Source organism: Sorghum bicolor, chromosome 5 (assembly GCF_000003195.3).
Source record: "Sorghum bicolor cultivar BTx623 chromosome 5, Sorghum_bicolor_NCBIv3, whole genome shotgun sequence".
Lineage (NCBI taxonomy): Eukaryota > Viridiplantae > Streptophyta > Magnoliopsida > Poales > Poaceae > Sorghum > Sorghum bicolor.
In genome coordinates, this window is record NC_012874.2 from 69,552,825 (window position 1) to 69,624,481 (window position 71,657).

At 45.4% G+C, this 71,657-nt stretch overlaps 5 protein-coding genes across 8 annotated transcripts; all 5 read left to right on the forward strand.

The window, feature by feature from the left end:
• On the forward strand, window positions 7,276–11,688 carry LOC8070201 (scarecrow-like protein 14). Its single transcript, XM_021462174.1, has 2 exons — window positions 7,276–8,888; window positions 10,166–11,688. Exon 2 carries the CDS (start codon window positions 10,183–10,185, stop codon window positions 11,686–11,688), a length of 1,506 nt encoding a protein of 501 aa, XP_021317849.1. The 5' UTR covers window positions 7,276–8,888; window positions 10,166–10,182.
• Window positions 12,545–39,062, forward strand: LOC8070203 (scarecrow-like protein 9). 4 transcript variants are annotated; one of them, XM_021461974.1, is made up of 3 exons: window positions 12,545–13,055; window positions 13,424–13,716; window positions 13,852–15,648. In XM_021461974.1, exons 1-3 carry the CDS (start codon window positions 13,004–13,006, stop codon window positions 15,406–15,408), a joined length of 1,902 nt encoding a protein of 633 aa, XP_021317649.1. In that variant the 5' UTR covers window positions 12,545–13,003; the 3' UTR covers window positions 15,409–15,648. The 4 variants fall into 4 exon arrangements, with proteins under 4 accessions (XP_021317649.1, XP_021317647.1, XP_021317648.1 ...); XM_021461975.1 differs by lacking the exons at window positions 13,424–13,716; window positions 13,852–15,648 and adding exons at window positions 36,072–36,146; window positions 36,501–39,062 and having other exon boundaries at window positions 12,975–13,055; XM_021461972.1 differs by having other exon boundaries at window positions 13,424–15,648.
• On the forward strand, window positions 42,107–43,972 carry LOC8070204 (scarecrow-like protein 9). The gene has a single exon (XM_021462175.1). It carries the CDS (start codon window positions 42,107–42,109, stop codon window positions 43,970–43,972), a length of 1,866 nt encoding a protein of 621 aa, XP_021317850.1.
• Window positions 57,834–63,630, forward strand: LOC8070206 (putative receptor-like protein kinase At4g00960). Its single transcript, XM_002449917.2, has 8 exons — window positions 57,834–59,374; window positions 60,035–60,084; window positions 60,488–60,573; window positions 61,151–61,305; window positions 61,576–61,786; window positions 61,889–62,120; window positions 62,225–62,381; window positions 62,949–63,630. Exons 1-8 carry the CDS (start codon window positions 58,928–58,930, stop codon window positions 63,150–63,152), a joined length of 1,542 nt encoding a protein of 513 aa, XP_002449962.2. The 5' UTR covers window positions 57,834–58,927; the 3' UTR covers window positions 63,153–63,630.
• Window positions 64,981–67,224, forward strand: LOC8070207 (cell number regulator 13). The gene is made up of 3 exons (XM_002449918.2): window positions 64,981–65,509; window positions 65,980–66,617; window positions 66,723–67,224. Exons 1-2 carry the CDS (start codon window positions 65,054–65,056, stop codon window positions 66,082–66,084), a joined length of 561 nt encoding a protein of 186 aa, XP_002449963.1. The 5' UTR covers window positions 64,981–65,053; the 3' UTR covers window positions 66,085–66,617; window positions 66,723–67,224.

A 71,657-nucleotide genomic window follows, 5' to 3' on the forward strand; every position in this document is an offset into this window, starting at 1 on the left:
GTAGAAAATTATCTAAGCTTTCCAGAAAGTCTAATATCATCTTTATTGGATGTTTGGATCTCTAATTATGGTTGAATGAAGTTGTGTATATGCTGCTGTCCTGGTTATGTGTGCAAATAGAGTTGTTTGTTTTTAGCTAGCCTTTACTTAAATAATGAGTAGCTTAATTTCCAAATTAGAATTTGAGTGCTTTTGGGATTGTGTGATGACCTGAGGTCATTATCTTTAATGACCTTTGGCACTTAATTATTGTTTGATGTTAATACTTAATTACTGCCATTAATATTTAATTAAGAATTGAATAAGATAAATAGAAAACCTAATCATTTTAGGTTTTGATTGATCTTTGGGATTGATTGACAACCAGTGGTTACTTGGCATGATAGGCTCTCTGGTTATGGATTATTTCATTTAAATGATCTTTGTTGCCTGAGATCTATACAACTTTGCTTCATGAAAATGATAAAATTTGTTTAGTAGTAATCTATGTTTTGATAACTAAGTTAGTTTGTTTTTATACCTTGAAGGTAAGTTGTACTCGAGGTAGTTATGTTTGTTGTTATCATCCAAGAACATGTAACCTGTCTTTATCATGTCATGAACATCTCATTGATCATGCATATGCACTTCTACGTGTAGACTACGCTCCGGAGGAATCTGATCCTCAATGGGTTGCTTCCGAGTTTGTGAATCCATCTGGTTTTGCTGAGTTGTCGGACTTTCCTTCCCGCCAAGGCAAGCCCCGGACATTAAACCCTATCCTTGTATTTTCATAAAGTTATTTATATCACTTGAGTTAATATGATGCATTAGGTGAATAGGAGTTGAATGAATCCTATTTGCTGCATTATCTACCTTGATGATTTCAATATTAACCTTGATACTTGCTTTATGAAAATGCTTAGTATGCTTAGCCCTGCTTATTAGATAAGTTTTCAAATGAGAAAGTTTGAAGGGTTGTTGTGAAATACTTTTATGGTTAATCATGTTTAAACTTGAGACCGGTCGGTGGACTTGCTTTAAGAATGGAGTCTTAAAGTAGTGTCTCCAACTGTGTCGATTAAGGACCGTACCGTTGATTGGCCTGTTGTGATTGAGACCTTTGAGTACAGCCCACATGCGCTGGTAAGCCTTACCTATAGCTATTCCGATACTTGAGAACGGCTAACCGCGTACTGGGAGTGGAGAGATGGCGAGAGTAGCGTGTACCCACCTTACGGATCTGAGATGACCGGGAAACATCTAGATTGGCTGTAGGATGGTGGTGTGCTGTACTCTCGGGTGACGCTGGACCCGTTCTTGTATGGGAGGATCTATAGAAAAGGTTGACATATGCAAGATTAAGTTCTACATATGTCGTGTGGTACTGAATCCCCAGCTGGGTTTAATCGATTCGAATCGCCGTGTTTCCTCGGATATGGAGCCTCAATCCTCACCCCATCATCGTAGTAATAAGTGAATCTTTGGTATAAGAAGGACATGGTTTGCTTATGAACGTTTGATAATGATTTGGTTAGTCATAAATAATAACCTTGAGTTAAAACTTGAAAGTAGATTTTACTCTTAGTAAGCTTTTATGCAAAAAGAAATGCTTTGATCTTGCTAAAGCTTTACCTTGAATCCCTATAGCCTGCATACCTGAGTCTTCACCTCTTTTCTAGTCGGTTAAGTCTTGTTGAGTACTTTTGTACTCAGGGTTTTATAACCCCTGTTGCAGGTGCTGACTTAGACTGCTAATGGAGGTCATGTCGGTGGGCGCGACATGATTTATCCACCTCTTCTATCTTAGAAGCTTCACCTAAAATGCTTTCGCTACTCTACACACCTTTTGGAAATTTAGTTAAGTTTGTACTTCATCATATGTTGTAAATTAAGTTATAAATCTTCCGCACTCTGATGTAAGTTATTTTTGTAACAAATGTTGTAATGTTGTGGTAACTCCATGTTGATCCTGTATGAGTTAAAACGTGGATGATTCGGGTTTCCCGAGGACACCCGACAGACTTCTTGAGTCATTTGGAACTCGTGCACGCTGATCAGAAGTCTTTGAGACAATGATGGGTGCATGTGGGCCACTTAATTCAGGAGGTTCTGCCACAATTAGACACTAATTATTAAATAAAATAAAAATGTTACAGTACCTATTAAACTTTAACAACTCCAATCAAACACCCTTTAATCTAATGTTACTTATTTTATATTATAACCGATAGTAGTTTTTTATATAAATTTAGTTAAAGTTCAAACCGTTTGACTCCTCAAAAAATGAGGATTGTATTTTTTTCCTAGATGGAGGGAGTACCTTGACTCTTTTTTTTATTTTATTTTATCTAATAAAATAAAAAATATCATGTCATATTTGATTTAAGTAGTTGACACATACTAGTATTTCACTCAAAATTTTACATCCTATCTCGTTGAATATTTGGACATATACATAAGGTATTAGATATAGACTAAAAAATAATGAATCGTGTTGAATATTTCTCCAATCTCTCAAAAGATATCTGATTGTATAGCTCATCATTGGAGAAGATTTGTTTGGTTTACATACAACGTGTGTTGCGCTCAATTTATAGATGGAAATCTCTTGTTGCTGATGAAAAAGCATGACACATCTTGTATAATAAAAGGAACACTATTGCTGCATTCATCCAAATTGTGTGCTTGAAATAAGATTAATAATAGCCCTAACATGAAAAAAGCATCACGTACTTCTATGTTCATCACAATGGTGCATTCAAAAGATAATCTTTGGTCTGGTACTATTCTCCGTTTTAGTGTGAAATGGGCCACGAGTTTAAATTATGGAATGCTCCATGCATTCTTGTATTGTATCTCGCTCCCTTTTTTCATTTTTAATGTCCTTATAACTCAAATGTATAAGGTGCTTAGTTTGGCAAAAACGAGATGTAATTTTAGCTAAAAAATAATGGTTGTCTACAAGTTAATTTTGACTCTCTCTCCATCTGTACAAAAGTTCATGTTTTTATTGTGAGTGGCATAAGGAGTTTTTAAAGGTTTAAATTATGTTTACTTTTAGTCACAAGGTAGAAAAATAGAAGAATATGAACACTACATCAGCACATTTCACAATCATATACTGTTTTTAACGACGGATTCACATTCATATAGAGATATAGAAAAAAGATATAGCAAAATACGACCATATTGTCTATCCAACACCATATTAGCAATAGGTTAATCAATCTGCCTTCTCTTTGTCACAATTGAAATCCCCAATGAAAAGCTATGCATGCGTGCTGCATGCACATGACTGGGTTGTCCTCTCTCTAGTGAAACCATGAAAAAATAATTTAAGGTAAAGTTTCAATGAACACGTATTGCATTCGTACATACGGAGACATGATATCACAAAGACTTTTTGAATCCATTAACAGGCAGTCCAGTCAAGTATTTTCAAGACAAAAGCATATATGGAGCCTTTGTATATATGGACAAACACAAATCATACAAAGGTAGCTGAATATGATTGCGTTCGTGGGTGCCATGATGCTGATTCTGTGTATCACCTTGTGTGACTTTTATGGTGAATACGAGCTAAACACACAGACCAGGATGGAAGCAATTGCCACAGTTCGTGCAACTAGATCGGGGTGTCGCGACCAGGCACAACCTCAGACATGTCACTAATTACTATGCCCATGACAACATATTCTAATGATGTAAACACTAGTACAGAAAAGCTCTATGCTGCTGGTGGAGATTTTTTACAGACAGATTCAATTAAAAATGTCTATGAAAAGAAATCGGCAACCTAACTCAAGAACCGCTAGTGTAAACATATTTTCACTAGCGGTTCTCTTAAGAAAACTGCCAGTAAAAATAGATTTCACAGGCAATTTTCCTACCAAAACCTCCACTAGAAATCATATATTTCTACATGCGGTTTTCTTAAGAAATCGCCACTAAAAATTTTTTAGTGGTGGGTTCTTAAGAAAACCGCCTCTAGAAATAATTTGATATTGATTTTTTTAATTTTTTCAAATAACCTTGTATGAAACAACCACCAAAATGAAAGTTGTAGATCCCGAAGAGTTATGAAAATTTATAGTTGATAACTTTTTCATTTGAAATCATCTTGTCATCGAAAACTACGTTTGAATTTGTCCACTTTGAAATTTAAATTTTGTAAACGAACTTGGATGAAGAAACTACCAATATAAAAGTTGTAGATCTTGAAAAGTTATGAAACTTTGTAGCTGACAACTTTTTTATTTGAATCCATTTAGGACCTCAAACATTCAATGTATGCTCAGTTTAGGATAATATGTGGGGAAACAACCTCTAATATAGACACAATTGAGTGATGGGTGGAGTGGTAGAGAAGCTATGTGCAAGGGCGAGGTCTCGAGTTTGAATCCTATCGGCCATGAAGCACGTGATTTTACGCGAAAAAATACGCGACTTGAATAACCACCAACTAGTACAAAGTACATAATTATAACTAATGTATAATTGCATATTAGAATGATGAAGGGAACTCAAATACATAATGTATAACTACATCTTAGAATGATGAAGGGAACTCAAACTATGATGGAGTGACTAGAATGATGAAGGGAATTCAAACTATGATGGAGCGACGAAAATTGTATGTCGTCTAGCGACTAGAATGATGAAGGGAATTCAAACTATGATGGAGCGACGGAAATTGTATGTCGTCTAGAATTTTCAAGATACATTGCTTTTAATTTTGGAATGAAGGGAACTCAACCTATGATGGACATCTTAGAATGATGAAGGGAACTCAAACTATGATGGAGCGACGGAAATTGTATGTCGTCTACTTTTTAAGATACATCGCTTTTAATTTTGGAATGAAGGAAACTCTACATATGATGGAGCGATGGGAGGTACATCTTGGAGTGAAGGAAGCTCTACCTATGATGAGCGATGAGAGGTACATCTTGGAGTGAAGGAAGCTCTACCTATGATGGAGTGATGAGAGGTACATCTTGGAGTGAAGGAAGCTCTACCTATGATGGAGCGATGGGAAGTACATCTTGAAATGAGGAGAACTCGACCTATGATGGAGCGATGGGACGTACATCTTGGAATGAAGAGAGCTCAAACTATGATGATGCGATGGGAGTGTGAGTCGTCTCCACCTATACATTTAACTCCCGACCTAGAACACAAGCTAGATCTCTTGCACCCAATGCCAGACAATCAGAACCATTATGCACCAATGAAGAGTGAGCTCTTCCATGACTTTACTCCTACTTCGAGTTGCACTCCCATGTTTATTTACCACAACTCCCTCCTCTTCTCGCCCATCATCTTACTAATTTTCGTCGCCCTCTCTTCTCCCACATCTAGTTGCACCACCCTAATAACTAGTCTGACTCGCCAAGTACCTCGAGCAAATTGCAAAGTCTGCCATTGACACTATTGGCTTCAAATTCTTATATTTGTGTGGATCTCAAACCCTCAAAATATGTCTAGGCTTTGTTCTTCTCCAATATCTCAAAAGATATCTGATTGTATAGCTCATCATTGGAGAAGATTTGTTTGGTTTACATACAGCATGTGTTCCGCTCAATTTATAGATGGAAATCTCTTGTTGCTGATCAAAAAGCATGACCCATCTTTTACAATAAAAGGAACACTATTTCTGCATTCATCCAAATTGTGTGCTTGAAATAAGATTGTTTGTAATAATAGTCCTAACATGAAAAAACATCACATACTTCTACGCTCATTACAATGGTGCATTTAAAAGATAAGATTTGGTCTGGTGGTGGGTACTATTCTCCGTTTTAGTGTGAAATAGGCCACGAGTTTAAATCATGGAATGCTCCATGCATTCTTGTATTGTATCTCGTTCTCTCCATTTTAGGGGTACTAACCTAGCTTAGTTGAGTGCACAGTTTAGCTCTATGCATAAGTATCTAACCATTGACAAAATTGGTGTAATGTTAGATTCATCCATAAAACACATTTACCATTATAATTTTGTATCATATAATTGAAATGCTATAGAGTAATTGTGAATCAAAACCTTGACTCTATGATCGATGAACAAAAAGGGGACATGTCTATGTACCAAAATAGAGGAAGTAGTGCTTGTCATTGGTAGTCAACCAAACCAGCAGCCACGTCACTGATGGCGCTATTCGACAAAAAAAAACGTTCTAAATTTAATAGGCTTTCATATGTTTGACATTTTGGGTCATGTTACTACCATTCCCTTTAATGTGAATTTGTAAGCTGAAATTTGTACTAATAAAAGCCTGCGCATTGTACGTTGAGGTGGTTTTGGTTTATATACTGCTAGTATTTGTACCGACAATGAAAGTGTACATGTCTAGCGTCTATTAGCCTAAAGTCACTAAGTCACCTTTTTTTTCTTTTGCATCCAAACAAGCTCTCATGGTGTATAAATTAATTGAGACGCCAGCGCCCTCATCAAGTATACTTCATTTCTATCTTCTCGTTTAACAGGTCCGGCCAGGAAATTCTCTCTTCGTGAATAAGGAAGCTCACTGTCGACGTACACATTTGAGTTGAATCTACCAGCTATTTAACACTACTTATAACAAATCAACGAACATATCTTTTTAGCCATAGCTTTTCAGCCAAGCGAACACAGCCCCAGCAGTACGTGATCCCTTTACCTTAGCACTACACTACTTCAACATTACTTTTCAGCGAGCGAACAGTGTTTACCTCTCACAACATTCACAACAAGAATTTTCTACTCCATAGTGAGGTGATCTCCTAGTAATTTAATATTTAAAATTTAGTATAAACTTTTCCTACCAAATGTCTCCTAGTGAGAATGTCTATGTGTTATGACTAGTGGTAGTATTTTACTACTACTTAGAAACACGAGGAGAATTTCACCATTTTTAGTAGTTTCAGCATAAGCATCAGCATAAGCTAGCCAAATTTCAGTGGTTTATTCCTATATATATACTAGGAGAAAACCCCGCGTATTGCTATACAGGAATGCAGTGGATTACGTGGTATGATAACGTGGACAAATAAAATGCTTATGTGTCTTGCTGACGTGGACATTACAATTGTATGACTAGTGGATTTTAGTTGTGAGTGATAGTGTATTGCTTAGTTAGACATTTTACATGTTGAGAGAAATATAGACGTGGAAACATATATATTTGGGTTAAGTTTCATCATCATCATCATCAGCCGCTGTGCTACTTTCTCGTCACTCAGCATCATAAGTTATGATTATGAACCCATATATATGTTAGTTCCTAAAACCTGTATCTTGCAGAGAGTGGAAGATCTTGCAGAACAAGAGAAGAAGAAGAAGGTGGATTTGGCTGCCAACGCGCTGACGCTCATCGAAAGGATCTTGCAGAGAGTGGAGACAACACGTACATGCATGAGAACAAGGAGCAGTGGCAGGAGCTCGGGCAATACTTGACGGTGCTCGCCGGCGCGTTGAACCAGCTGCCACGATCGGAGATGATGATGCGACGATGACCAGGGATAAGGGAGGCCCCTGGACGCCATGGAAGGCACGTTCCGGCAGGCGTACGAGCTCGTCCGATCCAGCGAGAAGCGGAGCGGCTTCTCTCGGTTCTTGACGGCTCGGAGAGAGGCACCAATAATCCTACCTCTCGCTGTTCCCTGTGATCAGCCACGCCCGACGAAGTGAGCTAGTTGGTTTCAGTTTTCGGTATTGAAGCTGTTTGTTGCTTGCGTCGTCCAAACTCAGCTGTTTTCCTGATCACTGTTACTTTATGTTACCCTGTAAAGCTCATTTGAATATGCTTCGAGGTTGCACAACAGCATCTTCTTGCTTTGTTATTTTCAATAGGGAAAACAAATGGGGATTGATTCGATGGTCTTGCCAAAGTAATAGCTAGCTTTTGTTTTTTTTTTTAAAAAAAATATAAGAAATAGCTAGCTTTCCGAACCATTAGCCAAGCAACATTGGAAAAATTGCTAGCCATCATCTCCACACTATCACCCTGCTCTACTCCAGGTGCAGCAGCCCTTTGCTGATTTGCTCAGATAATGTCTTCCCCTTCCTCTGGCACTAACACTGGCAGCAGGGAGCGAGTTCTTGCGTGAAGGCAATGTTGATGAAAGTGAGCTCAATTCGGCTTTATCCAAGGGCACCGATGCTGTGGGGGCTTTTGCAAGGATGGAGGGGGCGTGGTGTCCACTTTGCCCACTCGACATGGGTTGCAGCAGATGCTTCTTCTAGTGTTTAGGTTCTTCCAATGCTGAATGGTACAGCATGGTCTTCGGAAACTTCCTGTGAATGGAGAATTTGCTCACTCAGGGTACGACTGCTGGCATTTATGGTTTAATGTTTTTGAATTCTTGTATTTTTTTTTGAACGACAAGCAGGAGTTCTGTCTGGCATATCAAGCAATTCTTATATTTTTGCATTTTGGAAAGTAGACATCTTCACACCTACAATGCTTGAGGGCAAGTTCCCAAATTGACGGAAATCAGTCTGTGTGTAGGTTCTAAAACAGATGGTACAACACCATTTGTAAAACTGCTTGTCAGAGGTCCCTTTCATGCTCTGTTTCGAGCAGACCTCATTATAGGCACTGATTTTGGGCTCCTCATATTGTTGACAATATGGAAATGTTCTGCAGTGCAGTTGTTTGAGACAGTGCCAGGAAAATATAGTGAGCTCGAAGTGTTTGGGAAATACCACAGCTTGCTAGAGCACGGACATGAAATGCCTGGCAGTTTTTGCTTTCCTCTGGTTCAGACTCTGCTATCAACAGAGTTTATACTTCATGTTAGTGTGATGAACTGATGATTCTGTCTTTATCTTCTAGAGTAGCCATGCAAGGCTTTGCTGGGAGTGCTTCTTCAAAGGTGATAGACTGATGGCTCGCGAGGAACAACAGATTGGTTTCCTTGTTCAGGTAACACCATTCTTCCATGTGGGTCATTCTGGGTGTGTCACCAGCTTCTCTAGCGCCTCCAGAATACTACGGTATTCCAACTTCCAACAGACACTTCACTGGACACAGAACTCCCCAGCTTTGGAACATCGCACTGAACAGCGAGCACTCTGAAAACAAATACCATTTCTTAGTTTTCCAATCCCCAAGTGCTACTAAGACTTCAACATGCTAATTGATGCACAATTAAATTTTACAAAGTATGTCCAAGCTCAGATCATAGAATTTGTCAAGTTGGCTCCGTCGTGCGCTAGTAATTCTGCCAAATATGGGCCTACCATGGTGGAAGTTGTTAGCATGCTTCGTGACATCAAGGACATGCGGCAGTAGAGAAGCAACAGTGGAGTCTCATCCTCGGATATAGTTTTGGTGGAACATATATATAAATGACTTATAAACTGTGAACTATAGAACAAGACTATAAGAGCCCATAGAAAGACACACGAAAACAGAAAAGTCGCGTCTTTTGTCATACAAAATAAACAATCCCTACTAGAAATAAGTCCACATTCAGAACGAATGTTTTTCTGTACATGCAGTTAATGTTTCTACCAGAGTCTTGTATGGAGATAATGATAATAAATGTGATAATAGTATTGTAAACACCACAGACAGATCGTTGCAACAAATAAAATGTCTTTTGCATCAGTGCATGGAAGTGGGAAACCGGTTCCTTTCATGGCATCTGTTTCCAGCAGAGCTCATTATCATAGCTGATCTGCGCTTACTCATTTTCTATACTAGCTAATTTTGCATAGCTCAATAGTCACTTCTTGTATACTGGCATTTCATGTCCGTGCTTCATTTTATTTCACATTTGTAAACAATTATATAAACACCTAACAAAGCTGTTTACTGCTGGCATTCAAACTCTGCTCCTCTATTTCTCTGTTTTCCTGTTCACTATTTATGTTGGCCTGTGAAGGCTTATTTAAATATGTTTCGCATCACACAGCTGTAGGGTTCTTGCTTTGTCATTTTCACTAGGTAAAAGAAATGGGGCTTGTTGCGATGATCTTTCCAAAACATTATTTCAATGTGCCCAGTGTATAGCTAGCTTTTGCAATCATTATCTAAGCAGCATTGGAAATATCGTGAGCCATGGTGTCCCCATCCAAGCAACATTGGGGTTACAGCCAGCCATCGTCTTTGGCTCTCCTGATTGTAGGGATAATAACTCAAGTTATGTTTCCTTCTCATTATGACATATATATTAACCAAAACCTATTTTGCCGCAGCACTACCATTCATCACCATGGGCACCACACCAGAGGAATTCTTCATCAAGGATCTTATGGAGCAGCCACCATCATCCCCACCTGTCTTCCTTGACCTTTCCCAGAAGCCCAATGTCAGCAGTGAGGTCCGACATCATGTCCCTAACAATGACATGATGCTCCCTTACATCTCACGCATGCTCATGGAGGACAACATTGACGATGAGCTCACCGATCACCCTGCGCTACTCCAGGTGCAGCAGCCCTTTGCTCAGATCCTCTCCTCCCCTTCCTTTGGCACTAACACCAACAACAGTGAGGGGCCAAATGATTTCTTGTGTGGAGGCCATGGTGATAAAAGCGCGCCCAATTCGCCCGTATCCAAGGGTACATATATTGTTGGGGAATCCTTGAAGGACTTGGAAGAAGCGAACACACTCTTGCCCAAAGACAACAATATCAGAAGAAATGAGCTGGTAAATCAAATCAGGGATAGCAACATTATTGATAGTAGGGTCAAGAAAAGGTACAATAATGATAACCTTCTAGAGGAGGAGGTAAGAACTACCAACAAAGCTGTGATGATGATCAATGATCTAGAGGAGAAAGGTGGCAGCAAGTTTCTTGACAAAATGATGTTGCATGCCTATGAGACATGCATCAAGGGCATGGAGCGTGTCACCATTGACGTGGAGAAGAGAAATAGGAAGAGCAGGAGGATCAAAGTGACAAGGAACAATGGGGTTGACATACGCAGGTTGTTGATCTCTTGTGCGCAGGCTCTTGCAGCGGATGATCACATGACAGCGCGTGAGCTACTGAAGCAGATCAAGCAACATGCTTCAGCAACAGGGGATGCCACCCAACGGCTAGCTTATTATTTCTCCAAGGGGCTAGAGTCACGGATACTGGGCACAGGGAGCCAGCTTTGGCAGTTGCTTATGTTAGAGTACCCCTCTGTTGTGGAGCTCCTTAAGGCCTACATCCTTTACTCTGAAGCTTGCTGCTTCGTCAATGTGACGTTCATTTTTTCAGCAATGACCATCTTGCAGGCCATGGCAGGTAAGAGCAGGTTGCATATCGTGGATTACGGTACACGTTTCGGGTTTCATTGGGCAGGCTTGCTCCGATTTATAGAAAAGGTATTACTAGAGGTGAGTAGCAGGAAGGGAACTGTGATTTATAGAAAAGGTATTATTATAGCAAGGCGGCCTCCTCCATCCGCGCAGGCCACCTCGCGCCTTAGCGTCCGTCGTGGCGCCGCCGTCCCGTCCCTGGTGGCGGACCTGATCCAGCAGGCGCACCACGTTGCCGCGCCCACCTCCACCACCATGCATGGCCGCCTGCCGGACTCCTCCTCAACTTGCTCGGCCCGCGGGCCTCCGCACGCGGCGTCGAGGAGCTTCGAGAGCCAGCCAGCGGCGCAGCCACCATACCAGTTGTCCGTCGCGCTGCGGACCATGGTCACCAGCGTGTCCAGCCGCTCCACCTCGCCGTCGTCCGCGCCTCTGCTCGGCGGCCGTCCAGCTTGTCGACCACCGTAGCGATGGCGATGGCCATGGCGATGGCGCGGCTCACCCGGCCATGTCGCCCACCGCCGGCCGCCGACACGATGTGCTCGCCCACCTTCCTCCCACTTACGTTTCAGGGACATCGTCCTTGATAGATCGGTAGATCCTTGTGACGTGCAGCTTTGATTCCACATCGTCCTTGATAGCTAGATCTGTAGACACAAGACTAGCTCCTTCTGGTTCTCAGATAATCAAGAAAAAAAACACCCAAGTACCATCCCCTTTCAAAAAGAACTAATTCTTAATTTTCAAGGAGTTAAACTGTTTAAAGTTTTAGCCTAACTATATAAAAAAATATAAAATGTTTCGTAGCAAACCTAGCTAAAAGTATAAATGTTAATACTATTTAGGAGGTGTTTAGTTTCCCTTTCATCTCAAAAAATTTTAGATTTTGGTCCATCATTTTATATAATAGAACTAAACACCATATAAAAAATTTAGCAAAAAAAATGACTATTCTTTATTTTAGTTTTTAGTCTCAAGTGAGCAACAAAAACCTAAAAGAGCATCAAGAGGCACTAATGAGAATAATAAATTCTAATTTTAGATGAAACTAAATATAACCCTGAAAAATTTTAGCATTTTACATTTTATCATTCCAAAGTAGTTGCATTTTATATTTTGTATTCTATTGAGAACTAAACACACCCTTAATATAAATTTGATCAGACCTAAAATAATATATAAATCTCACAGTTATACACATTGATGCAAGACAGGATTCTGGATTTATTTTGACCGAGAAACGGATTTGGAACGGTTGAGTGTTGTGGAGACGGCTGGACGCACCGTTTCTCTCAAACACCGTTGACCCCACTAGGTTCCAAACCTGCCGTCCGATCAAGCGCATGCGGCCCAGATCGTCGCATCGCAGGAGATAGTTCTCTTCCTCTTCTGGCTTCCGCTCGCGGGAGACGGAGTCCGGGACCTCCTCCGCTCCCGCCTGCCCGTCGGCCTGCTCCTAGGCTCCTCCGTGGCTGCTGCAAGCGCCATGTCTACCGCCGACGTGCTCTACACCTTACTACACTCCCTCGAGAGCCGGAACAGAGCCGACGTGGTGTGCGAGCCGGAAGGGGAGGTAGCACATCGCCGGAAGGGGAGAGCGCCAACAGTAGTCATGGAGCGGACCTTTGCTGGGGGTGCGGACCTGGTGGAAAGCGAGCGCCTGGAGCGGACCTTGCTGGGGGCGCGTTCATCTTGCGCGGGATTGTGTCCAGACCCCAAGAGCAGGTTCTGTCGTACCTTGTACTAGTGCGTACAGGGGAACGGACGTAAGGTGTTCGCGGAAATGCCACTGCCAGCAAGAGTCTTTTCTTGGACGCCTCTCAGCTTGCCATCCCGTACGTACCTTCTCTCACATTTGCAAAAACAGTTATATAAACACCTATCGAAGCTGTTTATTGCTTGCGTGAAAACTCAGTTACTTTATTGTTTTGCTAATCACTGTATTACTTTACGTTAGCCTGTAAAGCTTATTTAAATATGCTTCGCGTTGTTGTGTCCCGACACACATCTTCTTGCTTTGTTATCTTCCATTGGGAAAACAAATGGGGATTGTTTCGATGGTCTCTCCAAAAATAATAGCTAGCTCCTAGCTTTCGGAATCATTACCTAAGCAACATTGGAGTAATCGTTAGCCATCATATCGACACTATCCATGCAACATTGGACTTACAGGTAGGCATCATCTTTTGCATTCGAATTGTAGGAACCATCGACCAAATTAAAAGTCCTCCGTTCATCTTGGCTACTGATCCACTGACTGCACTACCATTGATCACCATGGCCACCACACCAGAGGAATTCTTCTGCAAGGGTCTCATGGAGCAGCCACCACCATCCCCACCTGTCTTCACCGACGACCTTCCCCAGGAGCCCAATGGCAGCAGCGAGGGCCAGCATCATGTCGTCCCTAATGAGATGATGCTTTCTTACGTCTCACACGTGCTCCTGGATGATGATATTGACGAGAAGCTCAATAATCACCCTGCGCTACTCCAGGTGCAGCAGCCCTTTGCTCAGATCCTGTCTTCCCCTTCCTCTGGCACTAACGCTGGCAGCAGGGAGGGGTCCCACAATTTCTTGCATGAAGGTAATAATGTTGATGAAACCGTGCTCAATTTGACTTTATCCAAGGGGACATATGCTGTGGGGGCGTTCTTGAAGGGTATGGAAGAGGCCAACAAGTTCTTGCCCAAAGACAACAACTTTAGAAGGGATGAGCTGTTGAATCACATAGTCAGGGAAAGCAGCAGTCACAGTGGGGTGAAGAAGAGGCATAGTAGGGATAGGGATGATCATCTACAATTGGAGATAACAAGAACAAGCAAAGCTATGACAATGACCAAGGAGCAAGAGGAGAACGACTTGGCCAATGAGATGCTTGATGAAATGATGTTGCATGGATACAAGGCGTGCATTAGGGGCATGGACAAGATGTGTGTCACCATGGACAGTGAAGTGGAAAAGAAAAACATGAATAGTGGTAGTCGCAAGGGGATGAGGGACGGCAATGTGGTCGATATATGCAGGTTGATGATCTCTTGTGCGCAGGAGGTGGCAGTGAACAATCACTCGAGGGCACGAGAGCTGCTGAAGCAGATCATGCAGCACGCATCAGAAACAGGGGATGCCACACAACGGCTGGCTCAATGTTTCAGCAAGGGGCTGGAGGCACGGCTAGTGGGCACGGGGAGTCTGCTTTGGGAGTTGCTAATGGCAGAGCGACCTTCTGTTGTGGAGCTCATCAAGGCCTCCAGCGTTTACTATGAAGCCTGCTGCTTCAACAAGATGGCACTTGTTTTCTCTGAGGTGACCATCATGCAGGCAATGGTGGGTAAGAGCAGGCTACACATCGTTGATTATGGTATGGAGTTTGCATACCAGTGGGCAGGCTTGCTCCGCTCGTTGGCGAGTAGAGAAGGTGCCCTGCCAGAGGTGAAGATCACTGCCATAGGCCTCCCCAAGCCCAAATCCTACCCAACCGAGAAGATCGAGGAAATAGGGTGCCGGCTCGGCAGATTTGCCCATGAGTTTGGTCTGCCTTCGTTCAAGTTCCACACTATCAAGACAAACTGGGAGGACGCTTGCATCGAGGACCTGAAAATAGAGGCTGATGAGGTGCTTGTTGTGAATGACCTCTTCAGTTTCAGCACCTTGACGGATGAGATCATATCCATTGATGGCCTAAGCCCCAGGGATATCGTCCTCAATAACATCAGCAAGATGAGACCACATGTGTTTATCCAGAGCGTCTACAATTGTTCGTATGGCTCGTCCTTCCTGTCACGGTTTCGAGAGATGCTTTTGTATTACACGGCACTATTTGACATATTTGATGCAACCATCCCAAGGGATTGTAAGTCTCGGATGGTGCTAGAGCAGGTTGTGCTTGGACGCTCTGTGCTGAATGCCGTCAGCTGCGAAGGCGCGGACCTGGTGGAACGCCCTGAGAGGTACAGGCAATGGCAGATGAGAAACCAACGGGCTGGCCTGAGGCAGCTGCCACTGAAGACAAGCATTGTAGAGATAGTGAAAGATATGGTCATGAAACACCACCACAAGGACTTCCTGATCTTCCAGGATGGCCAATGGCTTTTGCAAGGATGGAGGGGGCGTGTCCACTTTGCCCACTCAACATGGGTTGCAGCAGATGCCGCTTCTAGAGGTTTAGGTTCTTCCAACGCTGAATGATACAGCATGGTGTTTGGAAACTGCCTGTGATTGTGAATTTGCTCACTCAGGCTACTACTGCTGGCATTTATGGTTGCATGTTGTTGTGGTTCTTTTTTATTTTGTGAAATGAGGGCTGCCCGACATGTATTAATAGAGAAAAAGTAATTCTTGTATTTTTGCATTCTGGACTTGTACACACGATACTATAGAAAGGTCTAGTACCATTGATTCCGAAGGCTTTTTACTGGCCTTTTTTTTTTTGGATCCTACAATACTGGAGTGCAAATAGAAATTGCCTTGAGTTCCCCAACTGACGGAAATCAATCTGTGGTGTCAGTTCTTCTAAAACAGATGGTACAACACCATTTGTATGTTTGGACACCAGAAAATCCGCCTACAGCGGCTTCTCGTGTGGGAAGAGTGCGGGCGTGCCAGTGTACTAAAGTACACAAAATAAAATAATAAAAATAAATATAGGAACATGCACTTTTATTAACCATCAGGTTTAATAAATACAAATTCCTAACGCGCGCTACACAACTTGCTAGCAGCAATCTGACAAAGGCGATGTGGTCTTCATGGTTCCTGAGGCCTCGGAAGGCTCCCAGTTAATTACCCCGGCGAGCTGACTCGCAGAGTACCTCCGATTAAGCTGCTGTGGTCGTCGTCGTCGATCTTCGCTTCACTTCTCCATGCGTGGTGTTGGTGTAGATGTAGGTGGCGTTGGCGTGAGGGCCTCGTCGGTCCATGAGCCGGTACAACATGACTGGAATATCAGCCATGCCCGCCTGCGTCGTTCGCCTTGTCGGTGTCGAACTCTGCGTGGTGTCATCATAATCGCACTTGCATGGTTGGTGTCGCCTGAATCGCCTCGGACTTCCTCGGCAGCGTCGTCGTGGTACGTCATAAGCTTGATCGCGTGGAGTTGTTGAAGTAGTGGATGAATACTTGTACATCGCCTTGCTTGAATCTTCATCGTACGTGGATGCATAGCTTGTATATGTGCGCATGTGCATGTACACAACCACATCACGGCGCCGAGGTCCTGGCAGCCTGTACCTGTTCTTTGCTTGCACGTACATGTGTAGATGCATGCATGGCCAGCATATATATATCCACACATACACCCGCTCGAACGTATTTGCTTCTTGCACTTGCATGTCTTCTGAATCGTTGCACATATACATATGCTAACGGTGCACGTATGGCATGTGCCTCGCCGCCGCCGTCGTAATCGAGCTCATCTTCCAGACTTCAACGTCCACCAGTGTACACTCGGCGGCCGCGTCATCCAGTCGTCGGCCAGCCTTGACGCCGGCCGATGTAGATACTGATATGCAAAAATTGAAAGAAACAATACTAGATTGACTAGATTAATTTCTTACCCATGGATGTCGTGGACGATGACATCTCCTGTTGTTTGCTAGTCCTCTCAGATGGAGATGAAGACGTATGTATACCCTCCTTGCCGACGGCCGAACGCGCAAGCAGTCTGGCAGTCCTTCGTGAACTATGGATGGGGATCGTAATTAGCCCTCACGTGAGGACCTCGAGACTCTTTATATAGGCAAGCAATTAGGGTAGCAGCTAGCCTTCTCGGCCGTACGCGCGCCGCCGGAGTTGGTTAGCATGCACGAGATATCCGGAACTGCCAGCTTCTTCCTTCGTATGCAAGATAAAGCCTGCGATGCTTATCGGCACGTTGCTAACGAACTAGCCAAAAATCTCTCTGGCTGCACGTACCGAGGATGGCTCGTCCAGAACTCAACCTGATTAAACCTGGTCAACTTCTTTTCATAGAGTCCATGACATGTGGGGTTCTGGCAAGATGTAGTTAGCCTACGTACGTATACTTAGCCAACTCAAAGTCCCGCGGCTGGTAGACATGCATGTACGTTAGCTGGCGATAAACACACATATCGACCGATCGTACATATCGCGAGTATCCCAGAATACCCCATACTATATCCGAACCGAACCATACGGTGTCGACTTGCGCGCAGCCAGTTGGTATACAACTATACGTGGTATACATGTCTAGATCGACCGGCGTACACACACGTGATGAACTCTACAACCAATTCTGGACATATACAGGCGCACGTACACAACTGCGCCTGTTAGTTTTTCACTCGTACACGTTAACTTCTTTTCACCGGCTTGCACGAAGAAATGTGCTAGCTTCTTTGGTTGTACGTCGAGGTGCATACATGCATGCATGGCACTGTAGCGTATTAGCTTCTCTCCTTCTCATAACGTGAAGAAGTCTGCTTGCCACTTTGCCTGTGTATACATGACAAAAGCATATGTATGTCCGTATATATGTTTTATTTTCTTCAGGCACAAAACCATTCTTGACAACACATAAATTTTCACGTATGTGAGAAAGAACAGTTTTGTACAAAATCTTGTCAAACAAATGCCCCCCACCAAGATGAGTTTGGACGGCGCATAGCAAGTACAGACTCGTCTTGGTGAAGAAGCCTATCAAGATATCCGGGCGCAACACGGTTTGCTGCCGTATCCATCATGGACTCCGATATTCCATAGTCCGGATTACAACAGGATAGCCCAAGGGTGGTATATATATCTACGAGACGCCTCACCTTCCATAACTTGCAATTTTGCTGCACGTCGTTCTCCGTCCAAGTCGTGCCCAAGTCAGGTCATCGTCCACGCGACCTTTGGAGCTCAGCCATCGCAACACAGCAAGTATAAACTAGTTGCGTCAATTCGTTTCCTCCTTGCTTTTTCAATTAGCTTCTTTCGTATTTGCACGTCGACAGACATATACACGTGCATGCATGGAACTATTTAACTTCTTCTTTCTTATCTTCAATTGACTGCTTGTTCTTGATGCAGTGGCTCGTGATGGTGATGCACGTGTTGGAGATTGGTCCGGTCGGCAGCGCCGCTCTCAGCGGGCTCGTGGCGAGCGCAATGGAGATTCACCCCGTAAAGATGAACCCAAGGCTCGTGAAGAACGCCCGAATCGGAACGCGTCGCAATCTCGCAACGACCACAACGGCCAGCATGCTCCACGCCAGGATAGCACGAAGACCCGCGGCAACCGGGAAGGCCGAGATCTTCAACGCAGGGAGCATCACAATATAGAAGCTCCACGCCAGAACGACTCTAGGAGCCGAGTCAATCGTAACGGTCGGAACATCTCGCGGAAGAGTGAGCCTAAACCTCACGATACTACGGATCAATACAAGATCGAGCCCCGCGTACCTCGTCGTCGGGTGTTTATGGATGATAGTGACTCCGACTCAGAGCCTCATCCGAAGAGGAAGTTACGCCCAAGTGGGAGTGACTATACGGAGGTAAAAGTAAGTGCACCATCGGATCAGTCTCCTCCCAAGGTAACTCAAGACAAGAGATCGTACTCGGCGGCGGACAGTGGCGGCGCACGTGAGGACATGTCATCCAAGCAAAGGAGTCCAAAGAAAATGCGCCAAGACGACAAGCTCGTGGAGAGCAAGACGTCATCTGACCCATCAAGCCATACTCCAGCAGCAGCTAGTCAAACTCTCCTTGAAGGCACTGAACCCACGCAGCAATACAAGACTACACAGGTGTGCCTATTCTCTGAGCTTGTATATACGTATACTTCTTGTGCATGCGAACATACTGAATGACTTTAATATTTGTAGGGCAAAGCTATATTGCACCCATCGATCAAGTTGGACGAGCAAGAAGGCTTTGATGAAAACATCTCTCTTGCCGACTACGGCAAAGACAACGTAAGCATGCGCATTAACCTTCTATTTTTACTTCCTTTGACACTGTGGTAATTTTCTTCAAATAATTTTGTCAAGTCATTCATGAACGAGGATCTAAATCTCCTTCCATGGGAGGGAGTCTCATTAGAAGAAGTACTTAGCCTTTTCACGGACTGCGTACAGGACTTCCCTCCTGCTGAAATTGCGGATGGCGCGCCCACAGCTACCGAACAACTTCCTCATGCACCAGTTTTTGTGTCGGCGCCAGCTTCAACACTACCTTCAGCTGATCCTAACTCGGAGCTGCCAGTCAATGGTAAAGTGTACGTCATGCCGGGTGATGGATATCAAGCATCGCTTCAGGATGTCATCATGGCCCAGCAAGCAAACAAACCTGCATATCTGGATGACCACGAAGCCCCGGAAGGTAACCTAGCATTTTTTTACACATGCATGCTACAATACATATAAGTGGCGTAGGCTTTGATCTCATTATCACCTCCTTTGGCAGCCAATGATGACACTGAGGACAACACACCCCTCTCTAAGCTGGGCGCCTTAAAGAAGGAAGACAATGCACATCTCCAACTGATGAACCAAGCCAAAGGGTTTGCTGCAAAGCTGGACTCGCTTCGCCTTCCTGACTTTCTGGATGATGACGCCTCCTTCATCCTTGAGCTCCCTGATGATAGACATGGTATACGCGAGGAGTTGGGGGACCTCCGAACCCTGCTGGAGCTCAACCCTTTCGACGAGAGCAAGGCCCTTCGCCGTATTAAATTACTTTTAAATTACTGGGCGGTGATGTACGAAGAGCCACGACCCGCGGCCTTGGCGCAGCTCATGGACCACCTAAAAAGCCTGGAGGAGCATTTGAAGAAGCGTTTGGATGGTGAAACTCCTTCCCCTATCGCGGTTGATTCTGTCATGGGAGAAGGGCATCAACGCCTTCATGAGCTGGATGCTGCCCACTCCAAGACCATGGTCGATCTGAAGCATCACGTCGAAGAGGGTGACGGGGCGCAGGCAGACCACTCATCTCTTAGGATGGAGCAGCAGGGTGCTACCGAAAAGGCTCGCGCTTTGGATGAGAAGGTCCGTGCTCTTAAGGAGAAGACCCGTGCTTTTGAGGAGGAGGCCCGTGCTGCCTGGGCACATCAAAAAGAGCTCCTTATCAAAGAGTCCAAACTCTTGAAGCACATGCAATTTTGTCAGGGACATGCCAAGACACTGGGGGCGAGACTCGAGCAGCTGGAAGAGTGCCGAGAAGACTTGAAAGCTCGGCTAGAGAAAGTCGGACAATTGGAGGACCCTGTGTCCGAAGGCATCAAGCTCATCTTGAAGTATTCCTTCCCTGAGGAAGTCTGAGATCACTCCATAGCTAGGCCACGTTTGTAGTGGCTCTATAGGAGCTTTACTTCATAGTATTAGTCATTCACTTTAGACTCCAATGTTTGGGTCCTTTTTTTTTAGTAGTTTGTTTCCACTGGTTAAACCTTAGTTAAATAAATTGGGCAATGCTTGATGCATGCTCCTATTACAATTAATACAATATTGAGTGAACAGGTTATACCCGTCAAATAAATCAGTACGTGGATGCACGTACATGTTTCTCTTTCCGCTTGATCGATCGGCGTACAAGTTTTTTTATTCCTTGCTTGCATAGGCTCGAACATCTGCTCTCTGTATTTGTACGCAGCACTATAAGTGTCTGATTTAACACCGGCGCCGCTGCTAATCATCGAAACCATCGCTGGTGGCCTTCGTTGTAAGGGTCCCAACTCTGCCGCTGGCGCAACAGCAGGCGTGTCTTGACCACTGACTTACTGTCAAAAAAAAGATGACTGGAAGTTTATGACCACCGTTCACAAAGTTTGGTACATGACATATGCTGCTATCGTTGCGAAGCGCATATAAATACGTGGTTGCCAAGTAGTAACGGCATCATTGACGAGCTGCCGGCCGGACTGAGGGCACGACACTTTATCTCAGCTTGCATGTTTTCATATGAAGACGCTCGATGGTTGGACGTACATGCAAGTATGAGAATACGTCATCTACAGTCACATGTAGGATTTTATAACTAGGATGAACTCAAGCTTTGAACGGTTGCCTGATCGAATGTGTGTAGGTACTAGTTTATTCTTCACTCGCATCTGCATACGTGCACGTACGTCCATCACGCTCGTATATGGAGCATTTAGTCTTCATCGTGAACAGCTACGACTCGGTTACAAACGTCAATGTGCGGGCTTGCCCGTCGAGCCGTACGTTGCTTAGGCCTTTAGGAGCCACTGAGGACGCTGCTCGACAAGCCATGACGTTTTTATCTTTAGCTTGTGAATTAGCACATATGCGTCCTTGCTCGTTGTCCGCAGGGGTGTTAGCCGCCAAGCTTGGGGCGTACCACCTTATCTTGGCTTGCGAGTCGCACAACGCCGGATTACGTATGTGTATACGAATATGAATATTCCTTGAATAATTTTGTTTGTACGCTTTAATCAATCAGCTGACACAGCAATACACAATTCAAGGAGACATTGCTAGCCGCTTATTTATTGCTTTTCAACAATATATATAATACGCATGAGTACACATTGTGAGACTCTTTGAGTAGAGCCTCATGGAACCCAATTTATTACAATTAATTCGTACATATATAAGGGTCAGTACCGACATAGCTTCACCCGTTTGCCTTTAGTTCAAGCGTGGCATTCACCACAGCCCAGCAAACTTTGTTTCATACCGTAGGATCGTTGGTGCCGGCTACGGGCACACGTCTTATGATAATAGCTGAATCTCCCACATGGGGTAACACATGTCTCGGTCGCCTGACATCGCCATCATCTTTGCGGAGCGCCTCGCATCAAGTCGCTAGGTTGTGAGACAACAACTCTCTTAACAAGGAGCACCCCCGCCACAGGTGCCTCCTTAGCATCCGATACAGACGAAGCGAGGAAGGGGAGGCAAAAGGAGAAAGAAAGAGAAAAAAAAAATGGAAAGGAGAAAGAAAGAAAAAGAAGAAGAAGAAGAAGGAAAGAGGAAAAAAAAAACAGAATGAAAAAGAAAACAAAAGCAAAAAGAGAGAGAAAAAAAAAAAAAAAAAAAGCCGAACCTTGGGGACGTTGCGCCGACTCCAAGAGATGGCATGGAGACTTCCGTTGGAGCCGTGTCGCAGCGTTGGCCATAACGGAAGAAGTGGAGCTCTGCCGGGGCCGTGTTGTAGCATTGGCCAGCAGGAAGGATTCTGTCGGGGCTGTGTCATGGTGTTGACCAGCGGGAAGGATGGTCTATGTCGGGGCCGTGTTACGGCATTGGCCAACGAGTAGACGTTGAACTTCATTGGGGCCGTGTTGCGGCATTGGCCAACAAGTAGACTGGGGCTTCATTGGGGCCGTATTGCGGCATCAGCCAATGATGTGTCCATCAGGTCCATATGGCAGTACTAGCCAATCGGACGCCCTCACATCATCTTCGTCTTGCGGTGTAAAGTCCGTGTAACTTGACGAAGAAGTTTTATCAATTCCGGCGACCACTGTGTTGTAGTGTGTCGTGGTGCAAGCCAGCCGGATTGAAGGGTTTCACAACATTGGCGCTATCCGCACTGGCGCACCAACACTGCTCCCGAAGGTGTGGTTTATCAACCTAACGACCACTGTATTGTATGTATCGTGGTGCGAGCCAGTCAGGCTGAAGGGTTTCACAACATTGGCACTATCCGCACTGGCGCACCAACACTGCTCCCGAAATAGCGAAGCGATGGACCTGCAACACTACTTAAAAAAAAAAAAAGGGCTAGCTTGTCTGTAGATGATCATCATAGCTAGGGTAATGTGATGATAAAGTAAAATCGTTGAAATAAGGGAATGGTGTTTATTTTTTTTTATTTTTTTAAAAAAATGTTGGCTCTCCCTTTAGCATTAGCTATATAAGCAGCTCGAAATAGGACAGCCAGGGGACATTACCATTAGGCGCCGTTGCGTGACCATGGCAACATGGCTCCCATGATTTCGCCCCATTGTGTGCTTGAATGTGTGGACTTCTGCTTTGATGTTTCCACTGAGGTGAAAGGAATTCTTGCTCGAGACTCCCTTGCGTTGAGTTGTACCACGGTCCACTCGCGCTCTCTAACATTGAGCGTCGGGATGGCTGAATTGGTGTTGTGTTGTGGGTAATGGCTAATGAGCTCGCCATTGCTTTTGCCGAGGATGGTGAACGACTACCTCCGCCTCCCACTGGATGTTGAGCTTGGTGTGAGATTGATTGGGCTCATTTGGCAGGTACTCGGTCACTTCTTTGGAGACCCTTTTTCTTTCCTGCTTTTTTTTTTGTTTTTTTTTTCTCTTTTTTTTCCTTTTTTTTTTTGCTTGGAGCTTGCTTCAGCATCCGAGGAACCTGGAGGGTAGCCATTCACCTTTGTGTCGCTAGATGAATCCTCGCTGGCGTTGTGTTTTTTTTTTCCCTTGTTATCACCTTCCAGGGTGGCAAGTGGCTGCACACTCAATGCAACTTGTGTTGCACCAGGTAGCCCTTTTCTTGCTCTTCTCCTATAGTCTTCCCCGGAGTGTGTGTCACCTCATGTTGGGACGCGCAAGCAGCATGGTCGCCTCGCTGCTTAGGAGTGACCCAAGTCATCTTCCCACTGCCCCCAGTGGAAACACGTTCGGCGTCTGTCGTGCGTCCCGTGAAATGGTGGCTTGTCATGGGGTCCATGCACTAGGCTGTTGCCCCAGGCCTTTTGGAAAAGCTCAAAGCTGTCGAATCCTCCACTGCAGCTGCAGCTTGATAGGGAGAGCCTTTGTGTTTTTTGTTTCTTCTCCATAGAGAGACAACCAAGTAGTGCAATGGAATATGCATACTGATCATCTCACAGAGAGGTAGAAAGAAAGAAAGAAAAAGAGAGAAAAAAAATATTTTTTATGCAAAATATTTTTTTAAGAACCTTCCATTGATGGGCGGCATTGGTCGGACTCCTTGTTGATCGACCAGCTGGTAGGCGCCTCCATTGTAGACTTGTTCGATGGCGTATGGTCCTTCCCACTTGGGCTCGAATTTTCCTTTCGTCTTGTGTGTGACAACGATAGGACGCCGAAGCACGAGCACCAGTTCACCTTTCCTGAAGACGCGCCGCTTGACGAGCTTGTTGTAGGCCCTCGCCATGTTGTGGCGATATAGCTCCAGTTCTTGTACAGCCTTGAGGCGACCCTCCTCTAGGGCATCAAGTTCCTGGAACCGGAGTCGGACCTGTTCATCCTGAGTTAGCCCATCATGAATAGCCACCCGTAATGATGGTAGCTGAATCTCTAGAGGCAAGACTGCCTCACACCCATACACAAGAGAATATGGGGTGGCTTGAGTTGGGGTACGGACCGTGACGCGGTACGCCCATAGTGCTTCGAAGAGACGATCATGCCAATCTCTCCTATGCTTGTGCACTGTTTTCTTAAGTATCTTGCCGAGGGTCTTGTTGAACGCTTCTATCATCCCGTTTGCCTGGGGATAATAGCCAGTGGAGTAGTTCCACTTGATTTTATACTTCTCCATAAACCTATGCATCTTGTCTGATCTGAAAGCTTTAGCATTGTCAGATGTGATGCGACGTGGAATTCCGAAGCGGTATATGATGTGTCGCTCCAGAAAATTGATGGCGTTAGCGCTCTTCACCTCGCGCAATGGCACTGCCTCCGCCCATTTGGAGAAGTAGTCCGTTGCAGCAAGGATAAAGCGATGACCTCCAGAAGAAGGAGGGTCAATGGGGCCAATGACGTCCATGCCCCAAGCGTCGAACGGCCATGAAGGGACCGTCGGGTGAAGTGGTACTGGTGGTAGATGCTTGAAATTGCCGTGGATTTGGCAACCATGGCACGTCTTCGCCACTTCTAGGCAATCTGCCATGATGCCCGGCCAATAGTACCCAGCCAAGCGAACACTATGATACATTTTTGGGCCACTCTGATGCCCACCGCAGACTCCATGATGAACCTCCTTCAACACTTCATCAGCCTCATGACGGTTCACACATCGCAAGAGCATCTCTTGCCCGTAGGCGCGCTTGTAGAGCACACCTCCTTTGTAGACATAGGATGGAAGTCGTCGTTGTAGTTGACGTCTCTTCACTGTATCATCGGGGAGACTGCCATGCTTGAAGTAGTCGAGGAAGGGTTTGCGCCAGTCATCCTCTTTGATGGCCCCCATGGTGACAGTGTCGACTTCCTGTTCCGCCGAGATGAGCTCTAGTACAGCAGGAAGTAGCCACCTCTCCTCGATAGTGACTTGTGCGGGTTTACCTTCGGGAAGGGCAAGCGCCGCTGTGAGCTTTGCCAAAGCATCAGCTGGAGCATTCCTGCTTCGTGGGACATGAAGAATTTCAATATTTTTGAATTTATTCATGAGTTTTTGAGCTGCCTCACAATATGGCATGAGCTCCGGTTTACGGACTTCATAGACCCCATTGATCTGTCGAACAATGAGCTGAGAGTCCCCATGAACTCGTAGGGAACATACCTCCATGGAAAGTGCTAAGAGGAGGCCGAAGATGAGTGCCTCATACTCCGCTTCGTTATTGGAACACTCCTCCTTGAGAAGGGAGTATGAGTGATACATCACTCCTCCCTGTGGGGTCTTGAACACCAGCCCAGCTCCGGCTCTTCGTCTTGAGGTACCGTCGAGGGCAACTTCTGCTCGTGAGGCACCGTCAAAGTAGAGCTCCCATGGAGCCTCGATGTCAGTGGTGAAGACGTCCTCATCAGGTAACTCAGTGATGAGTGGGGAGTCGTCAGGTACAGGATGTGCCGCCAGGAACTCCGCTAGAGCTTGTCCTTTAATAGCTTTTTGCGGCACAAATGTGAGATCAAACTCTGTCATGAGAAGAACCCACTTTGCTAGCCGTCCAGTGAGTGCGGGTTGACTGAGCAGATACTTTATTGGATCTGCCCTTGCCACTAGCTGGATTTCATGTGCCAGCATGTAATGCCTTAACTTCTTCAAAGCAAAGATCAGTGCCAAGCACAACTTCTCGATGGAGGAATAGTTGCGTTCAGCACCCACCATGGTGCGGCTCAAGTAGTAGCACGCCACCTCCTTGCCTTCATCATTATGTTGAGCGAGCAGGGCGCCTAGTGAGGAAGGCTGCGCAGCAATGTAAAGAATGAGAGGGCGTCCTTTTATAGGAGCAGCCAACACTGGAGGATTAAGAAGGTACCTTTTGATGCTATCAAAGCAGTTTTGGCACTCCTCGTCCCATACAAATGGTGCTCCCTTCTTCATTAGCTTAGAGAAGGGTTGTATGCGTCCAGAGAGATTGGAGATGAAGCGCCTAATGTAGGCCAAGTGTCCTTGGAGTGTCCTCAGCTCACTTAGCTTATGGGGTGATGGCATCTCAAGGATGGCCGTGATCTTCTTTGGCTCAATCTCAATGCCGCGATGTCGAACAACAAAGCCGAGGAAGACACCTGACCGGACAGCAAAGGCACACTTGAGAGGGTTCATCTTGAGCTGGTGTCGACGCAACCGCTCAAACACCACCCTCAAGTCGTCTTGATGGTTCTTGCGGTCCTTTGTCTTTACCACCATGTCGTCGACGTAACACTCGACAGAGTGGTGGATTAGGTCACCGAGGATGTATGTCATGGCCCGTTGGTAGGTTGCACCAGCGTTCTTCAACCCAAAAGGCATCACTGTATAATGGAAGTTGCCTCTTGGTGTCCTGAAGGCGGTGTCGAGTGCATCCACAGGGTCCATCTTGATTTGGTTGTAACCGGAGGACCCGTCCATAAAGGACAAGGCATCAAATCCAGTGGTAGCATCGACTACCAACTCTGTGACTGGTAGGGGGAAGTCATCCTTAGGACAAGCTCGGTTCAAGTCGCGAAAGTCAACGCAGACTCGAACTTGCCCGTTCTTCTTCTCCACGGGGACAATAGACGAGAGCCAGCGAGGGTATTGTATCTCTTTGATGAACCCGGCTGTGATCAATTTGTCAACCTCAGCTATGACTTGGTCTTGAAACTCAGGTCGGACACGTCGAGGTGCTTGCTTCACAGGACGACATTGTGGGTCAATCGCCAATTTATGAGTGGCGACACTAGGGTCTAACCCAGGCATCTCTTTGTAGCTCCATGCGAAGCAATCTCTATACTCCATTAGGAAGCTTCGATAATCTTCTCGCTCCTCCTCTGTGAGCGTGGCGCTTACAAAGGTAGGTCGCGGGTCCTCTTCAGTTCCTAGGTTGATTTGCACAAGCTCATCAATGGTAGGTTGCCCACCATCTTCAAGTTGTTGAGGTGCAGGTGTAGCGTCTGGCTCTCCACCTTCAACTGCCTGGTGTCGAGGATGGTATGAGTGGCTAGCTTCATCATTTGTGGTGGTTGATATGGTGAAGCAGTGGACAACATTGGCATTAACTGGATCTCTTCCTTCATCAGAGGTGTCGATGTGTCGGTAGCCAAGTCCAAACTTTGGTTGGACTTTATGTTTCGCCTTGACCAGAGCTTCCGCTTGACTCCACCATTGCTCGCATATAGTTGGTGGTGGTGGCATTCTATTATTCGGGCCGAGAGTAATTCCAGCCTTCTCTAACAAGCGAGCCATCCCAGGCTCGGCCTTCATGGTTGTCAGTGCTTTGTCTGCATCATGATCAGGGTTAGGGAATTCATGCACAAAGTCACAATGTTGTACTTGTGGCACCTTATAGAAGATAGTGCGCGGTGAAGAAGGGGAGTGACCTGGAATTGTCCATACTTCCAACTCAGAGGTTGTCGATATGTACAATGCTGGAGGCTGCATACACTCAGCGCTCGTTGCCACTCCTTCTATTTCAGCGACTCTCTTCTTGACAGCTCCTTCCGGCGCCATTATGGCTTGACTTGTAGACGCCTGAGTTGTAGTGATTGTTGGTGCATTTTTACTCATTACGAGCGGCTTGGCGCCCCCTTGCCCACTTGTGGAACTCCCAATGGTCAATGCACCAGACTTTGGATGCACCTCATCTCGTGGGATCTCCTTGGATGAAGAGGCAAATGTCAATAAAGGCCTTCGTGTGGACCTTAAGGTGACCGGCGTTGATGGAGAGACTCCCACATTTAATGATGAAGGAATGGTTATGGGTGCGGAGGAGATGCCTCCCGCCCCCTGCCTAGTCCTCCTAGATCTTGGGGAGATCCTTTGCTTGGAAGGAGAGCATGGCATGATGAGGGCTTTCACCTCGGGTGTTGTAGTGCCCGGCTTCAACACGATGTCTGCTGCAGGTGCGACACGACCAAGCTGGTGCTTGTACTCCTCGACTGGGAAGTAGTATTTGGCATCTGCATGGTACGCCTCCTGTATGGTATATGGCGACATGTTGCCGATGATACGCTGTTGTGTCTTGCTCCCATCGAGGAACTTCAAGCATTGATGCAGCGTAGACGGCACCACCCGATACTTGTGAATCCACGGCCTCCCTAGAAGCGCGGAGTATGACGTGTTGGCATCAATGACGTAAAATCGTACCTTGAAGCTAAAGGTGGACATCTGGATCTTCACAGTTAGGGCTCCCAAAGTCGTCTTCCCAGAGTTGTCAAAGCCGCAAATGACAACATCTGTAGGCTCCAAGTCATCCACCGTGAAGCCAGCCCGCGTTAGACTCCGCAGGGGCAAAATGTTCACAGCAGACCCAGGGTCAATCAGGATTCGGCGAAGGTGCGCGACTCCTATGTTCCCCTCAACATAGAGTGGACGGTTGTGGTCACCATCTTCTATCACCTCATCTTCCTCGTCAAAAGTGATCTCATTCACAAACAACGGGTTGTTGACGAGGCGGTGCTTGGCCATAACCACTTCATAGAGCTCAGGTTCGAGCAGCGCCTTCACGAGGGCTTCTCGAAGATCAGGCACTAGCATGAGGGCATCATAGACACTTAGCAGCGCCGGGATCCGCTTTAGGTGGGAAACGACATTGTAGTCGATATCCTCAATCCGGTTCTTCTTCTTCTTTGATGGTTCGAGCGCTCCTGATGGTGGGGCACCTTCATTTGCAGCCTTGTCTGCCTTCGGTTGCTTGGCTTGGGGTAGTTCTTGTAGAGCTCTCCCACTTCGTAGGTTCATGTTGACTTCGGCTGGGGCATCTCTTTTCTCGTCACCACCATGGAGCATTTCTTGCTCCCTAGCTGTAAGCACTTCCTCGGAACCTGAGTTCTCATCATTGCTTCTAGTGGAAGTTGCATTGCATGTTGCCACGTTCGAGGTCGAGTAAGAGCTCGACTCTACTTGTGCTTCCTTATTTGGTACTTGCCCCCGGCGCTTAGGCCAGAATTCCGCCAAGGTAGGTAGCACACGGCCTGCACGAGGGAATGGTGCATCTCCCTCCGTCTTGGGAACGAAACGGGGTTGTGGGCGCCGCCGACTTGGGTCTAGCTGCCCTTGTGTATGTGGGGATACAATGGTGCGAGGATGTTGAGGGGGGCGACCATTTAATCGTCGTCGATGTTGTACCTCTGTCCATGTCTCTTCCCGAGCGATCCTAAGTGTCTCTCCTGATGTGGTTCGGGGCTCTTCGATCATCATGCGGGCGAGTTGCTCCTCAGCCTGCATCACGGGCACCCATGATCCTCCATCTTCTCCTCCTTGCCTTGGTGGAGAGTGTGTATCCAAAGTCACCACGTTAACAGTGTGGTAGTCGGGGTTGACAGCTTCAGGATCTAGGTTGATCCTCCTCTCGGTGATGGCTCTTTGTAGCCACTCCTTAAAGGCGATGCAGTCCTCAATCGAGTGACCGATGTACCTGTGGTATGGACAGTATAAAGCATTATTAGACATGTTTACCTGGTCTGGCCGGCGTGGCTCCGGAAGGTTGAGCGCTTTATGCTCCATTAGCTGCTCGAACATGTCCTTCACTAGCTCCCGTTTGAAGATGTATTGCTTCTTGAGAAGGTCTTGGAGACGCATCCTCCCTCCTCCTTGTTCATTCCTGGCACCTACGAAAGGCACTTGACCTTGAGGAGCGTTGGAGAAGACCCTTGCAGTGTTTGCCTCCGCTTGAGCCTTCATTTTGCCCCCAGCGTTGTTGAACTTCGCTGTCGAGCTGAAGCGCTTGGCAGGTTCAAAGACGCTAGCATTCTTGTAGAGCTCCATGATTTGAGGCGATTTCTCAAATTCAATCTTGGTGGCAGCCACTGCGGAGCTCAGCTCACTGAACGTCCTAGGCTCTCGTCGTGAAACTTCTAGCGACCAATGTTGTAGCATTCCATGAATGCACATCCCGATCGCATCTTCAAGGTGCATGTCTCTCGCTAGACGCACGAAGCTATCTCGAAATCGAATGAGGAAATCGTCGATAGGTTCATCACGTCGTTGCTTGACTTGTGACAGCTCAACGACAGAGATGTCCCTCTTCATGGCGACGAAGTGCTTCTTGAAGGCCTTCTTCATGTCAGTCCAGTTGCTAATTTTTCCTATCGGCAGCCGGCTGTACCAATGGAACGCCGCACCGGTCAGAGATCCTGAGAATTGGCGGAGTAGTAGCGACGAGTTGTTAGCTGTGTCGCCACATGCCGCTTCGAAGTAGGCCAGGTGCTCTCTCGCGTCTCCAGTGCCATCAAACTGACGGAACTTTGGTGGGCGCCATCCAGCTGGGAAGGCCACAAGATCATGCCATGCTTCGTATGGCTTCTCCAAATCACCCTCGAGCGAGTGTGGTGCGTGTTCATTGGTGATCTGCCTCATCTTCTTGGTCACCAAGTCTTCGACTAGGTCATGATAGTCTTTTAACGTCGATGGTTGTGGTCCTGCACTTGCTGAAGCAGAGACATTTTGTAATGGGGGAGGGCGAGCACTTGCTATGCCCTCCACCTCGTGAACTTGCGGATCTTCAGGAGCTTGATGTGCATCATCAGGAGACCTATTCCGTGTCAAGGTTGTTATTAGCTCGACGAGGTTGTCAAACTTTGTTGATAACACCCTGATCACCTCGCCTTGTGCTTGTACTTGTTCTTCCAAGCTTCCTCTTTGGTTACTATTTTCCCCTGCCATGTGGGCCGGCGCAGTGTTGAGGTCACCAATGTAATCCTCTCCGTCTGAAGGGATGGAACGAGCGAGGTTGTCAAAGAGTGGCACAGTGGAGTGCACCTCTAAGGACGCAGAAGATTCAGAATCGGAGACATCGGTGTAGGGGCCCGAAAACTCCTCCTCATCATTCTTTCCTTCTTTGACCTTCTGTTCCGCGATTGACTTGAGCCGAGTACTAGCTCCGGTTCGACCAGCGATCTGTTGTACCTCATCAAGGTTGTGTGGAAGTCGAGACGCGATGTCAGCATAGCGTCTTGGAGATATGTCTGACGCCATTGCGTCATCCCCTTCGGATAGTGCGTTCCTACCTTCAGTGACAGGTAGGCAGGGAGCTGAGGTAAAGCTCGCCCTGGGATTGACTTGGATTTCCTCATCAGAAGGGTAGGTGAAGTCATGGGTCACTGGAGGTGGGACCCATGTCTCTTTGGATTTAAGCCTCGAGTGTGCTGTTAATGCAACACACATAGCTACATCCTTCTTGGGTACTTTAGCTGTTTCATCTATCATGTCTGTGTCGTCAGCTTGTGCTTGGGGAAAGGCTTCACCATCTTGTGTAGAGGGCACCTTCTCAACCCCCTCCATTGGTGTAGCTGATGTTGAGGATGACTCGCTTAGGCTTTCCGAAGAAGCCATGCTTGGAGCAGCCTCACGTGGTCCTTCTCTCTTCAAGATGGTTAGGGGACGCTCTCGAGGAGACGCGGTCTCCTTCCCTGTTGCCTCGCTACGTCGAATCTTGCGGGGCTTTGGGGTCAATCGCTTGAGAAGGTATTGGTACCTCTCATCGTCTTCCAAAGCGGGGGAGGTACGGAACATGATCCTCCCATTTTCCTGATTGACCTCTCCATCAGCACGGATGCGAACTTGAGTGTGCTTAAGCACTAGCTCTTCAAGCTCACGGTACAGTGCATGGCGATTCCTTCGACGCCTTTCACGCTTGCGTTGATTCTCCGTAGGCATGTGTCGAACCTGTGGTGCCATTTGTAATGATGGGGGAACCACTGGCCCAGCAGGTCGAGGAGCCATGATTGGCATGTTCTCCTCGCGTCGTCTTAACGTTGGGGCTTCACGTCTTGGGGAAGTCGGGACTAGAGGAAGCCTTCCAACTTGTGGAGTGTCGTTGGTGTGTCGTTGTTGAGTTTCTCGAGGGGGTGCAGCGTAGTCATGACGCCTTGCCCACATGTTCCGTCGTGGAGGCGGCGCCATGTATCCTCGATGCATGGGTGGTGGAGTCCTTCGACGTGGCGCTAAGGTCAGGCGCTCATGTTGGGGACGATAGGTTGGCGCGCGTCTATCTACCCCGCTCCTAAATCGAGCTGAGGAAGACTCTGGCGCACCATGTAGCCTTCTACCTAATTGGGCCACCTGGTCTTGCAGCCGACGGAGCTCCTCTTGCACATCTTCATTACGAGGCGTGGTTTCTTGAGCTTGCAGGGGTGCAAACCTATTGCCGTTGGAAGATGGCGCGTCACTAGTCGTCGTTGTATGAAGGCACGTCACCCACCCAGTCGGTTGGATAGGGATGGTATTGTCGATGACGGTGGTTGGCCCGGTTACGTAGGGCTGCTTGTTTGAGCGGCGCCTTTTCCAATACTCCCGCATGATTGTGCGCCTCACGAGCTCCTTAACTTTGGTCGGTTCATACGCCCAATCGTCGGGGAACAAGTTATATGGAGGCTCCACCGTGCTGGGGTATACGAACACCTTGTGACTAAGGTCTCTCACGTCTAGAGACCAGTCCTCCTCTGGAACAGTGCTTCGTGCAATACGAGCACTGACTTGTTGATGAAGCTGTTGTACCTTGCGGTACTTCCGTCTGAGGTTGCGTAGTGGATGTGGGCTCGATGCATGTCGAGCATGTGTCATTTGTCGGCGCAGGTTGCCAGAGACAGCCTCCAAAGCTTCTAGCAACTCTACCTCCGTGTGTTCCACAATGGGAACGGGCAGGCGTTGATTGGGAGTTGGTGTAGGGAACCGTAGACCTGCACAGCTTGCGCGTCTATTGTTCGCCTTGGTGCGCAAGTGTTGCGCAGTGTGGACGTCTCCCTTGATCTCCGCGACGGCAGACTTCTTCAAGAGGGCACGTGCTTCCAGGATGAGGTTGCGACGCTCCTTCCTGGCCTTGGCAAAGGCCAACTTCTGCGCCTTCTTGGACTCAGTCTTTTGGAACCGTGCGGGATCTTGCGTTTGGTGGATGTAGGTCTTATTGCGATGCTCGAAGATCGCCACCGGAGAGTGCGTGCCGAAGGAGATCAAGAACGGGACCTCGACGTTAGCGGCACCGTGTACTGTTCCAGCTCTCTCGTGGATTGCCATGGGGCGAGTGCTCTCGAACTTGATGGGGAACGCCAGCTTGGTGTCGGCAGCTTCAAGTCGTGGTCCCGCTTGTCGAGAGATCGGCACCATGAATTGCCCAATCTGAATCAGGCCTGGCTCCTGGGTGGTTGCAGCGTTAGTTGGTCCTCCTGCAAGAAGGGGACCATTCATTAGGACAGCTCCACCTCAAGGACCATCATGTCGCATGCTGTGTTTGTTGGAGAAGAGGCGAAGACGAATCCGACGACCACATAGCAGCAGAGATGGGAGGAGAACCATGTCCCACCGGGCGTGCCAATTTGTTTGGACACCAGAAAATCCGCCTACAGCGGCTTCTCGTGTGGGAAGAGTGCGGGCGTGCCAGTGTACTAAAGTACACAAAATAAAATAATAAAAATAAATATAGGAACATGCACTTTTATTAACCATCAGGTTTAATAAATACAAATTCCTAACGCGCGCTACACAACTTGCTAGCAGCAATCTGACAAAGGCGATGTGGTCTTCATGGTTCCTGAGGCCTCGGAAGGCTCCCAGTTAATTACCCCGGCGAGCTGACTCGCAGAGTACCTCCGATTAAGCTGCTGTGGTCGTCGTCGTCGATCTTCGCTTCACTTCTCCATGCGTGGTGTTGGTGTAGATGTAGGTGGCGTTGGCGTGAGGGCCTCGTCGGTCCATGAGCCGGTACAACATGACTGGAATATCAGCCATGCCCGCCTGCGTCGTTCGCCTTGTCGGTGTCGAACTCTGCGTGGTGTCATCATAATCGCACTTGCATGGTTGGTGTCGCCTGAATCGCCTCGGACTTCCTCGGCAGCGTCGTCGTGGTACGTCATAAGCTTGATCGCGTGGAGTTGTTGAAGTAGTGGATGAATACTTGTACATCGCCTTGCTTGAATCTTCATCGTACGTGGATGCATAGCTTGTATATGTGCGCATGTGCATGTACACAACCACATCACGGCGCCGAGGTCCTGGCAGCCTGTACCTGTTCTTTGCTTGCACGTACATGTGTAGATGCATGCATGGCCAGCATATATATATCCACACATACACCCGCTCGAACGTATTTGCTTCTTGCACTTGCATGTCTTCTGAATCGTTGCACATATACATATGCTAACGGTGCACGTATGGCATGTGCCTCGCCGCCGCCGTCGTAATCGAGCTCATCTTCCAGACTTCAACGTCCACCAGTGTACACTCGGCGGCCGCGTCATCCAGTCGTCGGCCAGCCTTGACGCCGGCCGATGTAGATACTGATATGCAAAAATTGAAAGAAACAATACTAGATTGACTAGATTAATTTCTTACCCATGGATGTCGTGGACGATGACATCTCCTGTTGTTTGCTAGTCCTCTCAGATGGAGATGAAGACGTATGTATACCCTCCTTGCCGACGGCCGAACGCGCAAGCAGTCTGGCAGTCCTTCGTGAACTATGGATGGGGATCGTAATTAGCCCTCACGTGAGGACCTCGAGACTCTTTATATAGGCAAGCAATTAGGGTAGCAGCTAGCCTTCTCGGCCGTACGCGCGCCGCCGGAGTTGGTTAGCATGCACGAGATATCCGGAACTGCCAGCTTCTTCCTTCGTATGCAAGATAAAGCCTGCGATGCTTATCGGCACGTTGCTAACGAACTAGCCAAAAATCTCTCTGGCTGCACGTACCGAGGATGGCTCGTCCAGAACTCAACCTGATTAAACCTGGTCAACTTCTTTTCATAGAGTCCATGACATGTGGGGTTCTGGCAAGATGTAGTTAGCCTACGTACGTATACTTAGCCAACTCAAAGTCCCGCGGCTGGTAGACATGCATGTACGTTAGCTGGCGATAAACACACATATCGACCGATCGTACATATCGCGAGTATCCCAGAATACCCCATACTATATCCGAACCGAACCATACGGTGTCGACTTGCGCGCAGCCAGTTGGTATACAACTATACGTGGTATACATGTCTAGATCGACCGGCGTACACACACGTGATGAACTCTACAACCAATTCTGGACATATACAGGCGCACGTACACAACTGCGCCTGTTAGTTTTTCACTCGTACACGTTAACTTCTTTTCACCGGCTTGCACGAAGAAATGTGCTAGCTTCTTTGGTTGTACGTCGAGGTGCATACATGCATGCATGGCACTGTAGCGTATTAGCTTCTCTCCTTCTCATAACGTGAAGAAGTCTGCTTGCCACTTTGCCTGTGTATACATGACAAAAGCATATGTATGTCCGTATATATGTTTTATTTTCTTCAGGCACAAAACCATTCTTGACAACACATAAATTTTCACGTATGTGAGAAAGAACAGTTTTGTACAAAATCTTGTCAAACATTGTAAAACATGCTGGTCAGAGGTCCCTTTCATGCTGTCTGTTTCGAGCAGACCTCAATATAGGCACATTGCTGATCAGACAATATGGAAATGCTCTGCAGTGCAGTTGTTTGTGTATATACCGCAGACAGATATTGCGTGAAGAGAAAAGATGCCTGGCAGTTTTTGCTTTCCTCTGGTTCAATCTCTGCTGTGAACAGAATTTATACTCCATGTTGGTGTGATGCACTGATGATTCTGTCTTCATCTTCTAGAGTAGCCACGCGAGGCTTTGCTGGGAGTGCTTCATCAAAGGTGACAGACTAACAGCACTGGGTTTCCTTGTTCAGGTAACACCATTCTTCCCCTCTTTGCTTCTGGATGGATCGCCATAGCTGTTACTGCAAGACAAACCAGCGAGCACTCTGAAAATGAAAACCGTTTCTTAGTTTTCCAAACCCCCAAGTGCTACTAAGAATTTAACATGCTAATTGATACACATGACTAAGTTTCATATCCGTGCTTCATTTCTTTCACATTTGCCATATAAACACCTAACTAAGCTGTTTATTGCTGGCGTTCAGACTCTGCTCCTCTATTTCTCTGTTTTCCTGTTCACTATTACTTTACGTTAGCTGTGAAGGCTTATTTAAATATATTTTGCATCACACGACTGTATCTTCTTGCTTTGTTGTTTTCACTAGGTAAAAGAAATGGGGTTTGTTACAATGATCTTTCCAAAATATTATTTTGATGCGCCCTGTGTATAGCTAGCTTTTGCAACCATTATTCAAGCAGCTTTGGAAATATCGTGAGCCATAGTCTCCATCAAGCAGCATTGGGGTTACAGTCAGCCACCGTCTTATGTTGTTCTCATAATTATATATATTAACCAAAAGGGCTACTGCAATACCACTGATCACCATGGCCACCACACCGGAGGAATTTTTCATCAAGGATGTTATGGAGCAGCCACCAGCATCCCCACCAGTCTTCCCCAACCTTCCCCAGAGCCCCAATGTCAGCAATGAGGCCTGCCATCATATTCCTAATAATGACATGATGCTCCCTTACATCTCACACATGCTCATGGAGGATGACATTGACAATGAGCTCAGTGATCACTCTGCGTTACTCCAGGTGCAGCAGCCCTTTGCTCAGATCCTCTCCTCCCATTCCCTTGGCACTAACACCGATCACTGTGAGGGGCCCAATGAATTCTTGCATGAAGGTCGTGGTGATGGAAGCCCCCACTATTCGCCGTTATCCAAGGGAAGCTGTGTGGTGGGGGCATACTTGAAGGGCATGGAAGAAGCCAACATGCTCCTGCCCAAAGGCAGCATCTTTAGAAGGGATGAGCTGGTGAATCAAATCAGGGAAAGCAACATTATTGATAGTAGAGTCAGGAAAAGTTACAATAAGGAACACCTTCTAGAGGAGGAGGTAAGAACTACCAACAAAGCTGTTATGATGAATAATGAGCTAGAGGAGAAATGTGGCATGATTGACAAAATGATGTTGCATGTTTATGAGACATGCATCAAGGGAATGGAGAGTGTCAACATTGACAATACTGACGTCGAGAAGAGAAACAAGAATAGCGGGAGGATCAAAGCGGTGAGGGACAATGTGGTCGACATACGCAGGTTGTTAATCTCTTGTGCGCAGGCTCTGGCAGCGGACAATCACATGACAGCGCGTGAGCTACTGAAGAAGATCAAGCAACATGCATCAGCAACAGGGGACACCACCCAACGGCTAGCTCATTGTTTTGCCAAGGGATTAGAGGCACGGATACTAGGCACAGGGAGCCAGCTTTGGCAGTTGCTCATGTTAGAGTACCCATCAGCTGTAGAGTTCCTTAAGGCCTATAGCCTTTACTCTGAAGCTTGCTGTTTTGTTAATGTGACATTCATTTTTTCAGCAATGACCATCATGCAGCTCATGGTTGGTAAGAATAGGTTGCATATCGTGGATTATGGTACACGTTTCGGGTTTCAATGGACAGGCTTGCTCCGCTTGCTGGCAAGTAAAGAAGGACGCCTACCAGAGGTGAAGATCACCATCATAGCCCGCCCAAAGCCTATTTGCTTCCGAGGTGAGCAGATTGAGAAAATAGGCTGTCGGCTCATGAAATGTGCCGATGAGCTTGGCTTGCCTTCATTCAAGTTCCACTCAATCGTGAAAAACTGGGAGGATACTTCTATCATGGACTTGCAGACAGACACTGATGAGGTGCTCGTTGTGACTGACCTATTTAGTTTCAGCATCTTGATGGAAGAGAGCATATTCTTTGATGCTCCAAGCCCTAGGGATACTGTCCTCAATAACATCAAGAAGATGAGACCAGATGTATTCATCCAGAACGTTATGAACTGTTCATATGGCTCTTGCTTCTTGTCACGGTTTCGAGAGACACTATTCTATTACATGGCATTGTTTGACATGTTGGACACAACCATGCCAAGGGAGAGTGAATCTCGATTGGTGCTAGAGAAAGTTCTTCTTGGATGTTATGTGTTTAATGGCATTTCTTGTGAAGGCACAGACCTACTAGAACGTCCTGAGAAATATAATCAATGGCAGACAAGAAACCAACGAGCAGGCCTAAGGCAGCTGCAACTGAAATCAAGCATTGTGAAGGTAGTGAAAAACGAGGTCATTAAGCATTACCACAAAGACTTTATGATTTGCCAGGATGGCCAATGGCTTCTGCAAGGATGGATGGGGCGTGTCCTCTCTGCCCACACGACATGGGTAGCAGACGAAGACGCCTCTTGTGGATGAAGTTGAATGGTATAACGTGATGTTCAGTTGTTCCCTATTTAGACAAGACCTCTTGGCCCGGTTATAAGATATGTTTGCTCTCAACAAAATCAGTCTCAAATATGTTTGCTGGGATGCCAGCTTACAAGATCAGCCCCAAAAGTTGAACACTATTAAGCAGAGAAACACTCCCTCTAACCTCCTTCTAAGCGTTCTAGGCAAAGATAAAGCAGAAGAAAATCATGGGCGTAGCCACAAAAGTTGGAACCGTCCAGCATCCGCTTGATCTACATTCCACAACTGCTGTATCACCTTCATCGTCTAGTTTTGTCCCTAGTCTTGAGAAGCCGAGGTGGTTCTGTTTCTTGTAGGATTTGAACTCAAGACCTTGACGTTCAAGTTCTCTCAAGTGTTCATACCTGTTGAGTTATGTAAGAATTGTGATTATACATACTATAAACAATCTCAAATGAAAAAGTCATTAACTACAATATTGTATCATTGAGTACTACAACTTTGGTGTTGACTTCGTTTTCATTCAACATGGATAACCATCTCTCAAATCTGATCCGAGAACTTATATTTATAATTTGGACATGTAAACCATCTCAAATTTAAAAATTGTTAACTACAAAGTTTTGGATCTCTAGAAGAGCTTCTAAACTGAGCATATATTGATTGTTTTTTGAAATATTTATGCTATTTTTTGAAAATCAAAATTCAAATAGATAAAATACGGTCACATGAAAAGATGGATAAAATAATAGATGCAAGAACAAAATAATTTGATAGAGCATCATTTTAGAATTTTTTTAGAAACAATATCATTCTCTTGAGCCAAAAACTCCAAGCAGTGCACCATTTAGCGGCTCCTTATGACGTACAGGTAAGTGTGAAGTGGAACTGTGGATATAGGTGATTGGGCATTTTGCTCACTCAGAGCATATCATAATTTTATCTTGATATATATATATATATATATATATATATATATATATATATATATATATATATATATATATATATATATATATATATATATATATATATATATATATATATAAGTGAACTTAAAAACTCTAAACTAATGTTTTTTTTTCTTAAGCACGAAGGAGCTACATATCATTATATTAAGAAAAAATAGGATAATAAGAGCCCATACTAAAACCACACCAATACACACTAGGATCCAATGTTTTCCTGTACATGCAGTTTATATTTTTCCCAGTCTTATTTTCCTCTGGGCCTGTTTGGTACAACATATGTTATATATAGCCAAAATAAATTGAGACCAAAAGCCAAACGGTATGTTTCTTTACAGCTTTTTCTGGCCATTTCCCCCCCCCCCCCCTGGCACCTATTTCTCTACAACTAAAAATTATGAAAAGGACCTATCTACCACACCTATGGTGAAGCCACAACTCCCATTCCTTTTAGCCATGATAGGTTATCCCATCAACCTAGGCCCCACTCACCCATGCATACAAAATTGTTTTGGCGAATTTAAAAAAGTCATAACTTTTAAACTGAAGATATAAATTAAATTCCGATTGCACCATTAAATTTTTCATAACAAATTCTTCAAAACAAGATCACACATGGATATATTTAGATAAAAACTTATTAATTAATATTTATCTCTACAACTAAAAATTATAGACAGGACCCATCCACAACTTTCATCCCATTGGTGGTCTTTTTTACTGCGCGATGACACGCTATCCCATCAACCTAGGCCCCACTCACCTATTTCTGCAAAATTGTTTTAGCGAATTAAAAAAAGTCATAACTCCTAAACTGGAGATATAAATTAAATTTTGATTGCACCATTAAATTTCTTATAACAAATCCTTCAAAACAAGATCACACATGGATAAATTTAGATAAAATTTTATTAATGAATATTTATCTTATAAAGATAAAATATTATATTTTATTAAGTAGAAACAATTTTCTAGGTTCAACAGACATAGTTTTGTCTTGGTAAAAAATGTTATCGATTTAGAAGAATAGTATTTTGGTTTTAGGTTTGATATTACAATATACATAAAAATACATAAATAGATGACATAGATAAAAATAATAAAAAAATCTAGAGTAAAAAGCATAAGAAAAAAATAAAAACACAAAATGGAGAAAAATTTCAAATAATGTCAAAGGGTTACTTTTTAAATATCGTAAATATATTTATAGAACATTAACATCAATAAATCTCTACAACTCAAAATTATGAAAAGTACCCATCTACCACATCCATGGTGAAGCCACAACTCCCGTAAGAAACATCATAGAACATCACATATATATCACGTAAACATGACATAACACAATATAGAACACTAAATATATACTACATAAATATCACATATACATAGAAAATAAAAATAAAAAATAAAATTACTAAGAAAAAATATAAAAAACATAATTAACAAATGATAAAAAGTGCATAGAGCAAATAAAATTAATGAATAATTTAAATAAAGATAAAAATAATATTAAAAGGAAATAAAATATAAAATAAGAATGAAGAAACATAGGAAATCTGAAAAGAAAAAAGAAAAACAAATAGAAGCAAGGAAGAACAATAAAAATAAAACCAAAACAAAAAGAAAATAAAAGGTAAAATTAAAACAAGAAAAGAATAAGGAAAGGACAGAAAATAAAATAAAATCGAAAAACAAAAACTAAAAAAATGAAAAAAAGAAGAATATAGACAGAAAAAATAAAATAACAATGAAGAAACATAAAGTATGTGGATTTTAAAACCCGTAACAACGTACGGGCATTAACCTAGTGTACTACAAAAGCCGAAACTGGGTTTAACCGCTACTTTTTTAAAAAAATAAATTTAAAAAGCACTTTTGACTTTTCCACAAAACAGGGCTAAAGGCATTGTAAAGAACGCAGAGGGATCGTTGCAACAAATAAATATCTTTTGCATCGGTGCATGGAAGCGGGAAAGCGGTTCTATTCATGGCGTCTGTGTCCAGCAGAGCTCAATAGTCTCATAGCTGATCTGCGCTTACTCATTTTGAATACTAACTGACGTTGCATAGCTCAATTTCTTGAATATTGGCATTTCATGTACATGCTTCATTTCCTTCACATTTGCCAACAATTATATAAACACCTAACTAAGCTATTTATTGCTGGCGTTCAAACTCTGCTCCTCTGTTTCTCTGTTTTCAAGTTCACTATTACTTTACGTTAGCTGTGAATGCTTATTTAAATATGTTTTGCATCACACGACTGTTTCTTCTTGCTTTGTCATTTTCACTAGGTAAAAGAAATGGGGGCTTGTTACGATGATATTTCCAAAATATTATTTGTTATGTGCCCTGTGTATAGCTAGTTTTTGCAACCATATATCCAAGCAGCATTGGAAATCTCGAGCCATGGTGTCCCCATCCAAGCAGCATTGGGTTTACAGCCAGCCATTGTCTTTTGCACTCTGTTTGTAGGGATCATTAGCCAAAAGTCTTATGTTCTTCTCCTTATGATATATATTAACCAAAAGGGCTACCACACTCTACCATTGATCACCATGGCCACCACACCAGAGGAATTCTTCATCATGGATCTTATGGAGCAGCCACCAGCATCCCCACCTGTCTTCATTGACCTTCCCCAGAAGCCCAATGTCAGCAACGAGGTCCGGCATCGTGTCCCTAATGATGACATGATGCTCCCTTACATCTCACACATGCTCATGGAGGACGACATCGACGATGAACTCAACAACCACCCTGCGCTTCTCCAGGTGCAGCAGCCCTTTGCTCAGATCCTCTCCTCCCATTCCCTTGGCACTAACACCAACAACAGCGAGGGGGCCAACGAATTCTTGCATGAAGGTAATGGTGATGAAGGTGCCCTCAATTCACCCTTATCCAAGGGCACATGTGTGTTGGGAGCATACTTGAAGGGCATGGAAGAAGCTAACATGCTTCTGCACAAAGACAACGACATTAGAAGGGATGAGTTGGTGATTAATCAGATCAGGGAAAGCAACATTACTGATAGTTGGGTGAGGAAAAGGTACAATAGGGATCACCTTATAGAGGAGGAGGTAAGAAGTGCCAACAAAGCTGTGACGAGAAGCAAGGGGCCAGAGGAGAAACATAGCAATGAGATGCTTGATGAGATGATGTTGCATTCCTATGAGACATGCATCAAAGGCATGGAGCATGTCACCATGGACAATAGCGAAGTGGAGAAGAGAAACATGAAGAGTGGAAGGATCAAAGTGGCGAGGGTGGTCGACATACGCAGGCTGTTGATATCTTGTGCGCAGGCACTGGCAGCCGACGATGACAAGACAACCCGTGAGTTACTGAAGCAGATCCAGCAACATGCTTCAGCAACAGGGGACGCCACCCAACGGCTAGCTCATTGTTTCGCCATGGGGCTAGAGGCACGGATAGTGGGCTCTGGAAGCCAGCTTTTGCAGCGGCTTATGTTAGAGTACCCCTCAGCCATTGAGTTCCTTAAGGCCTACAAACTTTTCTCTGAAGTTTGCTGCTTCATCAATGTGACGTTCATTTTTTCAGCAATGACCATTATGCAGGCCATGGCAGGTAAGAGCAGGTTGCATATTGTGGATTATGGTACGCGTTTCGGGTTTCAATGGGCAGGATTGCTCCGCTTGCTGGCGAGTAAAAAGGGTGGCCTGCCAGAGGTGAAGATCACCGCCATAGCCCGCCCCAAGCCTATGTGCCACCCAGGTGAGCAGATTGAGAAAATTGGCTGCCGGCTCAGGAAGTGTGCCCATGAGCTTGGCTTGCCTTCATTCAAGTTCCACACAATCATGAAAAACTGGGAGGATACTTTCATCATAGACATGCACACAGATTCTGATGAGGTGCTCGTTGTGAGTGACATGTTTAGTTTCGGCATCTTGATGGAAGAGAGCTTATTCTTTGATGATCCAAGCCCAAGGGATACTGTCCTCCATAACATCAAGAAGATGAGGCCAGATGTATTCATCCAGAACGTTATAAATCGTTCATATGGTGCCTCCTTCTTGTCACGGTTTCGGGATACAGTCTTCTATTACATGGCACTATTTGACATGTTGGACGCAACCATCCCAAGGGACAGTAAATCTCGATTGTTGTTGGAGAAAGTCCTTCTTGGATGTCATGCATTTAACAGCATTTCCTGTGAAGGTATGGACCTAGTGGAAATTCCTGAGAAATATAAACAATGGCAGACAAGAAACCAACGAGCAGGCCTAAGGCAGCTGCCACTGAAATCAAGCATTCTGAATGTAGTGAAAGATGAGGTCATGAAGCATTACCACAAAGACTTTATGATCTCCCAGGATGGCCAATGGCTTTTGCAAGGATGGATGGGGCGTGTCATCTGCGCGCACACGACATGGGTAGCAAATGAAGATACCTCTTCTGAATGAAGCCATTAGCAGAGCAGAAGCTTTTAGGAGTCCGAGCATTTTTTTATTATGCAAGAATATTTAGCTAGAAAATTACAGAGTTTTACTTTAATATAAAGAAAATTTCCTTTTGAATGTCGGCGACGAGCCCGACCAGCCGCCTGGGGTGGGTGGGCGGGGGCTGTGCCAGTGGATGAAGCTGAATGATGTAGCAAGGCGTTCAATGGCTCTCTATTTAGACCAAAGACCTTTTGGCCCCACTTAGAAGATATGTTTGCTGGAAACAAAATTAGTCTTAAATATTCTTGTCAAAAACAAATATGTTTGCTAGGATACAAGCTTACGGGATCAAAGCAGAGAAAACACTCGCTCTAAGCATTCTAAGCAAAGATAAAGTGAAAGAAAAGCATGGACGCAGCTAAGAATGTTTGAAGTATCTAATATGTGCGTCATCTACATTCTGGGCTGACAATCGCTGCATCAATCTCTCCATCACTTTCATCACCTAGTTTCGATCGGAGCTGTGGAGGTTACATTTCTGCAGAGAAATTAATGAACGGTGCACTATGAAATCAGTAGAAGATATTGCTGCTTTTTGAAAACAAAATCATTTCTCGCGAGCTGTAAACACCAAGCAATGTGGAGGTACATACAGGTTATTGGACAGTTTGCACTTAGAGCAATGTCAGGCTCGCATTCATGAATAAATGTCGTTATAACATAATGTATTCAGGTACTCCCTGTGTGGACATCATTATCTCTATTTCTCTCTATCATTATTATTTTCCTAATACATCATTATCTCTATTTCTCTCTATCTTTCTCCTTGTTTTATGTGGACTCACCTTTTTACTATTTCTTAATTTATGTGTCTAAACCTAAAATGTCATATATTTAGGGATGGAGGTAATACTGTACTTGTAAAATAAATGCATCAGTTACCAGGGAAAAAGGATCAGTAGAAAAGAAAAAGTATAGGGTATTAGATGATAAGTTAGTTAGCATAGGGCTAGATAGCCTGCTGCGTCTTCACCCAGGTTGTTGGGGTTTGTTGTGAGTTTGTTGTAACAATCAGATATGTAAATGCCACGCCGTGGGGCTGTTCCCGGTCTATATATATAACATGTAACCGAGACCCTGGAGGGTATCTCGTTCCACCATATTTCACATGGTATCTAGAGCCTAGTCCGCAAGGAGATCGATCCGTGGGTCAATCCTCTTCATCGTCGGCTGCCCCGGCCTCTCTCGCCCTAGGGTTCATCCCGGTGTCAGAGAAACTTGGCCGCGGCAACTATGCGATGTGGCGTGCTCAGGTGGAGTCCGCCATCAGAGGTGCTCAACTAGGGCGCTTCATCAAGGCGACGGCAACTCCGCCGCCGGAATTCCTGGAACCTGACGACAAGAAGAAGGCAGATGGGAAGGCGATTGATCCTATTCCCAACCCGGAATACGACGAATGGGTGGCAAAGGACCAGATGGTCCTGAGCTATCTGTTCGGGTCCATCTCCAAGGAAGTCTTCGCCCAAGTGTCGTCCGCAACGACGGCGGCACAGCTCTGGGCGGCCATCGAAGGAGTGAACGCGTCCCAGTCGCGTGCACGGATGATAAGCACGCGCATGGCCCTTGCGACCGCCTCCAAAGGCTCCTCCAAGATGAAGGGGCTCGCTGAGGAACTAGCGGCGGCTGGCCGCAAACTCGAAGATGAGGAGATGGTGTCCTACATCCTCACCGGGCTCGACCAGGAGTACAACCCCCTGGTGACCGCAGTCACCGCGCGGGTTGAGCCGATCACTCTCGGCGAACTTTACTCGCAGCTTGTCAGCTTCGAGCAGCGTATGGAGCTGCAAAGTGGAGGGCCTAATCCCTCCGCAAATCTGGCTACCAAAGGCGGTCGCGGCGGCGGCAATCAGTCACGTGGGCGTGGCGGTGGCGGCCGCAGTGGCGGCGGAGGCGGTGGCCGTGGTGACCGCGTCGGATCTGGTCGCGGTAACGGTGGGCGCAGCAGCTTTCAACCGGGAGTCATCTGCCAACTCTGCGGCAAAGAGGGACATCCAGTTGTTCGCTGCTTCAAGAGGTTCGATCGGAACTTCACCGGTCCGCCGCAGAAGAGTGCGTCGGCGGCCACCAGCTCATACGGCGTCGACACAAACTGGTACGTCGACTCAGGAGCAACAGATCACATCACTGGAGATCTGGAAAGACTGACCGTGCGTGACAGATATCACGGCGGTGAACAGGTGCATGCAGCGAATGGGACAGGTATGGACATTGTTCATGTTGGTCACAGTATTGTTAGTACCCCAGAAAAATCCTTTCATCTTAACAATGTCCTACACGTTCCCAAGGCTAGCAAAAACCTTTGTTCCGTAAATCGTTTTGTTAAAGATAATGATGTGTTCATTGAATTCCACCCTTGTCATTTTTTGATTAAGGATCAGGTGACGAAGACCATCCTCCACAGCGGCAGATGTGAAGGTGGCCTTTACCCCTTGCGGTCAACCAAAAATAAGCAGGCGTTGGGTGTCATGAAGCCTTCGGCTTCCTTGTGGCATCAACGGCTAGGGCATCCTTCCACTCATGTAGTCCAGGATGTTATTAGTCGCCACAAGCTTCCAGTTTTTCAAGATTCGAATAAAGATAGGGTGTGTGATGCATGTCAGCAAGGCAAGAGCCATCAATTGCCTTACCCTAAGTCTAGCAGTGTGTCATCTGGTCCTCTGGACCTTGTTTTCTCTGATGTATGGGGACCTGCCCCAACTTCTGTTGGCCGCAAAAACTACTATGTTAGCTTCATTGATGATCATTCAAAATTCGTTTGGTTTTATCTCCTGCAGCATAAATCAGAAGTCTTCCAGTGCTTTCGTGATTTCCAAAATTTGGTTGAGCGACAGTTTGGTCGCAAAATTGGTGTTATGCAAACAGACTGGGGGGGAGAATATCAGGCCTTGCATTCCTTCTTCACACGTATTGGGGTAGAACACCATGTGTCATGTCCCCATGCTCACCAACAAAATGGGTCTGCCGAACGCAAGCACCGTCATATAGTCGAGATGGGTCTCACCCTCCTAGCCCATTCATCTATGCCGCTCAAATATTGGGATGAGGCTTTTTCTACTGCCGTGTACCTCATCAATCGATTGCCATCTAAAGTTATCAACAATCAAACACCCTATGAGCGCCTCCTTGCCTCCTTGGTCACTCCCCTGACTATAGTTTTCTGCGAACTTTTGGTTGTGCTGTTTGGCCGAACCTGAGACCCTACAATACCAGGAAACTAGAATTCAGGTCTAAGCAATGTGTATTTTTGGGCTATAGCACACTTCACAAGGGTTTCCGGTGCCTTGCTCCCAAGGAAGGCCGAATCTACATATCCCGTGACGTCGTGTTTGACGAACATGTTTTTCCCTTTGCTAGTCTCCACCCCAATGCTGGTGCACGCCTCCGCACAGAACTTTCCATCCTTCCTGATGCTCTCCTTAATCCGTCTCATACTGGGGGTACAACTTTACCTGACCAACGTGATCATTGTTTAGCTGGTACTCACCCTGCACCAAGCTCTGGCTCTGTTGATGCAGGTGTTGAAAGAAACTCGAGTTCACACCATGAAGAAAGGGGGAGTACAGGGCATCATTTCATGTGCTCCCCACCCAGAGGCAGCACAGCTCCCGAAGGGAATCGCCTGACCGCTGAAACGGTCGCGCCAGGCGGGTTTCCCTCGGTGTCAGGGCAGGCTGGGGGTGTGGAAGCCTCCACCGCACCTATTCTCCAGGAGACGACTCAGGCGGGATCTTCTGCGCCACTACCGTCCACCATGCCGGCCTCAGCAACACCAGTGCAGCCGCAGACGGATCTCAGCGCGGGAGGGAGTCTGCCAGGCACAGATTCTGGTGGGATTCTGCCCTCCGGATCTTCTACGGCTGATGCTGCTGTCCACCGCCCTGTCACGCGACTTCAGCAGGGGATTAGCAAGCCCAAGCAATACACTGATGGCACAGTAAGGTGGTGTATGCAGGTGTCACCTTCATCTGAAGAACCTGGTTCACTGGATGATGCACTAGCTGATCCTAAATGGCAGGAAGCAATGAATAGTGAATATCAAGCTCTTATGAAGAACAAGACCTGGCATCTGGTTCCTCGGCCGAAAGGGAAGAACATAATCGACTGTAAGTGGGTATACAAGGTAAAGAGGAAAGCTGATGGGACAATTGATCATTATAAAGCTCGGCTGGTAGCGAAAGGCTTTAAGCAACGCTACGGTTTCGACTATGAGGACACGTTTAGCCCAGTAGTCAAGGCAACAACTATTCGGTTGATTCTATCTATTGCAGTATCGAAAGGATGGTTCTTGCGTCAACTCGATGTTCAGAATGCCTTCTTGCATGGGATTTTGGAAGAGGAAGTCTATATGAACCAACCTCCGGGGTATGTTGACACATCTCATCCATCCTATGTGTGCAGATTGGACAAAGCTTTGTATGGGCTAAAACAGGCGCCACGAGCATGGTATGCACGCTTGTGTCAAAGGCTGGTGTCCCTGGGCTTTGCACCGTCTAAGGCTGATACATCCCTCTTCTATTACAGTCAAGGTGGACATAGTCTGTTTGTCCTGGTATATGTGGATGACATTATAGTCGCTAGTTCGTCCCAGGAGGCAACAGCAGCATTGCTTCGGGATCTTCAGAAGGATTTTGCACTGAAGGATCTCGGGGAGTTACATTTCTTCTTGGGAATTGAGGTGAAGAAGGCTCCAGATGGGTTAGTCCTCTCTCAAGGGCGATATGTGACAGATGTTCTCAAGCGGTCAGGGATGGACAATGCCAAACCAGTGGACACACCCTTACCGACCTCTGAGAAGCTGAGTCTCACTGCTGGGGACCCCCTCGGACCAGAAGATGCAACTTGTTACAGGAGCTTGGTTGGGGCTTTGCAGTATCTAACCCTCACTAGACCCGATATCTCCTTCTTTGTCAACAGAGTCTGTCAGTTCCTGCACGCTCCAACTACAGTCCACTGGAGTGCGGTGAAGAGGATCTTGCGATATGTGCGTGGAACTATGCATCATGGGCTCAAAATCCGCAAGTGTAACTCCATGTTGATCAGTGCCTTCTCAGATGCTGACTGGGCAGGAGATGTAGATGACCGACGGTCCACCGGAGGGTTCGCAGTGTTCATAGGGAGCAATCTGGTGTCCTGGACAGCAAGGAAGCAAGCTACGGTCTCCAGGTCCAGCACTGAAGCCGAGTACAAAGCCCTTGCTGATGCCACTGCTGAAATGGTCTGGGTCCAAAAGTTGCTCACGGAACTAGGTGTTCCTCACCCTAGGATGGCTCGGCTGTGGTGTGATAATCTAGGGGCCAAATACCTCTCTGCGAATCCTGTGTTTCATGCTAGAACGAAACATATTGAGATTGATTTCCATTTTGTCCGGGAATGAGTAGCTGCAAAGTTGCTTGATATACGGTTCATTAACTCTGCAGATCAGGTGGCAGACAGTTTCACTAAGGCGTTGTCTGCTGCGAAGCTGAAGTTCTTCAAATCCAATCTTAACCTTGTTAGTGGCTAAGATTGAGGGGGAGTATTAGATGATAAGTTAGTTAGCATAGGGCTAGATAGCCTGTTGCGTCTTCACCCAGGTTGTTGGGGTTTGTTGTGAGTTTGTTGTAACAATCAGATATGTAAACGCCACGCCGTGGGGCTGTTCCCGGTCTATATATATAACATGTAACCGAGACCCTGGAGGGTATCTCGTTCCACCATATTTCACATAGGGGACCCATGGGACTGGCGCCTTCTTTAGCTAAAATATCATGTTGAATGTCTCAAAACACGATCACAAAAATCATATATGCAATACACCTAAAGTTAAGTGTAGTAGAACCAATTCAGTTTGAAATTCATCTTTGATGTTGAGATTCAAAAAGCAAAAATGTCACTGCCAGCACATGATGAACAGTGCCAAGCTGACTGCTTGTCTATTTCGTTTCTTACATCTAGGGTGAATTTTAAACTGAATTGTTGCAACTATACATATGTTTACGCGTACTACATACATGATTTTATATGATGATTTTTTGAAGCATTGCGAACGTTCTCCATTGTACACATCGACAATTGAAAATGAATGAATTCAGATATATATTTTGTCCATTTGCCAATGAAAAATTTATCAAATATATATGAAATGGATAATGTGGAACGTGCGCGATCCATATCCACTTTTCCATCCCTTGTTGCATGGGCCACATGGCTAGATATAAGAAGGCTAGGGATATACAGAAGGCCAAGATAGAAAAAGAAAGGGAGCTACCAGATGAAATGTTGTTGAAGATCCAACTTGCAGATGTGTATGATTAAGAATCAACGTGGGGTTTCATAAACTGATAACGGTGACTGTTTAAAGACAGCTTAATCTAAAGCAAACCTAAACCCTAATTTAGATGGCAGCTACTGAATATATAGTTTAACAGGCATGAAAGCACCCTTATTTGTGCCCCCTTATGTACCTTGACAATTCCAAATGCTCACTTGTTTCAACAATTTCTATTGAGTACTATGGAATTTTGATGTCAAACCGATTCTGTCACCTATCTTCTAAAATTATCTTTCTACCCATAGGTGGATCATCGAAAACAAAGTCAGTATGTGTCCTAGATGTCCGTTTTACTATAGGTGGGTCCTGAAGATCGAGGCAGATTCAAACTCTCTTCATCCCCCTTCCTCTCTTCATCTCCCTAGGCGTGGGGTTGGGCGGCGGAGGTAGGTCAGGTCTCCCCGTCTCCCTCCCCCTTCCTCTCTTCATCTCCTTCACTTGTCGCTCTCTCCACTTTGTAGATTTACAGCCAACAGGTCCTTCTCTAGCAAGGGCGGGTCTAGATTTGGCGATGGTGGGGCTAGATTCAGCATGGTGGGGCCAGATCTAGTGACGAAGGTTCCAGATCCGACCACGGCGGGGAGCCTCAAGCTAGATGTAGCAGTGTGGACGCATAACTATTTCGATTGGGCAGCAGACTTGATTGGGCTCTATGGTGGGCTCAATTGGGCTCACTAGTGCTTTTTTCTTAAAAATGATTAATGGAGATGGGCACCCTAATTCACCCACTTCCATTAATGGATTAACTGAGGCTGGCTAGACAATCGCCTTCAGTAAGTCACGATTAACCGTGACCTTTGATTAAAGATGGTTGCAATGCCCACCTTCATTAACCCTTTTTGCCCGGCTCCAATAAAATTTCTGTAGTAGTGACATGGGGGCGTTTCAATTGTCCAAAATCTTTTTCTGCCATCCAATAACTTGCACTATGGAATTTTAAACATAAAAGTTTAATTTTTTTAATTTCAAAGTGCAAAACTATATTCTCTCATGATCAAATGACAAAAGTATCAATTTTTGCCAATTATTGGTGGTACAGAAAGTATGTAATTTTTGTTTATTCTAAAGGAGAAAGTAGTCGATCCACATATCACTCCTATAGAACTGGCTTTCAGCGCCAGCCAACACTGTCGGTTTCTTAAAGACCGGCAGTTATAGTGCCTCCCGATCCATCATTGCTGGTTTTTAGCTAAAACTGATAATAATACCGACATTGATATTTGGTTCATCATTATCAGTTTATATCACTACCAGTTTTATACATGAACCGATAGTGATATTGGGTCATCACAGCCAATTTTTTACTAAAACTGACAGTGATGCTATCACAACCGGTTCTAGCCACAAACAGACACTGATATGCTGCACAAAAAATTCATAACTTTCTCATATACTGTCGGATGAAGTCGATTCGAGATCATTTGGATGACTACATATACACCATAATATTTTATAGAGTTAATACCAAAGGAGTCTCGTGCTCTATAGTCACAAGTGAGCTAGTGTGTAGAGTAGTTGCAGATTTCATATGGAGAAGTGACAAAAACAAAAGTTGTAGATCTTAAAAAGTTATGCAACTTTGTAATTTATAATTTTTTATTTAAAGTCGTTATGATGTCTATAGCAACAAATTAATACCAAAGGAATCCTTATGTTCTATAGCCACAAGTGAGTGTGTAGTGGTAGTTAAAGATCTCGGATAGAGAGGCGACTAAAATAAAAGTTGTAGGTCTTAAAGAGTTATGTGGTTTTATTTGAAATAATCTATATCCAACAAAAATTATGTTTGATTTCTCAAATTTGAAATTTAAAATTTTCAAACGACATCAGATGGAGAAACACCCAAAATAGAAGTTGTAGATCTTAAATTATGCAACTTTGTGGTTGATAACTTTTTCATTTGAAATAATTTATCCAAAAAAAATTATGGTTCAGTTTCCTCACATCTGAAATTTAAATTCTTCAAATAACCTTGGATGAAAAAATGATCAACACCAAAATTATAGATCTCAAAATATTATAAAACTTAGTAGTTGACAACTTTTTATTTGATCATTCTACAAACAGGGCCAACAGTATTGTAAACACTGTAAACGGAACATTGCAACATATAAAATAAGTCTGTTCACTTGAGCTTATCTGCTAAATCTTCAGCAGTGTTTTTCTCTCACAACAAATTAGCGAATAATATTCTTAGCCATGACAAGCGAACAGGCTCTGCATCGGTGCATGCCAGTGGGAAAGCGGTTCCTTTCATGGCGCCTCTTTCCAGCAGAGCGCAGTAGTCTCATGTATAGCTGGTCTGCATACTCATTTTGTACACTACAAATGTGTCATACTACAATATTCTCTTCTTCAATACTGCCATTTGATGTACGTGCTTCATTTTCTTTCACATTTAGCAAAGCGGTTTACTTCTTGCGTTCAAACTCAGCTCCTCTATTTCTCTGTTTCCTATTCACTATTTAGCCTGCCAAAGCTTATTACTTGTTCACACGACTATATATATCTTTTGTTGCTTGGTCAGTTTGACTAGGTAAATGAAAGCCTTGTTGCTACAATGATCTTTCCAAAATATTATTTTTGATGTGTCCTATGTGTACGTATATAGCTATCTGCTTTGGCAACCATTATCCAAGCAGCATTAGAAATATCGCTAGCCATCGTCTCCACCATCCAAGCAGCATCGGGGTTACAGCCAGCCATCGTCTTTTGCACTCCTGATTATAGGGATCATTAACCAAAAGTGTATATATATATATCTCAGTATGATATATGCCAACCAAATGCTATTGTGCCAACTGCCATGCAATCCCCACTACCATTGATCACCATGGCCACCACACCGGAGGAATTCTTCGTCAAGGATCTCATGGAGCAGCCACCTGCATCCCCACCTGTCTTCCCTGACGACCTTCCCCAGAGGCCCAATAATGGTAGCAGAGACGGCCAGCATCATGTCCCTAACATGATGCTCTCTTGCATCTCACGCATGCTTATGGAGGACGACGATGGCGATAATAAGCTCACTGATCACCCTGCGCTACTCCAGGTGCAGCAGCCCTTTTTGCAAATCCTCCGCTCCATTTCCTTCGACGCTAACACCGACAACAGGGAAGGGCCTGATGAAGGTTTTTTGCATGAAGGCCATGGTGGCGAAAGAGGGATTAATTTGCCCATATCCAATGGTACTTATGTGGTGGGGGCATCGTCCTTGGAGTGCATGGAAGAAGCCAATATGTTCTTGCTCAAAGACAACAACTTTTCAAAGGATGAGCAGGTGAATCAAATCAGGGAAAGCAGCGTTATTGGTAGTAGGATCAAGAAAAGGTATAACAGGGATCACCTTCTAGAGGAGGAGGAGGAGGAGGTAAGAAGTACCAGCAAAGCTATGATGATGATCAAGGAGCCAGAGGAGAAATGTGGCAACGAGATGCTTGAGAAAATGATGTTACATGTCTATGACACATGCATCATCAAGGGCATGGAACGTGTCACCATCAACAACAGTGGCGCAGATAAAAGAAACAAGAAGAGTAGGAGGATCAAAACGACGAGGAAAAATATGGTCGACATAGGCACATTGTTGATCTCTTGTGCACAGGCGCTGGCAGTGGACGATCACATGAGAGCGTGTGAGCACCTGATGCAAATCAAGCAACATGCTTCGGCCACAGGCGACGCCACCCAACGCCTAGCTCATTGTTTCACCAAGGGGCTAGAGGCACGCATAGGGGCCAAAGGGAGGCAGATTTGGCAGTTGCTTATGTCAGAGCACCCCTCTCTTGTGGATTTCCTCAAGGCCTATGACCTTTACACTAAAGTTTGTTGCTTTCTCAAAGTGACATTCATTTTTTCAACAATGACCATCATGCAGGCCATGGTGGGTAAGAGCAGGTTGCATATCGTGGATTATGGTATGCGTTATGGGTTCCAATGGGCAGGCTTGCTCCGCTTGCTAGCAAGTAGAGAAGGCGGCCCGCCAGAGGTGAAGTTCACTGCCATAGCACGCCCCAAGTCTGCATACTACCCAAGTGAGCAGATTGAGAAAATAGGGTGTCGGCTCAAGAAATACGCCCATGAGCTTGGCTTCCCTTTGTTCAAGTTCCACGCAATCATGAGAAACTGGGAGGATATTTCCATCATGGACATGCACACAGACGATGATGAGGTGCTTGTCGTGAGTGACATGTTCAGTTTCAGTATCTTGATGGAAGAGAGCATATTCTTCGATTCTCAAAGCCCTAGGGATACTGTCCTCAATAACATCAAGAAGATGAGGCCAGATGTATTCATCCAGAGCGTTTCAAATCGCTCATATGGTTCCTCCTTCTTGTCACGGTTTCGGGAGATGCTCTTCTATTACATGGCATTGTTTGACATGTTGGACGCAACCATCCCAAGGGAGAGTAAATCTCGATCGGTGCTAGAGCAAGTCGTCCTTGGATATTATATTTTTAATGACATTTCATGCGAAGGCATGGACATAGTGGAACGCCCTGAGAAATATAGACAATGGCAGACAAGAAACCAACGGGCAGGCCTAAGGCAGCTGCCACTAGAATCAAGCATTGTAAAGGCAGTGGAAGACGAGGTCAGGAAGCATTACCATAAAGACTTTATGATATGCCAAGATGGACAATGGCTTCTGCAAGGATGGATGGGGCATGTCCTCGCTGCCCACACGACATGGGTAGCAGACGATGCCTCTTCTTGATGGATGAAGTTTTAGCTTTTGTGAGGACGAACGATATAGCATGTGTTCAGTGGCACCCTATTTAGAACATATACCTTTTGGATCCCCGCTTTACTGAAAAAGAAACATGTATGTTTACTATCCTGGGATACCAGCTTAATACAAAATTAGTCTGAGAATTAAGTTTACTGCCATCGAGTGGAGAGAAACATTCTCTCTGACCTCCCTCCAAGCATTGTATGCAAAGATAAAGCAAAATAAAAGCATGGACACATAACCAAAGCAAGTATAAACTATCTAATACCATCCCCATCATCCACAGACAGGGCTGACAACTGCAGCATTGATCTCTCCGTCGCCTTCATAAAAAAAAACTAAGATGATTGGACAGTGTGCATAGTAGCCATCAGATTGGGATTGTGCGGCCCAGGGCTAAGGCCCGTTCACAAGAGAATCGTGGGATATTACGAGCATCTCCAACAGTTTTGCAAATGACTTTCCATTCATAATGTTTTTAGTAAAATAAAGAAAATTATTTTTCAACAGTTTGGTGTTGGAGACTTGGCCACGCCTTCACCCCCAGCTGCGTTAGAAAGAGAGTTTGGCGCCGTCGCGGGAGCCAGAACCTCGGCCCCCGGACCTTCGGACAGGGAGGGACGGAGGTCTCGAGCAGGCTTGACACTAATATAGTTCGTGTAGCGAGTTGTGCATGCGGGGACCGACCCGACGCGGAGGATCGCAAAAGAAGGAGGGCGCATCCTTCGTCCTCTACATGACGAAGGATGTGCCAAGTGCGACCAGGGGCGAGCCGAGGAGCCGACGAGGAACAGACGGAAGACCTTCAGCGCTCGTGTGACGGAGGATCGGCATCCCCTGGCGCAGGTTAGCCGAAGGTTCGGGCCTCGGCAAGGTCAGGGCTCCGACAGGGAGGCGTGTGAAAAGCCCGCGGTTCGAAATTACTCAAGTGGCCCTGCGAACTGTAGACCGTAGTAATAGAATATGTCGAAATATTCTGCCACCGTCACGAGGCATTCTTGTAACGGGCCTAGGTCCGGATTCGCACCCTATATAAATAAAGGAATGTAAATGCTCATACAGTAGTTGGTTGAGATCAATTATTATTATACCACTTGTTCTGGGGCGATGAGCCTGTGAGTCGTCGCTCTCAAGCCGTTCACTGCAACGAGTGACTAGGCTTTCCCTACCGTCCCATCTGAAGGTGCCCCAGCACTTCCAACATTTCGCATCTTAATTCTCTATCTTTACTAACTTGGCATATCTTTCTATCTAGCGCACAAATATGCACACGGATTCCGTGCTTTGCATCGGTCTTTCTGCTCATGCTTAGCGGGGCTCTTTGTTTCGTTAGCGGGTTTTTGATTTTTGGAAACGACCTCCTCATATTATTTTAGGAGTTGACAAACAACAAGATTTGGGAAATGAATTTTGCCAAACGGTTGGAGATGCTCTAGGCCTGTTTGGCACAGAGCTGTTTTGTTTACCAAACAATCTTTTCCAAAACAGCTTCATAGATGAAACTATTTTTTTCTTCTTTCACAAAGACATGAGTTGTGATGAAGCGAAAAAGTAGCTTATCCTAACTCTCTTTCCCATTTCTTTCTTTTATCTGCGCATGAAGTTGTTGATGAAGCTATTTTCCCAAACAACTTTTTCAAAATAGCTCAGATTTACTTAGAAAGTTGCTCATGAAGCTCTTCTCTAAAAAAACAACTTCACTAGTGAAGCTGAGCTGTGCAAAACTGGGCCTAAGACAATAAAAAGCATACATATGGGGCATTTCAATTGACTAAAATAAAAACTTTCCTTCAAAAAACTTGCATTACGTGATTTTAGGAAAAAATGGAAACTAATTTTTTTTCCATTTCAAAGTGCAAAACCATATTCTCATGACCAAATGACAAAAGTATCAATTTTTGTCGAATGGTGGTACGAAAAGCATCTATTTTCGTTTAGTGAAAAAAGAGAATGATGTAGTCCATCCACATATGATTTATCGTCAATATTTTAAATCTCGTGTTTCCAAAGGAAAAAAATTATATTTAGTACAACCATTACGTAAAACTAGTAATGCCTATATAATTTCACGCTTTGAAATGCCAATTAGTTTTTTAAAATTTATTATGTAATGCTACCTTTTGTTTTCTTGAAATAGTGGAAATTAATTTTAATAAACGAGTAAAGTCCACAGGCGCTCGTTAAACTTATTCGGTTGTGTCATCTCAGTCTTTAAACTTGTAAATTGTTCTGTTGTATCATCTAGGTCTCTAAACTTGTAACTCACCCGATCATGTTCTCAAGTTTGTTTAGTTATGTCATCTCGATCCTTAAATACTACAAACTTGTAAATTCAATATATATTTATATAATTATCCAAAAACTGTAACTGTTGGACTCCTGGTAACATATACTTTAAATTAGAATAAAAGAAATTACTATGTACATTCTATTTTTAATTCTATAGTTCAATAACTAATTAGAAACATATATTTTTAGAATTGAAACGTTGGAGACCGAGATGACACAAATGAATAAGTTTGAAGACCTAAATGATCAATTTACGAGTTTACGGACCAGGATTATACAAGCGAATAAGTTCATAGACCGCTAGTGGACTTTACTCTTATAATAAACTAAATTTTGACAAAATTATACTTTCATAATTTTTTAATGTCATTCTCACAATCCTTTTTTATCACTGCATTGAACAATATTAAATAAAAAACCGAAAAAAGGCATGCCGAAGTTTTTTTTTTCTTTTTACAACAATAAAGCATGCGGATTGCGGGGGTCGGCTGTAGTGGGCCCATTCCCGTTAAAATCGGTTGTGGTGGTTGTGCACTGTGGTGGGCCCATTCCAATTTCCAGCCAATCATGCTTGCCGCTCGCTCGCCAGAGCTCCGCCGGCCGCCGGCGCCGCTGATTCGCCGCCTACTTCGCTCCTCTCTCCAGAAATACTGGCGGCGCCACTGCAGCAAGGTCACGGCACACGCGCGGTTATGTCTGCCTAGTTGCCGCCCGGAGACGGGAGTCCGGGACGAGGAGAAAGCGAACAAGGTAGCGCAGCTGCAGCCGGAAATGGCAGAGCACGAGGTATGATCACGGAGACGCCATGAACCCTCAAACCGTGTTGAGAGAGAGAGAGAGGCATGAATGCCCGGACTGGATTTCGGCGGGGCGCGCTCTTACGGTCTGTGGCCTGTGTGCTGTGCCGGCAGAAAGGCAGGTGCGTGAAAGGTGTTCGCGAAAATGTCGCTTCCCACTTCAACCTCCTGGAAGGGCCAGGACGCAGGCGACGCACTCATCTTGCCACCCCATCAGCACGGTGAGCACCTTGTTCGGCTGTTTTAGCATGGTGCGCAGTGTGCTGCAAAACCTGCAAGTGACCCCAAATTGGATTGGTAGTCCGCTGGCGCCACTGTGTCAGTGTCCATGGAATGGCTCTGCAGAGCTGGTGCTATGGTAAATTCCACAAGAAGCAGTCAACTGTCCCCGGAGATGGTGCTGTGATATTGTAGCGAGACCGACGTGTTTGTGGAAATTCGATAACCTGCCAGAGTGCCAGATTTTCCGTGGCGATGAGAGCCCAGCCAGTTTTGCTTTGCTCTGTTTCAGTCTCCGCTTTCAACAGAATTTGGTACCACTCGTGCAAGTCAACAGCTGGGATGTGACATGTGAAACCACATCTGTGGAACTTTCAGTGCCTGACGACTGGGTCGCTGGTGGAAGATCGTTTTTTCTGAACTTGTTGCTTTCTGTTCACAGTCAAAGTCAGTAGCCTAACTTATATCTTTTGAGAAATTTTAGCTTCCAGGTACTTTGGCTTCATTTCAAGCTCGGCCTTCTTCTGGACCTCTAAGGTAAATCTGCGAGGAAACCAATCCCAAAGAGCATGGCACTCTGGAGTGCTGTGGGTCAGGTGGCAAGCATCGCGCAGCTTGCTGGGGTCGATGCCTATGGGCTCATCTCCATGATCGTGGAGGCCGCAAAGATGGTCAAGAGGAACCGGGAGACCTGCCAGCTGCTGGCACGCCGTGCAAGGATGATTGGGGACCTTCTACAGCAGCTCGAAAGGACACAACTGATGCACCACATGGAGACGAGGAACCCAGTGGAGCATCTGGAGGAGACGCTTCGGCATGCGTATGTTCTCATCACATCCTGTCGTGACAGTAGCTACCTACACAACTTCTGTATGGGAGGGAAGCAGGCTGATCAGCTTCGTGAGGTGCAGAATGAGATCACCTTCTACCTCCAACTTTTCCCCCTTGTCAGCTTTGTTGACAACACCCGTACCTGGGAGCGGCTTCTGAGTAGAGCTTGTCCTTTGTGCACAAGGGTATGTATTTCGTCGTGTCAATTTTGTAAGACATTGCTGTGTTTCTGAAAGACTAGTTTTTCCCCTGAAGAAAAAAAGCAGTTTTTTTTATAGCTAATGGCATGTTCAAATCTGTTTTTAAATGCAAACTTCACCTTTCTTGTGTTTTTTTTTGGTTTCTTGCTGATTGTGTTAGTTAGATACTAGCCTCCTGAAAATAGGATCATACACAACCCAAGGCTCAAGATCATGCAACCGTTGGAGCCTTTAGAAGCTGTAAAAAAGCTAACCCAAAGGAACTTATATAATTAAACAGCATTGTACAATAGCTACATATTATGTCAACAGAAACTTGTGCATAAATCCTCATTTCAATTTACCCTGCTGCATATTAAAATTAAGATTCAAAGTGTCGTTGGAAGTTGTTTCTGTAATATTTGCTAATTATTTTTCATAATGTTTTGTAAGATACTCGCTCTATTCCAAATTATAAGACATTTTGGCATTTTGAGATACATTGCTTTTGCTATGCATCTAGATATATCTAAGGGCGGCATAGCAAAAGCTGCGTTTCTATAAAAGCCAAAATGTCTTATAATTTGGAATGGATAGAGTACAACTGTACAAATTATGCACAAAGGGTTCTTATCTGCCATCTTTTCTTTTTACATCATCATCAAGGAAATCACAGATGAGTTACATGCAGCACATCATGTGGAACATGAAGATAGGTATGATATTCTTTTCTCATGTCAAAGTTCTGGACTTCCTTCACTTCTTGTTGCATTCAGATGTTGCAAATGTCTTTGATTTTGCCGGCATATATTTAGAGTGTACACTGAATGATGCACTAAGATTTATTGCTCCAACATTAAATTATAAACCAAGGAAAGGACTTTAGGCCAATGTACAATTCTGGTGCTGATGCTTAGGTTATTCAAATTCTTCTAACAACACAGTCATCATGTGTGATACTAGTTCAGTTATTATGTGCCACTCTGATAAGGAAAATTGTGACCTCATCCATGGTACCCACAAACACAATTGGAAATGGTTTTTCAACAGCCAAAATCTTTAGTTTCCTTTATTCATATTGCCTATTATGTTTAATACATATATGCGGTTCTATATCAGGCTCAGATCAGAGGCCCTCAAGGCAACTAAATTCCAAAATCTAGGAAGTCAAACTCCCCTAAAACCTGACGAAGAGCAAATGGAAGGTATGATATGCACTTGATAGTTATGCAATATTGTCTAGTAGCTGCCAAATTTGCAGTATTATGCTCATTCTGACACCCATTTGGAGTTACTAGGGTAATTTTCCCTACTATGAAGTACATGTACATCTATATAATTTAGGAATACAGCTTGTGTCAATATAATGAAAAATACGCATCACATATTTGTTATACATCGATGCCTTTATTTTAGATAGAAGGGTATGATATATCATAAATTCTAGAGAAAATCATTCTATGTGTTATCCCCAAGGGTATGAAGAAATTACTGACTTTTCCTAATTCTACCCTGTTAAATTTTGTTGAAAATTTTTTGAAGTTAATGGAAGTGCCTTGACATAATGAGTTTTCCGATTGTTCACTATGAATAATCTAGTAAATATGTGCATTTGATTGACATGACAGAGAAGCTTTGTGTTGTTGCTCTGTTCGTTTGTACTGTAGCTGCCATATCCGACTATGTGGATGCTAGCTGTCCCATAGATGCATTGTTTTTTTAAACTTTTTCAGACAAGTATATATTATAATCATTGACAAAGTTGGGTTTCCTTTGAATTAGGCCAAGTCATCAACATGGGAGGATTAGTAAATCTCATTGGTGGTGCAAAAGGAGCAGAGTTATCATGTTTTAGTTTCTCTCAGATTTTGGCTGCTACAGACAACTTTTCAGAGAAAAATTTGCTGGGAAATGGTGGATTTGGTCATGTTTACAGGGTAATTTTTTTTCTCTCAAGACAATCTGTAGTATGATAAAAGTTCTTGAGCTGCTTAAGTATATCACCTTAGATCAAAAGAACATCTCGAAATGCTCTCTTAACTTGGGATGGTCTACACAAGCTAGCACCTTGCTTGGTGTTAAAGGGTTAAACCAAAGATTTGCTCCATTGGGCTGACAGTCACTTTCACTAGCAATTTGAATTATCTAACACCTGGAAATTTCTTTAAGCTCCCTCGCAATTTAACACTGACACTGAATTTTGTTAGGGCAATCTAATTGATGGTCCTAACTTTGCCATCAAAAGACTCGATACATCTTCATTTCAAGGTCCACATGAGTTCAGAACTGAGATTGATGTCATTCCAAATCTTCGACATAAGAACATAATTGATCTACTTGGGTATTGTGTTCAAGGAGAAGAACACATACTTGTCTATGAGTATATGTCAAATAAATGCTTGGCATCTATCATTGCTGGCAAGTTTTTGTAACTCAATGCCTGTTTCATCTTTTCTGTTCATTGTTCAGCAAGTACAACTCAAATATTTCTGCTACAAATGCATTGTTGTTTCTTTGTAGATGAAACAAAAAGGGAGCTGCTAATATGGTCCAAACGTCTTCAAATAATCAAAGCCATAGCAGATGCTCTTGCTTTTCTACATGGGCATTCTCAGATGTGCATTGTCCACAGGGACATAAAAGCAAGCAACATCCTGCTGGACCATGAAATGAATGCTAAGATTACTGATTTTGGTCTGGCATTAATGTTGGCTCCAAATACGACTGCAGAGGTTGCTGTTATGGGCACATAGTAAGAGCTTGTCTGATACAGAAATCAATTTATAAAATCAATTTTATTTTTTGCTTTCAAGTGTTTAGCACATGCATTGGCATGATAATCCTATGCATCATTAGTGGCTATGCAGATCCTGAATATATTGCAACTGGAAACATCTCGGAGAAGGCAGATGTATATGGCTTTGGTATAGTACTTTTTGAGACAATAAGTGGAAGGTTGATCCATTCTTATATGAATACGGAGGGCACTCGAAGGCTACCGCCCCCTTCTTACGTAAGTGTTTGTTTTTTTTATTTAAAATGTCATGTATACAATATTATCTTAATTTGCAGCTCAGTGTTAATGATAAATGGTAATCCTTATGTGGCACTACAACGCTCCAGATTGTACACCAAGCTAGATGGATTTTTGTAGTCCTTTTTTTTCCTGGACTACGAGATTTCTTGTGTATACTTAAAGAATTATGATGAACCATTTTTTTGGAGTATGGAATTGCAGGTGCTACCTTTGCATTAAAGTAGATGTGGAGAAAACAGTACAATTTTGCACTGTTGCTAAGAAATTCAGGATGCTAAAGAGGTTAAGGAAAAAGGGAAAAAACTTTGCAACTGGCCTTGCTGCAGTACATTGCAGCCATGGACTGAGAATTTGTTTGCATGTAGTGTTGTTTCTGTGCTCAGGGCTGTAATAGTTGGTAGTCCCTATCCCTCCCAGCTGCATAACCTCTGTCCATTTCCTTTAAGGATATGTCTCTTTCATTATATGTCATTGAGGAATGGTTTTCTTTTAATCCAAAGCCACTATCGCTGACAATATGGAATTCCACTATGTTTTTGTCAGGCACACAAGTACGACCGAAAGAAACTGCACAAGCTTGTTGATCCATTGATGTGCGTGAACAAGCATGAATGGGATCAGATTGTCGAATGTGTGAGGGTGGCACAGTTATGTGTTCACCATCTTGCCAAGCATCGGCCTACCATGTCAGAAGTTGTCACCATGCTTGGCAGCATCAAGGTGTCACAGAGGGCACATGGTAAATAATAGGGCAGTGTATTAGAAATACTAAATCTGGTTGAAGCTTTGGGGAAGAGCCACAAAGGGATAGTTGTAAATGCTGAAAGTGTCAACTGATGAGCTACTCAACTAAGGCCTTCTTTGGCTGCCCTAGGCTTTGTATGGAGATATAATATGTACGTTATTACTCCCTCCATCACAAATTATAAGTCATTCAAACTTTCTTGGACAGTCAAAGCATCCCAAGTTTGACAAAATTTATATAATAAAACAATAACATTTATGATACCAAATAAGTACCATTAGATTCTTTATTAATATTAAAACCTATTAAGTTAATGTCATAATTTTTTATAATTCTCTATATAATTTGGTCAAATTTGAGATAGTTTGACTCTCGAAGAAAGTTAGAATGACTTATAATTTGGAATGGAGAGGGAGTATGATTTTGTAAACATCACAGAGATTAGTCACAGTAAAATATTTGGCAAGTTAGCCAGAGCAAGCACGGATTGCTCGTGACTGGTGAGAGGTCCCCCATGGCTTCTGTTTGCACCTGGGAAGTTTTTTTTTTTTTTTTTTTTGAGGAAAGCCACCTGGCTCACTTTATTGATCATTAGCAATAGTTACATCGTTCACCAAGGCTGCTAAAATGAAGCTAGGGGGTTCATCGACCCAGTTACAAGATAATTTGCTTTGCATTGCTACTCTAGCTAACTCATGTGCAACACAGTTTGCTTCCCGATTACAATGATCAAGATGTATATCCACGAAATCTTGCCAAAGAAACCCACATTCATCATAGATTGGTGCACTTACTGTTGCTGATACACCTCCTTGCTGCATTGTTTCTACAACCTCCAAAGAATCAGATTGAATCATAATTCGATTGCATCCCATCGCCTGTGCCAACACAAGCCCTTCCTTGAGTGCCATCGCTTCAGCCGTAGCAGCATCAGCCATGTGTTCAAAATAACATACCCTGCACCTGGGAAGTATTAATGCTTAGGTGTTCTGCACCTGGGAAATCTTGTTTAATAATTGATGGGGAGCTTCATAGACGGTATTCATAGAAGGCACCTTACGTCAGCACTGTGGCTAAATTATGCTTGACTGGAATGCTAATTACTCCATGCTATTGTTAACTAGTTCGAGATGAAATGACTGACTCCATGGGCATGTTGAAATTGTCACACAGCGACCAGCCACCCGTCCGGCTGGACAAATCAGGCAGGTTGGCGTTGATGTAGACTGCCGCAAAGACTGATGACTGCATAGGAACCAAACAAATGATGAGTCCAACTTGGAATCTTTCAAAGTTTGACAGCTCTCCATTTTAGCGCCATTTTTTCTCATATCATTGATACTGTGTACAAGCTTGAAGCTTCCTGGAAACCAGCTCTCCACGTTTTGGCGCCATTCTACAGTTTTGTTCAACCATGTCAGCCTCACAGTTATTATTATTTTTTAAAGAATCATTTTTCATGGCTCCCACACCGGTCAGTCTGTTTGACTTCTCTGCCACTCCCAATCCCAAGCCTTGCAACCTTTTTTTATGCTTTCACTCAACACTGGGGATGAAAATGGTAAGGATATTCCTATCGTATTTGAGACCGTATTCGTTTAGAGAAGTTCAGATCTGTTCATATCCGAGTTCGAATATTCAACATCTGATACCGTATCCGTATCCGAAGATTTAAATTGTATATTTATAATGTCGACGTCCAAACATATCTTATCCGTATTCGAATCCGACTAAAAATATGAAAACAAATATGATATTGGTGATATCCGTCTATATCGGATCCGTTTTCATCCGTACTCACCACTCTCCCCCCCCCCCCCCCCACCCCCCCCCCCAATCTTCCTCATTCACTCCTACCACCACCAGAGGTCCAAAAGCAAACCAAGGCCAAGAACGAAGGAAGATGGCTCTGGTCGGGCAGGTGGCGACGGTGGCGCAGCTGGTGGGCGTGGACGCGTTCAGCCTCATCACCATGATCGCAGAGGCAGCACAAACAGTGCGGCGGAACCGCGCCGTCTGCCGGCAGCTGGCCCGCCGCGTCGAGATGATCGGCGGCCTGCTCCGGCGGCTGCAGGACCAGGACACGCAGCTGATGCAGCTTCCGGAGACGAGGACACCCGTGGAGGCGCTGGAGGAGACGCTCCGGCGGGCGTACCTGCTCGTGCGCTCCTGCCAGCGCCGCGGGTACGCGTACCGGTGCTTCATGGGGGCGCGCCACGCCGACGAGCTCCGCGAGGTGCAGGGTGAGATCGGCTTCTACCTCCAGCTCTTCCCGCTTGTCAGCTATGTGGATGCAACGCTCAACTGGGTCAGGCATCTCAACAACAAGCAGGCCTCTCATGACACTTCTTTCCAAGAGGTACAGCCACCTGTTCACAACTGCTAGTTCTCTGTTATGATATTTTTATAGCAGAAACAAGCTCTAGCACCGTTTGGATCATGTCGAAATTTTGCTGATTCTTGAGTGGATTAAACTGTCTCGAACCAAATTCTTGCAAATTTCTCATGGACTTAATTTCCACCTTCCAAATATATAAGTCCTCAACTGAAGTCCTTTTACCATGCTTTTGTACATACATATGGTAGAGACTAGAGACATGGTAATAGCGTAGTACTTCCTAGGATTCAAATCGGGACGTGGATTCTATTTCTGGTACGACAGATCTGTGTACCGCATCTTTGAAATTCCATTGTTACTATCTGACAGTAAGAGATTGAGATCTGAATGTTCCATAGGATTTAATTCTGTATTGTTCAACATGCTCAGTTTTATGAATTTTCCTCTTTGCTGGAGAACTTATGTGTTTGTCATCTGTTATTTGTATACAGGCACCTATGGTAAGACCATGTATTGTGCCGCTCCTGTTTCTCTCGTGCGATGGACGCTGCTTAGCGATTGTTCAGGGAGTATGCATGCCTTGGTATATGGTATAGCGCACACACACGGTTCGAACCTCCTCTGCTAATGTTTCCTGATGTGTGTATCTGTGAAATTTTTCGTGTGTCACTGCAGGGTTCGAAACACATTACTGACTTAACTCTTTCTCATCTTATCTTATTAACACATAACAATGATCTAGCTAGCACCTTTTCATTGGGAACCGCTAGCTAGTATGCAATTGTTCGTCCTCTTTTTCGGATCACTAGCTGTTGAATTCAGGTGAAAATGCATTTGTGTGTGCGAAATAGGTATGTTGAATTTTACTTTCCTCATGGGATCCACACATTCAGAGTTACTACCTGAGACCAACTCTCACTCTCGGGCACTGATTTACTGCTCGAGTCTTCTGATGACCTGTTTGCATACATAGCTTACCTTTTGGTTCATCAGGAGAGCAAAGTTCCAGGGTCGCAGGCGCTGATGTCGGCGCAACAGATCCAATCCTTGAGCCTTCAACAGGTTAGGAAGGACGAGTAGGACCACGTACGTCGTGCCCCCGTGGCACTTACTTCACATTTTATTTCAGGTTACGGATTCAACAAACCCGATGCAGTATGTTGTCAGTCTGCAATAATCTCATCTTCTCATTCAGTGTCTTGCCCTGATGCCCAGTCTCTCTGTGTATCTTCAGATTTTCTGAACCAGAGCAAAACACAAATGTTGTTGCTACTGGAAGCTAGCTATACCAGATGAAGAAATGCGTCATCTGGAAGAGCGATAATAAGGATCATCAGTTGTCATCTAGAAGTGTCAGCTGCTGTCAATACATATCATTCTTTCGTCTTCAGTTCAGTCCACACAGAAGAACTGAACCATGGAACATCCATAACAGAGATAGCAATAGTAATCAAGATGTCAGACATGTCTTGATGTCATTTTTGCATTGTTATTTTGCAATCATTACCCACTGATGTACTACTAGTACGTAGTACCTGAATCTCAAATTCTTCAAACCTGTACAGTTACTCTTTTCATTTCACTCCTCACCGGTGCTGTAGGGTAGACCACAGGCAGAGTCATGCAATTTTCAATCAAGATGCCTGTCATCTGTCAATGAAATCTACACGTCTCTGGCGATGCAACTTGTACACAGCATTTGTTCTTGATAAGATATATATAAAGAAATTCCAGGATTTTTCTTGTTCTTGTTCTTGTCGCTTGGCTCGGTAAGGTTGAGATCGAGATATGGCCTAACCAGCCACACGTATTTGGTTCATTCGAATCGAGACGAATGAAAAATAGTCTTTTTTTTTAACATGGCCGTGTGGGTCCCATTCACATTCAGGATTCACCTCGATTCCTCCTGCCTTCCTCCAGTTAAATTCGAATGATGGAACCCGCGCAAGGAGAGGGCACGGCAGACATGGACGGAGGCGATGAGGGCACGACATACATGGACATCGGCGTCCCCAATGGAGGCGACTGGCGTGCCCGGTTAACTCCGATGACTCGCAAGAGGGTGGTCATTGCGAACAGCATCCAAAAGTAGGTTGTGGTTGTTTTATGATGAGTGATTGTCAATATGATCCACGAATAGTTTGAGTTGGTGACTAACATTACCATGGCGAAAGCTATGCGTGCGACATGTCTCTTGGCTTGTGGTGTGCAGGTGTGAAGCTCGAAGGCGGTGGTCAACGACGAGGAGAAAATCAAGTAGAGACGTGTCGTGCCGATGGACCTAGAACGGTGAAGGACCAGTCGATCGAACAACCGGCTGAGCTCCTAAAGAAGTTGTGCGGTGACTGGGCCACGAACATGGCGCACCCAGTCATCATTTTGGAGGGCCTCCGCCACCCTCGCGTTTCTCTTCCTCAACTTGACGGCATGAAGCACTGACGGCGCAAGGTCCTTGATACACTGGTTGTCTAGCCATCTGTCTTTCCAGAAAAGGGTAGACCTTCCGTTCCCTAGGTTCAGCACAGCAGCCGCACGAAAGAGTGCAAGCGCCGCTGGGTCAGCCTGCGCGGACGCGCAACCTTCCAGGCGCTCCCGCCATAGCCATCTCACCCGCAGCGCGACCCCAGCACGGCGAAGATCAGAGATTCCCAGCCCGCCTAGCTGCTTGGGACGGCTGCAAGTCATCCATGCCACCCTGCATCGGCCAGCATTGACAGACTCAGTGCCCGACCAAAGGAACGCCCGCCGAACCTTGTCAATCGCCTTGACTGCCCAAGGGGACAGGCAAACCGTGATCATCGTGTGCACGGGAACAGCACACAAAGTTGCAGAGATGAGCGCCATTCTCCCCGCCGCGTTGAGCAACTGACCCTTCCATCCTGGAATCCGCGCAGCCACCTTGTCGACGAGCAGCTGCACGTTAGCGCGCTTTAGCCTGTAAACAGATAGTGGGATCCCCAGGTAGCGGCACGGGAACTGCTGGACTCCGCAGGCCAGCATGCTCTGGACTCACACCATGTCCTCAGCGGAGCAGTGCGTCGGCGTAGCAACGCTCTTTTCAAAGTTGGAGAATAGCCTCGAGGCGAGTCTGAAGATGTGTAAAGCCGCCTTGATGACCTCTAGGTCTCACTGCTCTGGTGTCACAAAGAGCACCGGGTCGTCCGCGTACAGACTAAGTCTGAAGGAGCTTAGCCCGGGCATCGGTGAAAGGAAGCCTTGCTCTTCAATCCATTTGAAGAAGTGGTTAAGGAAGTCCATGGCGATGACGAACAACATGGGCGATAGCGGATCGCCCTGCCTCAGCCTACGTGCATGGCACACTCTCGTGCCGGCCCTGCCATTTAACAGGATCCTCGTACTTGCCGTCGACAGAGCCGTTACAACCTAGTTTCTCCATCTGAGCCTGAAACCCATATGCCTAAGGACGTCGAGGAGAAACTCCCATGACACAGTGTCAAATGCTTTCGCTATATCAATCTTTAGCCGGACGCAAGGTGCCCTTCTAGCATGGATGGCCCTGCAAGCCCAGGTGAACTGCCCGGAAGTTATCGTGGATACTTCGGCCCTTAATGAAAGCAGACTGGTTCCGGCGCACCAGGCGATCAAGAACGCCAGCGAGCCGGTTCGCCATGCACTTTGTGACCAGCTTGCCAAAGCTGTGGATAAGGCTTATGGGCCTAAAGTCCCTGATCTCTTTCGGGTTATCTTCCTCAGAAGCACCATATATGCGTCGTTTAGGTGATGCAATCTTCTCGCATCCTAGGCCCAGAATGCATTAACGGTGTTCATCACTTCCACTTTGATGACAGGTCAGGCCTTCTTGTAGAATCTGCCTGTAAATCCATCTGGGCCGAGCGCCTTGTCATTAGGCAACTCCCTAATAACGGCCCATACCTCGTCTTCCGAAAACAGCGTCTCGAGGTGCGAGAGGTCCTCAGTCGGCACGCCCAGCAGCTGTAGATTGAAAGCCCTTGAACGCACGAAATTGGTACCCAGGATCGCATTGTAGTGCTCGTACAGGGCGTCCGCCATGGCCTCATCGGCGATAACCTCAGTTCCCTGCACCTTCAGCGATGAAATTCTGTTAACCCGTCCCCGGTGGCACGCCTACAGGTGAAAAAATCTCGTGTTTGCGTCCCCTTCTTTGAGGTATAGTGCCCTCGATCGCTGCCTGGCGATGGTACGTGCCAGGGAAGCCAAGCCGAGCACCCAAAACTTTAGTTTCCTGCGCAGCTCCAACTCCCACTGTTGTAGTTGCCTGTGCTCCTCCTCCACATCGAACCTGAGGATGACGACCCTTGCAACCGCGAGCTGCAACCGCACTGAACCAATCCTCTCGTTGGACCACTTGGTGAGAGCCTTAGCAGTGTTACGGAGCTTGAAGTCTAGCTGCCTGCAATGATTGGCGTCCACGAGAGAATTCCCCCAAGCCGAGGCTACGACCTCCAGGAACCTTGGCACACTTGCCCAGTACGGTTTGAAACGAAACTGACATTTGGCATTCACACCATCAACCACTTGTAGCAAGATCGGGCAGTGGTCAGAGCAATCCGAGGAGAGAGGGCGAAGGAAATGAGCTGGGAACCTTGTCAGCCACTCTTGAGTCACGAACATTTGATCCAATAGTTCGAGCGTGGGCTGGTCACGCGCGTTCGTCCAAGTAAAGGCCCTGCCTACCAATTGAATTTCATCGAGCTGGGCCTGGTTGATGAAGGTTCTGAACCTGCGCATGCCCCTTCGGTCGAGCCTGCCATTGCTCATGTCGCTGGCACGGTGGATCATGTTGAAGTCTCCCGAAAGCAGCCAGGCACCCGACGTCCCTGACCTGAACTGAACGAGTTCGTGCAGGAATTGCACCTTGTCAGCCTCGTCCTGCGGCGGCCCATATAACGCCGTAAAGCACCACGACTCCGTCTGCTCCTTGGAGACCTAGACCGAGATGAAGAAGCGGTTCCTAACCACGGAGGACACCGTCCAACGATCACAGAGCCACGCCAGCAACAGGCCGCCCACCACACCGGCCGCTGGGAAGAACTCGTAGCCATAGTTTAACCCTAGGATCTCATTGGCCATAAATTGCGGTACATCTTGAAGTTTTGTCTCCTAGAGACTTACAAAGGAAGGCCGATGCAGCCTAATGAACCCACGAACCACATCACGGCGCGCGCGACCGTTAAGGCCACGCATGTTCTAGTCAAACACGCTCAGCTGTTCATGCATTAAGAAACGAGACTAGTGGTGCAAGGGATGCGGTCCAAGCTAGGACGCGACACCGTCCAGACCCGTAGGTCCATTGCCGCGAGATCAACCTTGTCTTCAAGGAAGTTCTGCAGCGCATTCTTCTTCCTAGCCGTGAGCCCACCCCTGAAAGTTTCAGCGATTATACCCTCAAGGTGTTCATGGGAGGCTTCATCCGGCACCTGGACACCCATCTTCATAAGGAGCACCTTGTGTGCTTGCACCACCGGATTTGGCGCCCTAGGCTTGGCAGCGAGACGTCCACTTCTCCGCAAAGCTCCATTCGAGGCCGGCGTCCTAGAGCGACGCAACCGCGGCCCGCCCCAAACGATCAGGGTGTTCAGGTGGACACAGACCGCTTTCTCGAGCTGCGCCTGGATATTCGGCGTCTCCTCAATTTCTGCTGCAAGCTCCATAGGTACCTGCGTCAAGATCATCTCATTGACGTCTTGCCCAACTGCTGCGGCCTTCGCGGGCATCTCCAACGCTGGCAAAGAATCCCGGCCGTAGCCCCGGTCAGCAGGGCTGGGCGCAAGGTTTACCAGGCACTAGCTATCTTCCGCAGTGTCTGCCCATGCCGGCTCACCGGATCGTGGCGTGTCTTCGCAGGTTGCAATTGGTGGTCGCGGGCGTGGCCGCAGCTCCACACTTACCCCTTCGGTCCACCAGTCCGTCCCGGTTTTCAGCGGCGGCGGCGCCGCGTCTCTTCCAGCCTGCAGGTGGTGCGGCGCGATGTTGATGAACCGTGCCACCAAGCCCGGGCTCGGATCATCTCTAAAAACCTCCTGTGACGGCGTGTCAAAGCAGATCGATCTTCGGCAGGAAAGTCGTGCCGAAGAGGGGGCACGACCATTCAAGGCCTCCAAGACGATAGTACCCGGCGAGGAGGACGGCCTCCAACGTTCAACAGCCCAATCCGCAAGGACCGGCT

Coding starts and splice junctions, on each gene's coding strand:
- LOC8070201 (XM_021462174.1), top strand. CDS start 10,183: ATGGGCACCACACCAGAGGAATTCTTCATCAAGGATCTTATGGAGCAG.
- LOC8070203 (XM_021461972.1), top strand. CDS start 13,004: ATGCCACTGCCAGCAAGAGTCTTTTCTTGGACGCCTCTCAGCTTGCCA. Junction 13,056..13,423: donor GCCTCTCAGCTTGCCATCCC/GTACGTACCTTC, acceptor TTCGAATTGTAG/GAACCATCGACCAAATTAAA.
- LOC8070204 (XM_021462175.1), top strand. CDS start 42,107: ATGGCCACCACACCAGAGGAATTCTTCATCATGGATCTTATGGAGCAG.
- LOC8070206 (XM_002449917.2), top strand. CDS start 58,928: ATGGCACTCTGGAGTGCTGTGGGTCAGGTGGCAAGCATCGCGCAGCTT. Junction 59,375..60,034: donor CTTGTCCTTTGTGCACAAGG/GTATGTATTTCG, acceptor ATCATCATCAAG/GAAATCACAGATGAGTTACA. Junction 61,787..61,888: donor CTTGGCATCTATCATTGCTG/GCAAGTTTTTGT, acceptor GTTTCTTTGTAG/ATGAAACAAAAAGGGAGCTG.
- LOC8070207 (XM_002449918.2), top strand. CDS start 65,054: ATGGCTCTGGTCGGGCAGGTGGCGACGGTGGCGCAGCTGGTGGGCGTG. Junction 65,510..65,979: donor ATGACACTTCTTTCCAAGAG/GTACAGCCACCT, acceptor ATTTGTATACAG/GCACCTATGGTAAGACCATG.